At 43.4% G+C, this 72,089-nt stretch overlaps 1 protein-coding gene across 2 annotated transcripts; it reads right to left on the bottom strand.

Moving 5' to 3' along the window:
* Positions 1-17,997: 17,997 nt before the first annotated feature.
* LOC133446171 (glycosyltransferase-like domain-containing protein 1) lies at positions 17,998-67,672 on the bottom strand. Of its 2 annotated transcripts, XM_061724084.1 has the most exons (11): positions 67,638-67,672; positions 49,273-49,463; positions 43,803-43,970; positions 42,040-42,213; positions 25,399-25,482; positions 25,191-25,307; positions 23,429-23,538; positions 22,040-22,184; positions 18,492-18,562; positions 18,326-18,417; positions 17,998-18,224 (listed from the first exon to the last, which is right to left on the bottom strand). In XM_061724084.1, exons 1-11 carry the CDS (start codon positions 67,650-67,652, stop codon positions 18,150-18,152), a joined length of 1,242 nt encoding a protein of 413 aa, XP_061580068.1. In that variant the 5' UTR covers positions 67,653-67,672; the 3' UTR covers positions 17,998-18,149. The 2 variants fall into 2 exon arrangements, with proteins under 2 accessions (XP_061580068.1, XP_061580069.1); XM_061724085.1 differs by lacking the exons at positions 17,998-18,224; positions 18,326-18,417; positions 18,492-18,562 and adding an exon at positions 20,667-21,043.
* Positions 67,673-72,089: the final 4,417 nt, after the last annotated feature.

Raw genomic sequence — 72,089 nt, 5'->3', positions numbered from 1 at the left:
GGAAGAACTTTCATTTACCTCTTTGTCGTACCTGCAGTCACCAATCCTTTATCAAATTCCATGGCCCTCAACTCTGGAACTGTTTAGATAGATCTCTAAAGTTAGCGTCATCCTTAAAAACGTTTAGGACCAGCTTGGTGGGGTATCTTTTATTTAGACAAAATTAATCAGGCTATTCTTACGGAAATGAAATTGCCATTTCATGGATATTTTTGTTTGTGTACTTATTGTATTTTTCTTTGTTTATTTTACCTTTTCTTTTTTCCTTTCTATTCTTTTGCTATTGACTGATTTGTTTTTGGTGATTTTGTATTGAGGGGAGGATTTCTTATAAGCCCTTCGGGCTTCTTTTCCTCTCCTGCACAAATTATTTGTCTTTATAGATAAAAATGTATTGTGTTATCACTGTGCAAAAAATAAATAAATAAAAAAATCCATCCATCCAAGTTCAGTTGCCAGCAGCCCCCCCAACTACCGCCTCCAACTCCTCCAGCAGAATACCAAGGCATTCCCAGGCCAGCCTTGAGATCTCTGCAGTGTCCTGGAGCCAAACACCCAGTCGGACACGCCCAAAACACCTCCCCAGGAAGTGACCGGGTGGCATCGTAATCACATACCAAACCACCTCAATCGGCTCCTCCTGTGTCTCCATCGGTGTTGGACCTGGTAGGATCCACTGAGCAGCTACGCTCACACACCACTTGGTGGCAGTAATGCACCACTTTCACTGATCGCCAACAGCTGATGAAAAAACAGAAAGTGAGAAGAAGAACGTAAAAATGTATGTAATGTATACTGTAGTTTTTAGACTCAATGATAGACTCTGTCATCTCATCCCCATTTCTGTTCCCACTCATGAACACACCACAAGGGGAAAACAACTTTTAAAGGGAAAGAAAAGGAAACTAAAATGTACAAGTTTTAGTGTAACCTGCAAAGGTCCAAAAATTTGGAATGAGCTTGGTAGTACTATAAAAGAGTCTGGATCTCTCTCAATTTTAAAAAAAAGATTAAAACAAAAATTATTATTAAATTATGTTTCTTGTTAAATTTTTTATGTACTAATACCTGATGTATTATTTTTATAAGAATATAATTGTATCTAGGAGATCCTTTTTTTTTTTTTTTTTTTTTTTTTCTTATTTTAGGTTATAGGGATATAAGGTTATTATACTGTATGTATATGTATTATATGTGTAATTTATAGTCGTTCTGCTGTGTGTGACTGGGCCCCTATTCATAAGCTACAGTAGCTTCTGGGGAGTCCCATTTTACAAACCTCGATTATTATCTGTATTTGTGTTTTTTTAATTATTTGTAAATAAACTCAATTCAATTAAAAAAAATAAAAATAAAAAAAAAATAAAAAAGAAAACTAAAACAATGAGCTGCAGCTGAGACGTAAATCAGGCCATCTTTAACCCTGTAATGATCATTTTCAAATCATTAAAAACACAATTCCAACCCCAGGCAGCTAAATGGAGTCGGTCTGGTATCGGATCAGTACTTGGTACTGGCTGATCCTCAAAGGCAAGAAATGGTTTTGGAAAGGAAAATGTGGTACTGCAACAGTTCCAGTTTTTTCTCTGCTAACTCGATAAAGATGTTTAAGTTGGTCCCAACAATCCCGCCCGTGGTCCGACCCCTGATGTAACCCGTTTTTGCATCCAGACCAGCAGAAACCCGGAGCCTGCACAGCACCGGTTTTCCTGGCTCGGAACTGGTGCTGTCTTTTAAATTGTAAACATCTCACAGCTTATTTGCTAGTCGCTCTGTTCCAGTTGCACGTCGGGGTCTTCATCCACATCTTCTGTTTCATATTTTTTATTGATGCAAACGTAACAAAGGCACTTACATACACCAGGGCACATTGGTGACAGCAATGAACGTGGTTGTACGCATCAGAGAATTTAAATGTACATATTTTTTAAGAACAAATAAAGATAATACAAAACAAGACTAGATAAACAATATAATAAAATAGACATAGTCTGTATGAAATAATCAACTGGGCATATAAACATAAGGATAGACAAAAAGTAAAGATATTTAAAAAAAAAGAAAAGAAAACCTAAGTAAAAAACTTAAAAAAACAAAAAAATAACAATAAAATAAATAAATAAAAAAAAAAAATAAATAAAAAGGGTGTGGGCGGTGGTTAAGTTGTCGCAAAAAAGTCCATAAACGGTTGCCATTTATTATAGAACTTGTTCAAGTTTCCCCTCCTTGAGTATCTAATTCTTTCTACTTTTAAAAGGGACATAACCTCGTTAATCCACTGCGTACTGGAAGGGGCTGTTGTGGATTTCCAGTTAAGAAGGAGGTGGCGTTTAGCAATCACGGAGGTGTTCATCCACATCTTCATCAGCTCCAGAACAGCTGGTAACCGGAGCAGACAGGGGTGCAGGTCCGTAACTGTCATTCAGGCTCAGATTTAAATGACAATGCTGAAAGTCAAACAAATTCTCAGGAATGCTTTTTGCAGCTCCAGTCTTCATTTCCACTGGAACATTTTTTCCATCAGCCCTGTGTTAACCTGAGAGCGGAGGAAACCCAGGATCTGATCCGAGGTCAGTCTTGGTGTTTGCGTTGGTGCCTGCAGCGAGGAGGAGCCGGGCCCCCAGAGGCCCTCAGGTGTCAGTCCTGCCGTGGTCGATATCTGAGCAACAGGACGTCGACATTGTTTCAGCGAGAGGCGAGGTGGAGGAGGACGAGGAAGGACAGCAGCTGCGTAAATACTCCTGTCCCACTCTCCTTCTCATCAGCCACCTCTGCAGCTGCGGCACTGACACCTGATCAGATCTAATGTCGGTGAGCGGCGGAGCGACCGAAACGGAGACGAGTCGGAGCCGGTCCAACGGCTCCGACGTCAAAAAGTTCAAATGTGACCGTCAGAGCGACCAAGAGGGACACAAACGGTCAATATGTCCATGTCCTCAAATACACAACGGCAGCAGAAACCACGGACCTGGGCCCTCCATCACGTTCACACGCACGGGGGAAGACAGGGAGCAACATCTGATGTGGGCAGGGCCTGACAAGGCCTCACCCTCATATGTGAAGAGAACTGGACCAACACTTGTGCAGTGTTGGGGTAGTTACTCAAAAAAAGTAATCCATTACATATTACTAGTTACTTTTAAAAAAAGTAATCCCTTACACTACTTAGTTACTGGTTGCTGAAAGTAACTAGTTACATTACTAGTTACATTACTTTTGGATTACTCCGCAATATCACCTGAGCTGCACCATAACTCGATTGCCAATGAACAACATTTACAGGACTGTCTCAGAAAATTAGAATATTGTGATTTTCTGTAATGCAATTACAAAAACAAAAATGTCATACATTCTGGATTCATTACAAATCAACTGAAATATTGCAAGCCTTTTATTATTTTAATATTGCTGATCATGGTTTACAACTTAAGAAAACTCAAATATCCTATCTCAAAAAATTTGAATATTCTGGGAATCTTAATCTTAAACTGTAAGCCATAATCAGCAATATTAAAATAATAAAAGGCTTGCAATATTTCAGTTGATTTGTAATGAATCCAGAATGTAAGACATTTTTGTTTTTTTTAAATTGCATAACAGAAAATAAAGAACTTTATCACAATATTCTAATTTTCTGAGACAGTCCTGTAGTTGGAACTTTATTACTGCAGTGCCCAGATCAGCACCAGAAGTCCCGTAAAATCCCGTAAAATCCCGTAAAATCCCGTTAGAGGCTGATTTATGGTTCTGCGTTACACCAACGCAGAACTTACGGCGTAGGGTATGCTGCGACGCGCACCGTACGGTGTGTGTCGCCACGTGAAGACGCATGAAAGGCAAGTTTGATTTTCTTTTCTGTTCTCCTCTTCTACATGTAGCTGAAAAGCTTAAAGTAACTAATGTAATGTATTTTTTCTTGTCTTAGAGTAACTATAACGGGATTACCCAAATTACAACTGTAACGCGTTACATTACTGCGTTACTGGCGAATGTAATCTCGTTACAGTAACGCGTTACTTTGTAACGCGTTACACCCAACACTGGACTTGTGTGACATCACCCATCCGGCTTCTCAAGACCTGTTTGATTTCCAGGGTTCTATAAGCCATCATCATGTACACATGAGTGGACATCCGTCCATCCGTCCGTCCATCCATCACCACAATAAGGACTGAAGTTAGGGCGGCCACACCTCCACCGCCTCTCTTGTCTTCTAGCTGTTAAACGGAGTAGGTCGGGCTCAGGTTGACCTTGAAAGGCTGTCCCCAGATCCGTCCAGGTTGGCTCCTCCAGTGAGCTCTCTGGTCCTCTGTTGGGAGTGAAGGTGTCTATTCCCAGCTCCAAAAAAACAATGTTACCCCCCGACCACTTCAGGCTGAATCAGAGCTGGTTCCAGCCATCGCTTAGTACAAGTAGCATCACCACAAAGCATTTCATCCGAGGAAAGAGGCTTCAAAAGCAGGGATGTCTCAGCTCTTCTTCTACACTCTGGTTTGGGCTGGAACTGAACCATCAACTTCTTGTTGGAGTACCACCTGATCCACAGCTCCCGACAGAAAAGCTCCTTTTCTTCTTGGTCCTTGCTGCGGATGATTATGTTTGCTGTCATGGCCGAACCATCTCTTCTCCCACGGAGACCAGATAAAAGCGTAGAGCCGAGTGAGTGACGTACGCTTGTGGAGAAGCTGAACGTGAGCGGCGGCTCCACGCTAACCTCCAGCACCGCCTCCAGCAGACCTCACGCCTCGTTGATCCCCCAGAAATCGATTCGGGCTTTCAGCACCAGAGACGAGCATGTGACGCCCGGAGACGTTTGGTCTCAGTTTGATCCTGTTTTGGGTCTCCGAGGACAGAAAAGCGATTTCCCGGACAGGAACTCAGACGGCACAGCGTGGCCGAGTGGTAAGAGGAAGTGGTGTCAAATCAAAGCATGTGAAGCAAAGCTTAATCTGCTGCTCTTCTGCACTCTCACTGCTGCTTAGAGGTGGACTCCATCCATCCATCCCTCCAACCATCCATCCACATTTTTCTCTGTGCAGGACTGGGCTACAACCCCAAACCTTGCCCCACCAGGCGGGCAGTGAAGCATTCCCAAGACAACAGAGGGATGTGATCTCTCCAGTGGGTTGAGGCCTTCACAACATCTTCTCAGTGAAGCCCCGCCTCCACCTTGACCCCCCCACCAGACGACCAAGCTCAGATAGCATCATGTATCCTATCACCCAGGGCCGCCGCAAGGGGTGTGCGAACCGTGCGACCGCACGGGGCCTCGCGCCCCAAGGGGCCTCGCGCTATGGGCCGTTTTAAAAAAAAAAAAAAAAAAAAAGAAGATTTTTCAACATTTTTTTTTTTTTTTCGTTTTTGTTTTTCGTTTTTTCCCTTATAAATACGTTCCATTACAGACCTAAATGTGTACTAGTCTGTGCATATCAATAAATATATGTGCAATGATGCGTGTGTCTGTTGTTCCATACAACTGATCAGACCAAGCGCAGACACAAGCTGCTCTGATCCAGACGGTGGAGTTGGAACAAACTGCCACACAATGTCGAGAGAACGAGACAGATTCAGAAAATTTCCATCAGGGGATGAAAAAAGAAAAAAACGAAAGAAAATGGAAGAGTTTAATGCCTCTCTGAAAGGCTCGTTTGATAAATTTGTTACAAAAATCACCGATCTGACCGGGTCTCAAGCAGCCGCGGGGCCCCGCGTCGAGGCAAGAGATGATGATGAGGCAGGGGAAGGTATCCAGTATTTTGCTAATTGGAGAGTTAAAATTGCACATAAAGACACTCAATCCGACCCGAAAAACCCCAAAATTTTGCGAGGGCCCCCCCCCCCGCCATTTCGCACAGGGCCTTGCAAATCTCCCAGGCGGCTCTGCTATCACCCTATCCCATTTTGAAGTTTTGGTTCATCCTTCACCTCCACACAGATCTCTGAAGGTCCCAGCGCAGCATGTCGGTCAGGTGAAGGTCTGAGTCTTCATTTTTTTATCAATCATCCTTTCGTCTCACGTTGTGTTTGTCTAAGACGGATGCAGCAGGATCAGATGGATTCTCTTACTCTTTTACACAGAAAAGGCAGGTAAAACGATTATAAAACAAGGTTCGAACATATGTTCATGGCAGTAAAGATGAATCCTGGCATGTTGGCGGCGTCTGAGTCGTTGCTGCATGTGAAAACCAGGCAGGAAGCTTAACTCAAGCACGCAGAACCGTGCATGTCCAGTCTCTGTGAGTTCACTTCCTGAACAGAACTTCCTGCACGAGCCTGCAGGCGGCGGCTGCTGGCGATCGAGGCTTTGCTCCTGTCTGATGCATGAATGCTCAGTTCTAGACAGCGTGACACATGACGCGGGTCCAGCTCGGGCTTTCAGAGTTCAGAGGAAACTCTGGAAACATGGAAGCTGCTCCGCGTTTAATCACAGTTTGATCTGCGGCAGCTTCCTGGCAGATTAATCAGCTCTGTGAGGCGACGGCACAAATTAACAACTAGTTCTCGTGCTAATTTTAGCGGTAATCTGGGTGTTGATTGACCATGTTGTCAGACCTCAGAATAACGCTGCACTCGAGTGTCTGTGCTGTTTGGATTATTCAAGATTATGTTGTAATTCTCCATTTAATCTCCCTGCTTGAAGATTGCAGAGTTGCACTCAGCGATGAAGAGCGTCTGATGAGATGTGAAATCCTCGTCCTGACCGTCACCTCCCGCCTCTCGTGACAAACTTTCTCATCACGGCTTTCAGGCGTGAAGCTGCCGTCAGATTATCTGCTGCTCAGGAATCGGGCTGCAGGTTCAGGAGCGGCCCACGCACCACGGCACCCATGAGCCTCTGCTGCTCCGCAGAGTTCTGACTCGAGAAACTTTGCAGGTTTAGTCCTGTTCAGAACCGGGAGGGAGGAGTCATCCGGTAACCTCCAGGTCACACGGCGGGAATGAGGGACTTCACACTCATGTTTGATGTTAACGTTTACCTGAAACACGGCAGTGACTTTAGTTTCCATCCATCCATCCATCCATCCATCCATCCATCCATCCATCCATCCATCCATCCATCCATCCATCCATCCATCATCCATCCATCCATCCATCCATCCATCCATCCATCCATCCATCATCCATCCATCCATCCATCCATCCATCCATCCATCCATCCATCCATCCATCCATCCATCTATCATCCATCCATCCATCCATCCATCCATCCATCCATCCATCCATCCATCCATCCATCATCCATCCATCCATCCATCCATCCATCCATCCATCCATCATCCATCCATCCATTCATCTGTCCATTAGGGATGGGCGGTATGGACTAAAAAATGTATCACGATAATTTCTGGCATTTACCCCGATAACGATAAAAATTACGATAAAAAAATACCAATTCAACTCCATTTCTTCCTTTCTTCCTTTCTTCCTTCCTTCCTTCTTTCTTTCCTTGTTTTCTCCCTTCCTTCCTTCTTTCTTTCCTTGTTTTCTCCCTTCCTTCCTTCCTTCTTTCCTTGTTTTCTCCCTTCCTTCCTTCCTTCTTTCCTTGTTTTCTCCCTTCCTTCCTTCCTTCCTTCCTTCCTTCCTTCCTTCCTTGTTTTCTCCCTTCCTTCCTTCCTTCCTTCCTTCCTTCCTTCCTTCCTTCCTTCCTTGTTTTCTCCCTTCCTTCCTTCCTTCCTTGTTTTCTCCCTTCCTTCCTTCCTTCCTTCCTTGTTTTCTCCCTTCCTTCCTTCCTTCCTTCCTTGTTTTCTCCCTTCCTTCCTTCCTTGTTTTCTCCCTTCCTTCCTTCCTTCCTTCCTTCCTTCCTTCCTTCCTTCCTTCCTTCCTTCCTTCCTTCCTTCCTTCCTTCCTTCCTTGTTTTCTCCCTTCCTTCCTTCCTTCCTTCCTTGTTTTCTCCCTTCCTTCCTTCCTTCCTTCCTTCCTTGTTTTCTCCCTTCCTTCCTTCCTTCCTTCCTTGTTTTCTCCCTTCCTTCCTTCCTTGTTTTCTCCCTTCCTTCCTTCCTTCCTTCCTTGTTTTCTCCCTTCCTTCCTTCCTTCCTTCCTTCCTTCCTTCCTTGTTTTCTCCCTTCCTTCCTTCCTTCCTTCCTTCCTTCCTTCCTTCCTTCCTTCCTTCCTTCCTTCCTTCCTTCCTTCCTTCCTTCCTTCCTTCCTTCCTTCCTTCCTTCCTTCCTTCCTTCCTTCCTTCCTTCCTTCCCGTACGTTGTGCGTGGATTTAACGCAGAACCATAAATCAGCTTTACACAAAAACGTCATCAACGGGAATTTATCGTTTTTCGTGGGGAATGTTTTTGACGGTATATCGTGAACGGTAAAATATCGCCTATTCCTACTGTCCATCCATCAATACATCTGTCTATCCATCCATACGTCCGGATATCTGGCCATCCATCAATCTAATGTATAAATTCATCCATCCATACAAATCCTCTGTCCATCCATCCATCCATCCCTCCCTCCATCCTTCCACCCATCCCTCCATCCCTCCATCTCTGGGGGAACACAGAAGCCTTTTCAAACCAGCTGAGAGATATAATCCCTCCAACGTGTTCTGTGTCTGCCCTGTGACCTCCACCCAGTTGGACACGACCAAAACCTCTTTAGGGAGGCACCCCACCTTGAATAAGGCACCCTGTCTTATTGGGTGGAGGGTTCTTGTGACTAAATGAGGACCTGGGTTGTCAGTGGCAACTGGCCCTGGTCAGGTGGCCCCCAGGGGACAAGCCAGGCCAGGAGCGGAAAAGGAGCTCCGTGTCTCCTACCCAAGTGTGGGGTCCTAAGTCCTAAGTACCTAAGTCCGGGGGTCCCTCTCTGGACCAGGTCTGGTAGGGGGGCTCCCCCATGAGCCCCGACTCGGATCATGTGGGTCTGAGCTCCTGTGAGTCCATGAGTGAAGTTCTACGTAGAAGAATACATATGCCTCGACGTTCTGGCTCCTTAGAATCACTTTTCTTTTATCTCATAAAAAATACTTCGATCAAATCTTGACCAAGAAAAATATGAAGCAGCAGAAAGTCGCTGTAACTCCGATCTTAACTCTGCCCAGCGTCTACCGTCTAAACTAAAACGTCTGCTGCAGAAAATGTGATTCAGTTTGAAAAACGGTCAAACTAATCAACGTAAAAGGCACCGCTGACCCCGTTAGATGTTAACGGCCTGTTAACTGTGGCCTCAGCAAACTTTCAGACGATGAAGGAAGAGAAATTAAGGTTTATACGCATGTGAACGACCCTGTAAACTAAATAATTTGAGCAGAGAGGATTAGTTTTCCCTCAAGTCCTCAGACAGAAGTAGAGGAGCAAACGTTTCATCTCGCTGAAAGCGTCTGCTGGTCAGATTCACTGCCGAGAGGAATCTGACTCCTGCTCAGTTTCAGGGAAGTTCACACGTCAAGTAAAGACTTAAGAGTCGGGGAACAAATCCTGTTATTCCCTCCAAACCAGAATCGGTGCAGCTGGGCTTACACTGGGTTATTGACAGTCAAGTCAAAGAAAATGCTAACCAATGTTCCTTCTGATAGCATACGTGATGCTACCTGCGGCTGGCGTGTTGGCACAGCCAGCAACAGCAACCAGACTGCAGCTGCAGCCCTCGCATCGGCCCAAAGTGTTCTGGGAGACGGTACTCGACCGGACTAGCCAGCCCAAGCTTTGGCAGCTGCCTCGGTCCCCAGTAGCCAGCTTTGCTCCCAAAGAGGGGCTACTAGCTGGGCGCCGGTTGTTTGTAGCAGTGGCTGGCCTGCTGAGGCTGCTGCTGGCCGACCCAGCTTGCAACCAAAGGCTAGCCAACCGGCTAACCGGCTACTCTGGTCAAGCTACCGTTGCCTGCAAACTTCCAGATCCACAGTCAGTTAGTAAAAACAAACGACTAGTCGTACAATCTTTAACTTAGGAGGGATTTTGGTTCTTTTCTCTTAAAAGGAACCCTGGCTATTAAGACATGTAGGTTTTAAAAGATAAATGTTGGTATCAATTATAACAATGTGATATAAAAAACCTTTTTGATGTCTTCGTTTTTATAAAATTTGAAAATATAATTTAACTAGTAGGTCGCCATTGTTGTTTACACTGCAATGCATTCTGGGTAGTGACGTCAGACGGTGGCTCCTGCTAACCCCCGTCCACTGTTTTGACACCCAGAAACGGATGAAAACACAGCTAAACAGGTGACGGCGCACTAGAAACACAGATCAAAACACAGCTAAACATTAAGGTGACGGCGCACCTACAAAAAAGTTAAAAAAAAAAAAAAAGTGCCGCACCATAAAGCATGAACTACAAAAACACCATAAAACTCAGATAGACTAACCGACCACACGTTTCAACTAGCAGATAGCCGATGCTACAATAAAACCCCCAGCCAGATCTGGTGTCATTAAATTAAATAAAGATGTTCTTGCCTATTTGACGCGAAGTCTGCGCCTCCCGTTTCGTCAAAGTCCCGGGCCAGTCCCCTCAGCCTCTGGTCTGTCATCACCCAGCACCGAAGCCGGTTTTAGGGGGGGGCAGGGGTGGGCTATGCCCACCCAAACGTGCATATTGCCCACCGGCGTCTCCATCCCGGCGGCGGCGAGAGCGGAGAGCGGAGAGCGGATGGCGGTGCGCTGCAGGCTCTAAAGCCCCGGCTACGCCGTCTACGCAGGAGCCTAATGCACTGGTAAGATGCGCACGACATTGATCATTTTTGCAGATCTCCCGTGCATCACAGAACTTTGATCCAGTTTGCCTGAACCGAGACGTCTTATGGGCTCCCTCGTCAGCCTCCATGACCGGGAGATGCTGCTCATCTATGTTTTGGATACCTGTCCCAGTTAAACCAACGTGGCTTATCTTCCCAGAGCCACCGCTCTACGTCATCACCCCCAGAATACATTGCGCAGGTAAAACATGGCGCCTCCCGCAGGTCAAAATATGTGATAAACATTGTAGATTTTTAAAGATATTAGATTATTTTATGTGTTTCTAACAACATATTTTAGTATAAGAGAACAATTGTGGCTAATTAGGGAATACAAGTCTTAATAACCAGGGTTCCTTTTAAATGACACTTTAATGGACTGGAAAAGCTGAATTTCATCTGCATCTGCGAAGAAAGTTTATGTCATGCTGCATACTGATACCTACTTCAGGAAGCATGAATACAATGAAAAGTAGCGGACCAAGTACATAGCCTTGTGGTACACCACAAAACACATTCACAGGACACTTTAGACGCTATCAAATACATACGAATGCAACCAGGCTAACACAACGCCTTCAGTCCTGGTAACACTTTTAAGCTTCTGGTGATGAACTGTATTTAATTCAGCACTAAACTTTAGTTTCAAGTTATTTTAAGCTGCTGCTAAGACAACCAACAAAACTGCACATAGTTACACAAAGTTTCTGTGATGGCAGGAGGCTGATGGTGCGATGCTTGGCCAACACGTTCCAGTCCACATGAAGCCAATGCTGGATCAGGGTTTTTATGGTTCTGGTGTGTGCTGGAATGGATTCTTATCCGTCTTGGCTCAGGTTCCGTACACGCAGGACTCCAAAGTCTGCAGGTCCTTGTTGTGGTTCTGTGTGGAGTGGCTTTTAGCTGTAGCATGCTGCTGTGATGATGTCATGATGGAAACCAGATACTGTGAGGTCCACCTCACCATTCACTTGGGCTGCTCAGGTTTCTGTCTCAGCACCGATCTCAGAGTCGTGTGAGCCGGACCACCGATGGACAAGCGGAGGCTCAGACGGATGGACAAAGACCAAGACGTTATTGCTGCTGAAGGTGGATCTACAAACTATTAAAGCACGTTTTTCTTACAAAAACTAGATTTAAAAGTGGGTTTTAACCGAAGAGCCGACTTAAACGGGTCAGTGCATGAACTCTCCAGGTGGAGCTGGTTCTGCCGGTGATCCAGACCAACGCTGGACCTTCCATTTGCAGCTGATCAAGATCACGTCGCCAGGAAACAGCTTCGGCCTGAAGGCTCGCCCTCCTCTTCCTCCTCCACCTTCATCTGTAATTGTTCAGGACTCAATGATCCTGACCCAATTAACGAGCGCCCTGCAGTCAGGGGGGGTGGGGGGGGCATCGAAGTACAACCCCCCTCCCTGCTTGTTAATGAACAGTGGCATCTCTAGCTGCTTGTCAGGAGGGACGACAGTGATCCAGATCACATCAGTCCTCCCGCCGGGCGCTGAGCGTGCTCAGTCCTGGTCCTCCTCACGCCACCGACCCCAGGCCTCATTTACAAAACGTCTCTCACACAAACTTCAATGTCTTCACGTTGTTGTAGATTCAGAATCAGAAGAACATGGGAGCTGATACACAAACGCCCAGATACAACCCCAGACCAGATTCTGTTATTACCCCCGACCAGATCCTGTTATTACCGCAGACTGGATCCAGATCCAACCGTAGTAGGGATCCTGTAAATACTCCTGACCGGATCCGGATCCCGATCCAACCGCAGACCGGATCCGGATCCGGATCCTGATCGTACACCAGATCAGATCCTGACGTAGGGCTGGGCGATATGGACCAAAAGTCATATCTCGATATTTTCTAGCTAAATGGCGATACTCGATATATATCTCGATATTTTTTCTGTGCCATAATTGGGGTTTCCCCCAAAGCATTATAGCATAGCATCTCTGTTAGCTTAATTTTTTTCTGAGGCAAACCCTTAAAAAAAAAGTCAGTTTTAATACAAAGCCTCGTACCAAATGTCACACAGGTTCCTTTATTAACAGAGGTCTGCACAATATCAAAATGTATAAAACAAATGAAATAAAAATAAACTGCCTGCATATATAGAATAAAAATGCTTCTTGAATAAAATAAAACAAATAACCCTTTCCTGCATAACAATTAAATTAAAATACACTGTGCAATTAATACAATGTAGACAGTAACAGGCAGACTTTTCCACTGAGGTTGACAGTTGTGCAAATAACAAAACATTTGTGCAAATCTCAAATAAAACATTCAAGTCAATTTGTCACAAAATAAGCTATATCAAAATCATTAAAAAAAAAATGTAAAAAACAAAAAAAATATATATTATTTTTTTTAATCGATATAAACGATATTGTCTCGTACCATATCGTGTTTGAAAATATATCGATATATATTAAAATCTCGATATATCGCCCAGCCCTACCCAGATCCACTGTCAGATCCTGATCCCACCACAAACTAAATCCTAAACCAAAACCAGGCATAAATCCTGATTTAACTGTAGACCAGATTCTGATCTTGATCCAATCCCAAACCAGATCTTGATCCGGCCATAGACCAGATCCAGGTGTTGAGCTAACATCAGGCCGGATCCTGCTCGTTGCAGGACCCTGACCCTAACAGAGCAAACCCTGGTTCTGGTCCAGGATCAGCGAGGAAGCCTCTGCAGTGCACACGTGTTTGTCAGCGTGCTGCTTCAGACTCTGATCCTGATCGGTTCTGATGGTGTCGGAGCCAATGAGCATCAGCGTGGCGGCCCGTAATGAGCTGCAGGAATATTCATGATGCGCTCGCACCCAACGCTGATCCCATGTGGCAGGCCAGGATGTTGGCCATCGACCACGGTTAACCGTTCAGCAGCGGAGTTCTTGAAGGTGGCGGATCGGCCCTGATCCCCCCCCGACCGCATGAACAGGAACCTCCCAGAGACCAGGAACTGGAGCAGAATCAGACTGCAGTCATCACCATCATCAGGTCCATGAGTGAGGACCTCGGCCTGTGGTCGTCTCCTGGTTCAGAGTCTCAACTGCTCTCTCTCTCTAATTTTCTCTCATTTTATTTATATAGCGTCTAATACAGGGGTCGGCAACCCGCGGCTCTAGAGCCGCATGCGGCTCTTTAGCGCCGCCCTAGTGGCTCTTGGAGCTTTTAAAAAAAATGTTTGACCTTTTTTTCCCTTTTTTTTCTTCTTTTTTCCTTTTCATTTTCTTTTTTCTTATTTTTTTCTGCTTCTTTTTTTCTCTTTTTTCTTCCTTTTTCCTTTCCTTTTTAATCTCAATTTGACTTTTTTCTCGAAATCTTGACTTTTTTTTCGACATTGTCTTTTTTCTCGAAATTTTTACTTTTTTCTCGAAATTATGACTTTTTTCTCAACATTTTGACTTTTTTCTCAACATTTTGACTTTTTTCTCAAAATTATGACTTTTTTCTCAACATTTTGACTTTTTCTCGACATTTTGACTTTTTTCTCAAGATTGTATTTCAACATTAATCTTGACATTTTGACTTTTTTCTCGAAATTTTGACTTTTTTCACGACATTTCGACTTTTTTCTCAACATTTTGACTTTTTTCACAACATTTTGACCTTTTTCTCGAAGTACATAATGAAAAAAAAAATCCTCCCCCAGCATGTGTTGCCTTCATTCTAGTCTATACAAGACTTTTCATTTTTTGCGGCTCCAGACATATTAGTTTTTTGCCTTTTTGGTCCAATATGGCTCTTTCAACATTTTGGGTTGCCGACCCCTGGACTAATACAACAAAAGTTGTCTCTAGACGCTTTCCAGACACCCATACCCAGAACATAAACCCCCAAGCAGTTATTACATAAACAATGCCAGGTAAAAACTCCCCTAGTGGGAGAAAAACCTTAAGCCAAACAGTGGCAAGGAAAAACTCCCCTTTAGGAGGGAAGAAACCTTGAGCAGGACCAGGCTCGTAAGGGGGGACCCTCCTGCCGAGGGCCAGACTGGTGGGTCAGGGACGGCAACAGCACAGCAGGCAGGTGGAAGCAGCAACGGGATGACCAGGGGTGGGGACCGCAGGCCAGCACGCAGCTCCATGGAAAGAACCCAGAGACGGAACCAGAGACCAGCTCAGACCTGCAGGGACAGAGCGCGGACCTGAGCAGCTGCAGGGTTGTTGTCAGACATCAGCTCGACAGCACACCAGGCGGGTGTAATTATACGCTGCAAGGCCCCGTGAGGGCCTGTAGCACCCCATAATGTAATAATTTCCTGAAAATGTAATAACGCCTGAAAATGTAATAAAATTTGCACTTAACTCATCGAAAATGTAATAAAATCCAATAATGTAATAACTTCACCAATAATGTAATAAAATATCCTGACTGATATTGTAATCATATTTTTACCGTTATTGGGAATTTATTACATTTTCAGGTGTGTCTTTTTTTTCTTTTCCAAAACTGATAATGTAATACGTGTAATTGACAAATAATGTAATATATATGTTAATTTTCAGTCCAGAGTTCTACATTTTGTGTTTTAAGTATATAAGAATGTTATATACACTGGATTTGAAACAACTGAATGACTATTGGGTTAAATTGCAGACTTTAAGTACCATGTAATAAATTCCCAATAACGTAATAAGGTATTACATTATTGGTAAAAATGTTATTACAATATCCGTCAGGATATTTTATTACATTATTGGCGAAGTTATTACATTATTGGGTTTTATTACATTTTCGATTGAGTTAAGTGCAAGTTTTATTACATTTTCAGGCGTTATTACATTTTCAGGAAATTATTACATTATAGGGTGCTACAGGGCCCCATCCAGCTCTCCTGGAGCTGACTCCAGAGCCTGGACCCGGGTCTGTACCGGACCTTCAGAGTTCTCTGATTGCTGTGGGGAACAACCTGCATCCTGGAACATGGAAACCCAACTATACTCAGACAGGACGGGTGAAGCCTCACAGGATCTGATCGATGACCAAAGCCTTCGATCCAGTCAGGTTTTTGCTCCGACACGGCCTGGGCTCCACTCCAACACACCAGGTTCAAATCATTCCACTCGGAGCCTGACGCCGAGCCTGGCCGAGGAATCCGCCGCGTGCAGCGATGAAGTGGTCTGTAATTATGAGGAAACCGGTCCTCTGGGTTTTATTATCCCCCAAATCTGACGTCTCAGCCTGCCAGCGGCGCGGGGAGCGCTGGGACACTGACAGACCCAAACTGGCTTCTGTGGTCGAGAAAAGGGAGGAGGAGCGTTGGGGGGGGGGGGGCAGGGGGCGTTTTACGCCCTCCCAGAAAACCTCCCAGAAAACCTAGAGACTTCTGGAAGCGGGGCTGCTGATGCTTCCTTGAACAGTTTCTGTTCATCCTTGTTCCAGATGTAAAACTGCGCTGCGGTGTAATGGATGGAGGAGATGATGATGATGATGATGATGATGATGATGACGATGATGATGATGATGATGATGACGATGATGGCTTCAAAGGCAGAAGAAACTGCAGGTGATGACAGGATGTCATCCTTTTGTTTCCAGGAGATAAAGATTATTGACACACAAACATCTGCAGACCTGCAGATGATCAGCAGATCTACTGTAGCTGGAACAGACCCGACCGCCTCTTCGTGAGGCAGCGGGAGGTACTTACTGGTACCCCACATGTTCCTTTTATGTAATTACCCTTGTTGTACCCTTGAACCCATGTTGTTCATTGTATTAAGTTTCAGTTCTTAAACACACGTCCAGCGGCATTTAGTGTCACATGACGTAGGGCTGGGCGATATGGACCAAAAGTCATATCTCGATATTTTCTAGCTAAATGGCGATACTCGATATATATCTCGATATTTTTTCTGTGCCTTAATTGGGGTTTCCCCCAAAGCATTATAGCATAGCATCTCTGTTAGCTTCATTTTTTTCTGAGGCAAACCCTTAAAAAAACAGTCAGTTTTAAATCAAAGCCTCGTGCCAAATGTCACACAGGTTCCTTTATTAACAGAGGTCTGCACAATATCAAAATGTATAAAACAAATGAAATAAAAATAAACTGCCTGCATATATAGAATAAAAATGCTTCTTGAATAAAATAAAACAAATATCCCTTTCCTGCATAACAATTAAATTAAAATACACTGTGCAATTAATACAATGTAGACAGTAACAGGCAGACTTTTCCACTGAGGTTGACAGTTGTGCAAATAACAAAACATTTGTGCAAATCTCAAATAAAACATTCAAGTCAATTTGTCACAAAATAAGCTATATCAAAATCATTAAAAAAAAATAAAATAATAATAATATTTTTTTTTTAAATCGATATAAACGATATTTTTTCGTACCATATCGTGTTTGAAAATATATCGATATATATTAAAATCTCGATATATCGCCCAGCCCTAACATGACGTATTCCTCATGCTTGCCGGTTGCCATGGAGACGGAGGCCTCTCATGTGGGTCCAAAGCAGCCAGTGCTTTGACTCACGTGTGAGCCTTATCACATCTGGATTTACTCAGATCAATAAAAATAAATGACATCTGAAACTGGAGGTCCTGCAGCGAACGTTCAGCAGCAGCTCTGCAGCTCTGCAGCTCTCGATGTGATGGATGGATCGTTTCAGGAACCGTCACCCTGCCGAGCGACTGCTGGTCCCAGAGGATCCAAGAAGTATCTGGACCTTTCAGGTCCGTGTCCTGCAACAACGTCCTCGGTCACACGTTGGACCGTCGAGGTAGACTCTGAGCACTGAGTGAAAACCGCTGGAGGGTGCGTTCACTGAAGCATCTCCTGGGTTTACACGAGCGATCGGACTCGAGGCCGGAGGACAAACGGCCGAGAGGAAGTCAGTGGACGCATCACGGCGCAGATCCAGGGCCGTATCATCACTGAGCAATGCTCCAACGCTTCACTGCACTTCTGCAACCATCACCACCTCTTCCAGCCGCCCTCGAACGCCTCGCCTGGAAACCGTGGAAGAGTGAGGCGTTCAGGGACAGCACCTCACAGTGAGGCGTTCAGGGTGCTGCAGTTATTAAACTTTGAAGTTTGGTAAGCGACACGTGAACTGGTGCAGAGCTTTTGGACCTACAGTCAGCTGTTACGGTGAGGAAGACTTCATTTATGGCTGGATCACAGAGACTCCTGAGGGCATTTGTTTCTGCTGATGTTCTCTGTAACTTCATCCTGAACCTTCCCATTAACGTGCATCTTAATTAACAAATAAATGAGATGCATATTTTTGTAGGTAAATTAAGCAACATTGATTAAAACAGAGTAAATATCCAAGAAGATTTCCTTTTTAAATGTGATTTTATTAAAAACAAGAATGTTTTGCTTAAAAACAAACATCTGTACAATCAGTGACTACTGGGAACCCGGACTGGGACCAGGACCAGAACTGGGGTCCGACCCGACGGTCCAGAGGCAAACCCGGAGCCGTGGCCGTGATGCATTCAGGGACCCTGATCTGCCAGCAGAGTCAGGAAACGCTGCTCCAGGGCGGCCCAGGAGTATAAGGAGGTGTCGACCTGAGAGAGCAGAACCAGAGTTTACGGACAGAACCGACCTGTGAGCCGGGGCGCTCGGCAGCTTCAGGCTGCAGCGCTGTAATTACATCTGCGGGCGTTACCGTGACGACGTGTCTGCGGGCGATGTCGGGTCTCCTGCAGAGCTGCTGCAGCCGCTTACACAGCTGCTCGGGGGTGGCATACAGGTACCGCGCTGCAGCAGAGAAGAGGAAGGTCAGGAGTTGCAGACGGAGGACACGGCGGTGCATTTGTGGCAGGTGAGTTTACCTGGAAATATCTCCGGGTACACGAGTGACTTCGGACACAGCGGAAAACAGCCGCAGTGGACCGCCTCCAACCTGCAACACAGTCAACGCGGTAACTTCCAGACCTGAATGTCGCTTTACACTTCTGATGATCTTGTAACAGCAAAACGGTTCTGGTGGGATTCTACGCAACAGAACGGGGCTCCATCTCTGTATGGAGCCAAATCAAGGCCAAAAGTTTTGCTAATTTGAAAATAAAATTTGAACCTGAAAATTCTTTTTTACAGTTTCAATTTTATTTTTTTCAGTATCAGATCTTTTTATTTCAGTTTCAAATCTTTTTTTTTCAGTTTCAAATCTTTTTTTTTCAGTTTCACGTCTTTTTTTTTTTCAGTTTCACGTCTTTTTTTTTCAGTTTCAATTTTTTTTTTCAGGTTCAGACTTTTGGCCCCGATCTGGCGTGGGGGGCGTGGCATCAACTGAGAGGGGCGTGGCATCATGAGTGACAGCAGAACAGAGAAGGCGGGGGACGTTCCTCAGTCATGTTGCCTTCAGGAATCGTAGGTTGCAGAAGTTATCAGTAGAAGTACCTGAACCTGAAAAAAAAAAGTGAAACTGAAAAAAAAAGAAGTGAAACTGAAAAAAAAAATTTGAAACTGAAAAAAAAAGATGTGAAACTGAAAAAAAAAAGATTTAAAACTGAAAAAAAGATTTGAAACTGAAATAAAAAGATTTGAAACTGAAAAAAAGATCTGATACTGAAAAAAATAAAATTGAAACTGTAAAAAAGAATTTTCAGGTTCAAATTTTATTTTCAAATTAGCAAAACTTTTGGCCTTGATTTGGCTCCATATCTCTGCAGATGACGGTTCACGGCGGCGGGCGTTTCATTATCTGAGATATAAGTGAACGCAGTGACTTCATGGCGGCCGCGGGGCGTCAACGAGGTCCGCTGATGATCCAGATTAATCAGATGGAACCAGATTCAGAGTTAATGAGGATCAAAGTGTCGCTGACGCCCCGGGCCCACGTCATTCCACTCCACAGCACCGGCGACCGCGGCCCAGGCTTTTATTCTGAAGAGCCGGTCCGGGGCTTTTATTGTGTGGATCCGAGCTGATGAGGACGTTTTAATAAACACGATGCGGCCTGTGTGGTTTCCTGCAGGAGTCCTTCCACGTTTCACTCGCGTGTGCATCAGCGGGAGGCGTCATGTGACCGCAGATGACATCAACCAGGGAGAAGACTGTTGTGGGGTTTATTTTTAGGTAATTTCCTCATGTAAACTTCAGAAACTCTGCATGACTGCTCCAGAGCGATGCCCCGGTCCCTCTAGGTTTCGGATCAAAGACGCCCTCCTTCCTCCTCCTCTCTTCTTCTCTGCCATAATTAGCTCAAGGTTCATGATTTAAATTTAAAACATGAATTTCTAAATTAACCTGTTTATTTCTGACTTGGATAAAAAGAAAGTGGTCGCTGCTGATCTCGCTCCTGATTGGCTGCTGAGCTCCGTCGGTGAGCTTACAGCCGTTTCAAAGACTGCATTTTATTTTCTAAAGGAGACCAGTACCAGACCAGTTCTCCAGATGGATCAGAGTAACTACGGAACTACGGAGGACCAAAGAACTACTAACTCTTATTTCAACTAGTGGCAGAGTTGGCTTCAAGAGAAGACTAAGAAAGGAAGTTCAAAAGAAACTGGTTGTTTTAGATCATGTCTAATGGTTTTAGCCGTTTTTTTTGTTTTTGTATTTGCCTCATTTAGTATGCACTTATTTATCTTTAGTTGTACTTGGATTTATCTTTAATCTATCTGTTTTTTGTTGTTATTTGTTATTTGTTTTTGTTTTTTTCTTTCATTTTAGTTTTTTCATTTAGGAAAATTCATTTTCTTTTCATGGTTTTCTGCTTCTTATTATCTTTAGTTTTTATTAGTTTTTGTTTTTTGTCTTGTTTTTCTTTTTAGTTGTTCTTTGTACTTGTTATCTACTTTGTTTTATTCTGTTTAACTAACATTTTATATTGTACTGTAAAAGTTTTTTTTAGAAATGTATATTTGTACTGTTGGACCCCAGGAAGAATAGTTGCTGCTGAGGCAGCAACTACTATAAATAAATAAAATAAAAAAACTACAAGCTCATATCCCATATTTTTCTGTTTGGTTTTAAAAATTAATAGAAAATAAAAGAAATGAGAGACTTGAGACTGATGCAGAAAAACCAAAGAACGAAGGACGCGTCGATGTATTTAGTTCTACGAGCGGCAGCAGGTGGTCAGAGAGGCGAAGCGTCCTGGCGTCCTCTGAAGAAGAAAGCGTATTGATCAGCTTTGATCAGCAGCGGGTGTTCAGGTTCTGTGGGCCCCCGCTCACCTGTGATGTGGATCAGAACTGAACCCACTACAGAGCGTGTTTGTAACTGGTGTCCAGCCTGCAGACAGCAGCAGATGTTCACGTCCCACTCACACTTTAATGTCTCTGACTGCAGGTCATCTGCTCCTCGCTGCACTCGGCTTCTGTGGACGACCCGGTTCCCCGGCTTCGTCTACTCCAGTGAAGTGAACCCCAGCTCCCATCTGAGCGCAGACATGAATCAGGTGCACATCAGACGGGCTCTCTGATTGGCTGTTGCTGCTGGGCTCAAACCCACCTGACCAGAGCAGATCAGAGACGGGCTCCGAGGCCGCTCTGATGATGCCACCTGACCGGTGCCGAGGGGGGGATTAAGAGCCTCACATGGACAGGTGAGGATGATGATGTGCAACACACACACACACACACACACACACACACACACACACACACACACACACACACACACACACACACACACACACACACAAACACACACACACACACACACACGAGGGTTGCAGAGTTCAAAGACGGAAACTTTTTATGGGAATGAACCGAAAAATATGGGAAGGTTGATCTGTTGGAGGGAACTTAAATAGATGAAAGTAAATAGATCTTTGCTTTTATTTTGAAAGCACCAAAAAAGATTTCTGCTTTTATTGTGACAGAGCCAGATAAGATTGTTTCTTTACTTTGACGGGGCAACTGGAGCCTTTTTTTCGATTTATTCTGACAGAATCAGAGGACAATGCTCAATTTTGAAAGAGCCCGAGGAGACGGCTGATTCAGGGTTTATACAGCAATCCTTAAGTTAAATTTAATACCTTTTTCACTACCTTCAGATTTTTTTTAAAAACTGTCACAACATTAAGTGTTAATCACGGACCTTTTAACATTAATACAGATTTTGAACTATAGAACAGATTTATAGAGTCATTGATGTTGACCAGATGTTTCACATTTATTTCACTTTGTGAATGACAATAAAATAGCCTGCTTAAAATGTAAAAGGTAAAAAATACCAATTAAAAAAAAAATATAATACATCTGACAGTGAATTTAACACTTTTAATGGCCTTAAATTTGGCAATTTTCATTTATCACTTTTTAATACTTTTTAAAACCCAGCGGAAACCCTGTGATTTTACTTTGAAAGGGCTAGAGGCACAGCACAGGTGGGGCTGAAGCTACCGCTGAGCAAGTGGAGTTAGACTCACATGGCGACCCCGAAGAACTCGTGGTCGGCGGTGGAGACGACGACGTCGGCGTCACAGAGCACCTGCAGGTACTGGTCTTTACTGGACAGGAATCCCCAGTTCAGGATGTGAGAGTCCAGCAGACGTCTGGCGGAGGAGAAGATCTCTGCAGGAGGACACACACAGATCTACAGACCTGCTCTCACACCAGGGTCACATGGGGTGGAGTTTGTGTGTGTGTTTACGAGCGCAGCAGGAGTCAAACAGGTGAAGACGATCAATACTCCGACTCTGTTACTGAAATCACTGGGCTCTTAACGTGATTGGCTCCGAGCGCTCGTCCAGCTGATTTACCGCCAGCTGTTTGTGCTGCAGTTAAACTTTATGTCCCAATATCTCAGAGTGTGTCTGATCATTACCTTAAAACACACACGCTCATTATCACATCATCAGCTGACGATACGGACAATTAAAGATGGAGAGCTCTGAACTGATGCAGCTGAACCACGAAGGCTGCGGAGCTTCTCTCACTCACACACACACACACACATGGATGTGTGTGTGTGTGATACACAAGGATACCGCAACAGTTTGACCAAACCTTAACCTCATCAAGCTGGGTGGAAACAACCTCCCACTTTATAACACTTGTAGGTATGTAGGTATTTTTAAATCATTTGGTTACAATAACGTAATCTTTATCTTTCAGCGCCCTTACCAGCAGCCCTAGACTTACGGAAGACGCCATCAGAGCACAACGACTTTAACCACTGCTACGTCTAGCTAGCCCAGGGGTCGGCAAACCGCGGCTCTAGAGCCGCATGTGGCTCTTTAGCGCTGCCCTAGTGGCTCCTGGAGCTTTTTTAAAAAATGTTTAACCTTTTTTTCCATTTTTTCATTTTTTTTCCTTTTTTCTTTGTTTATTCTTTTTTTATTCTTTTTTCCTTTTTTTCTTCCTTTTTTCTTTTCCTTTTTAATCTCGACATTTCAACTTTTTTCTCGACATTTCAACATTTATCTCGAAATTTTGACTTTTTTCTCGAAATTTTGACTTTTTTCTCGAAATTTAGATTTTTTTCTCGACTTTTTTCTCGAGATTGTACTTCAACATTCATCTCGACATTTTGACTTTTTTCTCAAAATTTTGTCTTTTTCCTCATCATTTCAACTTTTTTCTCGACATTTTACCTTTCGCCATTTGCCTGCATTATAAGACTTATACGAGACTTTTCATTTTTTGCGGCTCCAGACATATTTGTTTTTTGTGTTTTTGGTCCAATATGGCTCTTTCAACATTTTGGGTTGCCGACCCCTGAGCTAGCCCATGTGAAATGAGGAATGATTCGACAGATTTGATCAGAATAAATGTGAAGTGATATTAATTAGCATCATGACATGAGGTGGGCGTACCTGGCACGTCGGTGAACGTCTCCCCGAGCACCGACACACGGAAGTCCAGCTGGCGCTCCTTCAGCTTGAGCAGAGTGTTGAAGAACAGCTGGGGGTTTTTGTCGTGTTCCCTTCAAACAAACGCAACACTGAGGTTTTCAGTCGCATCACGAATGTGCACGAGAAACCCCCTAAGGTCCAATCTGAGTAAAAGAAGAGCTAACAGCCTAATCGTTCTTATTCTAAAGAACACGGCTAGTTGTGCAACATGAATGTACGAACAGAACTAGTGATGCACCGATTGTTCGGTAACCGAAATTGTTCGGCCGAAAATGGCAAAAAAAACACGTTCGGTGGAATAAGTGGGAAAAAAACCGAACAATTAATAACAGCGTTGTAAAATAAGGAAATAGACTGGCCGCTCCGTAATGGTTGCGCACCACATAAAGTGTTGGCCAACCAAAAACTAACCACATAAGAATTTAACTAACATTCACCAGCAGGTGGAACCAAAACGACATAAATCAATCTATTACAGGTGCGTTTAGATGAGGAAATCAAACAGCGAAGAGCGTGGAGTGAAGTGGTGCAAACATGTCAGCAGTGTGGAAGTATTTTAGAGTGGCAAAGAATAATACAAGAATGGCTGTTTGCAATGAATGTTCTGCTCAAATATCTAGAGGGGGCACATCTGCAAAGTCTTTCAGCACTACAAGTTTGATTTATCATTTGAAATGATAAAAAACCCTGAGCGCTTTAATGCATTTTTATTGTTTTAAGGCCTATGTTACAATGTTCAGTCAGTTAAGCCTAACGTAAGCTCAAAGATGGCCAAAAAATGTATTTTGCTAATTTATTTATTTTAAGTTATTGTTCTTTGCTGGTATAACGTCTGCTGGAATATTTAAGAAATGCTGGGAAATTAAAAAATGTTCAGTTTTTTATGTTCAACAAATGTTTTCTACCTTGTAATTTTGTAAAAGATTTTTTTCTTTTAAAAGCATGCCTAAATCAAATGTATTTGATTTATGCAATGGTGAAAAAATTGGCAAAATAAATGAAAAACTGCGAAGAACCATATTCGGTATTGTTTGGTATTCGGCCAAGTGTTTATTATTATTTTCGGTTTCGGTTTCGGCCACAAATTTTCATTTCGGTGCATCACTAAACAGAACATCTGAGAAGATTTTATTGTTGTTTCACGACAGTAAATTGACCAGATTATTAAACTCTTCCCCAAATCAGCTCAAACTTTACGCTAGTTGCAGGTGCGAGGTGGGTTGAACACTGGTAAACATCAGTCCGGACGTAAAGCCGCTTGTTGTTGTTTGTTTTCTGCTCCATCAGCAAGACTTCAGTCCTCTGGAGAGAAAAGCTGATCCTGATCTACATTAATCTGCTGCTGCTCAGATCTGAACCCCCCCTCATCCCATCGCTCCGGTGCTGCGGCGTCTTCACCTGGAACAGCTGCTCGCCCCCCCAGCAGCAGTAAGATGGCTGTAATCTGAGGATCCAGGCCACCCTCAGATTAAAGCCAAAACCTGATGAGATGCAGCTTCAATCAGAGATTAACAGACGACTGTGGAAATCCTCGTTCCAGCGGCGGTAATCCATCCCTGTGTGTTCACAGCAGATTACAGCTCGCTGCTTTGTTACCGATACCACGCAAGGTGAGGCGGGCACCCGAGACCACCAACCCAGACCGTCTCAGAGTTATGTCATCCATTTTAAATATCGTTTAAACATTTATTTGCACCACCAAGCGAAGGTGGACTGAACTCACCACCTGTGAGGCCACACCAGGTGCAGCGGCTTCACCGGTTCTGCAGAGTCCTCTTCATGAACGGGTCCCTCAACCGTCCCCGGCTGATGCCGGGACTCGCCCGGTTCCTCCTCGGACCTGCCGGATCATAAACCGTCGTGTGTGAGAACCTCCACGCGGTCAGATTCAGCGCGTCGGCACTTCAGCAGAGAGCGTTGGGCGTCCTTACCGCTCATCCTGCGGCTTGATGGCGTCACCGTCGGGGTGAGACGCCTCGGCGAGCCGGCGGGCCAGTTTATGTTCGGGTAGGAGTCTGAAAAACAAGAAACCAGAGTTACAGAAATGTCTGAAGCAGAAACACGCCAGACGGATGTCTGACGGACGACGTGCTGCAGGGACCTGCTTTGATTTAGACGCCAACTCAGTAAAAAACTTTTGTTGAATATTTGGTCAGTTGTGTAGCACTTGAAATGCAACCGTTCGACAGAAAAGAAGAATATATGCTGCTGCAAATCATTTTTGAACTGTTTAAAGTCAGGAAACTCTTTTATGGCGCCGTTAACTGATTAAAACTTCCAGAACTTTAGTGTTGGCACTTTTGGGTCGATACCTGGGACTTGCGTGTTGGCGGCAGAGCTGCAGGGGTTGGCATATACAGTCCAGTCTGGGACTATGAAAATGATGCCAACTCGTCCCAACTGAGAACAGATTTGGAGGCTCTGATTCCCATCCAGGCTGAAACTAGTCCTGAGAGCTGAAGAATGTGACTCGACCAAGCCCACATCATCCCCACAAAGCAGAGGCATCATTGTGAGGCTCCCAAACTGGACCCCTCTGCCTAGGGCCGCCGCAAGGGGTGTGCGAGCCGTGCGACCGCACGGGGCCTCGCGCCCCAAGGGTCCCCGCGCTATGGCCCGTTTTTTTTTTTTTTTTTTTTCAATTTTTTTTTTTTTTCAAAATTTTTTTTTTTTGTTTTTGTTTTTTCCCTTATAAATAAACAGTCACGTTCCATTACATACCTAAATGTATACTAGTCTGTGCATATCAATAAATATATGTGCAATGATGCTTCCTGGTCTGTTGTTCAACACAACTGATCAGACCAAGCGCAGACACAAGGTGCTCTGATCCAGACGGTGGAGTTGGAACAAACTGTCACACAATGTTGAGAGAACGAGACAGATTCAGGAAATTTCCATCAGGGGATGAAAAAAGAAAAAAAACTAAAGAAAATGGAAGAGTTTAATGCCTCTCTGAAAGGCTCGTTTGATAAATTTGTTACAAAAATCACCGATCCGACCGGGTCTCAAGAAGCCGCGGGGCCCCGCGTCGAGGCAAGAGATGATGATGAGGCAGGGGAAGGTATCCAGTATTTTGCTAATTGGACAGTTAAAATTGCGCATATAGACACCCGATCCGACCCGAAAAAACCCCAAAATTTTGCGGGCCCCCCCAGCCATTTCGCACACGGCCTCGCAAATCTCCCAGGCGGCTCTGCCTCTGCCCTTTTGGCTGCATTCTCTCCATAAAAGTTATGACCCGAATGAATGACATGGGGCAGCTAAGACGGATTCCCTAACCCGTAACTTAGTCTGTACAGGGACCGAATGGTCCATAGCAATGGTGCCAGTGCCCCACACTCCCAGAGTACCACCAGTCCAGGAACCAGTTCTTAAAAAGTCCAATTCTAGAAGCACTACCCCCAATGTCCACAAGATGCTGCCGAGGTGCATGGACCAAGACAAGTGCTCAAGTGGAGGAGTTAAAGTATGGTGAGCTCTTGTTCATGACTGATGGAGGAATGGAGCAGGAGGACAACAGGGTGGTTGTGGTGTCTGCGGTGATGCAGAACAGTCTGGTGTGGCGAGGAGAGGGTGGGGTTACTGGCCGGTCTACGTTCTGACTTGTGGTCACCGAGCGAGGAGCCAGTTGAGGAGGTTTGGGCGTCTGGTCAGGATGCTTCCTCTTTAGGATGTTTCCTGGTCAGGATGTTTCCTGGTCAGGATGCTTCCTGGTCAAGATGTTTCCTGGTCAGGATGCTTCCTGGTCAAGATGTTTCCTGGTCAGGATGCTTCCCGGTTAGGATGTTTCCTCTTTAGGATGTTTCCTGGTCAGGATGTTTCCTGGTCAGGATGTTTCCTGGTCAGGATGTTTCCTGGTCAAGATGTTTCCTGGTCAAGATGTTTCCTGGTCAAGATGTTTCCTGGTCAGGATGCTTCCTCTTTAGGATGCTTCCCGGTCAGGATGCTTCCCGGTTAGGATGTTTCCTCTTTAGGATGTTTCCTGGTCAGGATGTTTCCTGGTCAGGATGTTTCCTGGTCAGGATGTTTCCTGGTCAGGATGTTTCCTGGTCAAGATGTTTCCTGGTCAAGATGTTTCCTGGTCAAGATGTTTCCTGGTCAAGATTTTTCCTGGTCAAGATGTTTCCTGGTCAGGATGTTTCCTGGTCAGGATGTTTCCTGGTCAGGATGTTTCCGGTTAAGATGCTTCGGGTTAAGATGCTTCCGGTTAGGATGCTTCCGGTTAGGATGCTTCCTCGTTAAGATGCTTCCCAGTTAAGATGCTTCCCGGTTAAGATGCTTCCGGTTAAGATGCTTCCGGTTAGGATGCTTCCGGTTAGGATGCTTCCGGTTAAGATGCTTCCGGTTAGGATGCTTCCGGTTAAGATGCTTCCGGTTAGGATGCTTCCGGTTAAGATGCTTCCGGTTAAGATGCTTCCGGTTAGGATGCTTCCTCGTTAAGATGCTTCCGGTCAGGATGAGTCCTGGTCAGGATGAGTCTTCAGTATTCCCACTGAAGAGCTGGAGGAGGTGACGAGGACCAGCATGTCTGGACCTCCTGGCCTCATGACCCAAACTTGGACAAGCAGAAGTTCATAGCTAGTTATGGACGGATGGAGCCAACATTTTGTTTCACTTAAGACAAATTAAACCCTCATTTACTGCTGTCATATATGCTGTTTTTTCTAAACATTTTAAATAAATATTTCATAGAGAAAATAACCTGCACAGGTATGACAGGAAAACCCAACTTGCCATCACTTTTATGGCAAGTTTTGAGCAGAAATGGCCAAGAACAAAAAAAATGTCAAGGTGTATCAGTGTCGAAGGGGTGAAACTGTGGAACCGCCTGGATGAGGAACTAAAAAAAAGTAGCTCAATTTATAAATTTAAAAAAAATTATAAATCTAAAATAATGGATAAATATAGAACACAAATATAAATTCTCTTCATATTAAACTGTCTAAATTATGCAACTTTCCTCCTGCAGCTGTCCTCAAATCGTGAGTGACCACATTTATTTTCTTCTCTTCTTTGTTTATTTTCTTGTTTTGTTCGTTCGTTTCGTTTTCTTCTTATTAGTATCTTTTGTTTCTAAAGTCTGCCTTTGTTGAAAAGGATAGGCAAAATAAGCCATGAGGCTTCAGCTTATACCTTTTTGGTCAAAAAAAAAAAAAAAAAGGAAATGTGTACATATATATAATATATATATTTATACCTGTGTGTATACTGTACATATACAGTGTGTATATGCAAACATCTTAAAATGTAAATGACCAAAACAAAATAAACTAAGCAAAATAAACTAAACTAAAACTAAACTTTTATGAGAACCAAGAAACTCAAGTTCAACGACAGCATTTTAAATGGTCTTTGATTAAAAAAAGAAAACAAAACTAAACAGATAGTAATTATTGTTCAATAAGGTTAACTACAATTAAGGATTTTCTTTTTGAATTTACATCCCTGGGACGGATGGACATGGATGGATTGACATGGACGGATGGACATGGAGGGATAGACGTGGACAGGAGTGGACCGTCCGTCTGAACCTGTCTCGTCTCAGGCTGTTTGTGCCTCCGAGGCTTCTGGGAAACATGATTCAATAATCCATTTTAGAAATTAGATGTTTGGCTGGAGGCAATAAAACCATGAGGGGACCAATTAAGTTATTGATGAAGCAGCAGTGATCAGTATGATGATGTCACCTCTGAGTCTGATTAAAGATGAAGGTCACCGCAGCTCGTTTACTTTATTGGCAATAATGAGAAAGTGAAGCTGGAGGCGGCCGACGGACACGAACCGAAAACAAACACCCCCACACGGGCCGGCTCATCCTGGACCGGGAGGGTGACCCCCCTTCAGAACTGGGACAGACATGGACAGGACTGTGTCACGTGACCTGCGGCTAGCTGTTACATATACATACATAGTAGTTTTCCACATCTGCTGGCTGTGAGCACGCTTCCCAAAGCCAGAACCGATAACATCCTTGAATGCTTTTATCAACTGGTTTGTGTGAAGTTTAGTGTTTGATGATGAAGAACTGACCCAAAGCAGCAGATTAAAGGACGCTTCCTCATGAGTGCATGAGCATTTGTACTTGGAAGTCCTTGGATTATTCATCAGATTTAGTTTCTGTATCATTAACTGAGACCAAACACCACTTTTAACTTGCAGCGTGAGACTTGATATGAGTGCCCATGTTGGGTTTTAAGAAAGGTGAAGACAAGTCCAGGTGGACCTCTAGTCTTCTACTGTTAGTCAGGATGAACCGGCCAACTCCTGATCGGATCATGGCCACACGAGTGCAGTCAATCACATATTACATTTAGTGAACCGGACATCGTTTCCATTTCCTTTTTAATGCTACTGTGTGCAGCAATACCACTTCTGACCACATGTGGTCAGAACCGTTACTGCTACGTGGCGCAGCTTTGACGTTAGCCTGTGCTCTAGCGTAAGGGAACTGCTTTCCAGCGTAAGGAAACTGTTTGTATCATGGACCTGCCGACTGGATCCATCTGTAAGCCCCACCCCACTTACGACTGCTAATTTGGACAAGATATCAGCATTGTGAAAACATTGATCCAGGATGTTTGGACTCATTTTGGACCCAAAAGGGATAAAAGCCTCATCTTGCTGTCGTCATGGTTACAGATGACAGCATCCAGGATAAACACCATTTATGCACCGCAGGAGCTTACAACATTACTTTTGACGAGGGAAGTCATTACCTTCAGATCTACTGCAGAGCTACACAGCAAGTACAGATCTAAGGTTGTAGTAATACATCACCTCAGTTCTTGATTTTTTTTTAGCACAAGCTAGGTAACATATTTCAGGCAAAGTCTGTGTTGCTACATAGCAACTGTGATTAAATCACTTTTGATCATTTACTTTGATTTACCTCAGGACCAATGTGAACATCCTTGTTGATCTAGATGTTAAGTTGGCAGTTTAACTTTGTATTAAAGGGGACCTATTATGAAAAACACGTTTTCTCTTGCTTTAACATATATAAAGTGGTCTTCCCCTCAGCCTGCCAACTCAGAGAAGGAGGAAAGCAACCAAATTCTGCAGTGTCTGTACAGCCGCCCGGATGAGCCGTCCAGTCTGATGTGGATCTACGAGCCGTTCAGATTCTGCTCCCGTCGTTACGTAACAAAAATGCGATTTACATAGGTTGTTCCGATGTGTGAAACCACGCCCACAACTAACTATGTCCTAACTGCATGGGAGCGTCCGACACTGCGTGACATCGGACGCTCTCTGTCCATCTCTCTCCAGCAGCTGCCACTTTATTGAGGTTTTTGTAGTGAAATGAGGAGGAATCATAGAGATAACTTCTCATTTCAACTAACTGGATCAGCCGTTCCTCATCCATGACTGTTTCATACAGCGCTTTCAACCGGCTTTCAATGCGAGCGACAGGAAGAAAATAGAAGCAGGGCGTCCGACAAATGTTCAGCTCAAAACGGCGCGCTGCGCAGCGCCCAGTTAGGACAGTCCAATAGAAAATAAAGCAATGGAATTGATTTTGTCGCTGACGCTCGCTCACATCGCATGCAGTTAGGACACGGTGTAACTCCGCCGGCCAGAGCTTCCGCCATTTTTTCGTAGCAGTGTATCGCGTCATTCAGGCAGCCAATCAGCACAGAGCCTCATTATCATAGCCCCGCCCACTCAGAATCCTTCATAGATAATGAGGTTAGATAATGGGAAGATAAAGACATGGCTCAGAGGCTGAATTTCTAATTTATTTAGCAAAAACAATCAAAAGCTTGTTTTTAAGACATTCAAGGCCTGTTTAAAATAGGTAATAGATGCCATAATAGGTCCCCTTTAAATAAACATGGTCCAGAAGACCAGGGGCCTCATGTACAAAGAGAGCGGCGCACAAAAACCGTGCAAACGCCACTCTCTACGCTCATGGTCGGATGTTCAAAGTGATTTGCGTGGAATTCAGATGTTCAAAACGTGGATGTCGAGATTACCTTCACAGTTCGTACCAATCAACCTTTCAGGGACATGTTTTAGTTTTATTTTGAAAGACAACTTTAGAGAACCAGTTCTTTGCTGCAAATTGTGTTTTAATGTTTGTCTGTTCAGACACAGTTTGGGATATTTTAAGGATCTGGCTTTTATCTTGAGTAGTCGTCCCATACGGTCGTCATGGCGACTGAGAGATGTCTGACCTGTCAGCAGCTCCCGCTAAAAGCATCATGTTGGTCTGAACCGTAGCAGCTGGTCCAGTTCAGGGCAAAGATCCAGAAGGATCCTCTTGGTACCTGAACCAGCTGATGATCCAGAAGTGCGTACACCAGCCTTAATGTGTGAGTGAAGGACCGCAACTTTCCACGTTCAAATCACTTTTTGAACATCCGACCGTGAGCGTTGAAAGTGTCGTACGCACGTTTTTTGTGGCCCGCACTCTTTGTACATGAGGCCCCTGGTCCAGAAGACCTGGTCTTAGAAGACGTGGACCTATTACTGCCACATGACACATTTTATGGCATAAAAGTTCAAGATCTTTTAATGTACAGATGTCCGAGCTGTGGTCCCTGTGGAACTGATACTCAACAGCAGTTGGCTGATCTGGGTGTGATGGGCGGGGCTTACAGCTAGGTCAACTCAACATTGTTGCTGTATTTTTTTTAACAAAGTCAATAAACTGGTAACAATTCAGAGAAGATGCAGGAAAGGAGACGCCTGGACCGCACAAGGAAAACTTAGTGGTCATTAATAATTAAGTACCGTTTATAGCAAATTAAAGTGGATTTGGATCCAGATGGAACCACAAAAATGTAAAAGGAGAAACTATCAGCAGAGTTTGAAAGCTGATTTAAAGACAAATATCTCCATGGAAACAGCCTCCTCCAGCACAAAAAGTACCAGCGGGCGGGTTTGTGCGGAGCAGAAGAAAAGCTGGAGCGGCTGCAGAATCAGACACCTGCTGGTCGCGCGGCGTCCTCATTGATCCGATGTCACTCTGACAACAGCCACAGAAGTCGGCGTTCCGCAGCGGCAGTGATGGATGTGACGTCTTTGTGTACCGCTGCAGGTCTCTGCCGGCTGGGTCAATCGCTATTCAATTACACAAGTCGCCCACTCAGAGGCCGAGTGATGGATGGAGACCACAGACGCACCGACCGCAGGGAGGCGTGGCTGCACTCGTGCACCAGACAGCTTCACCGCTATCCGACGCCACACCAACACATGACTTGCTTTCTTCCACTTCCAAGAACCCCTGGACTAACCTTCCTTGAAGAGTTTCAAACATTTTTTTTTTTTTTTTTTAATGTCAGCTCTTTTTTTGTCTGTTAATGTTTAGTCGTGAACACAATTTCAGTCTGAGCTTGTTTTTTTTATAATCCATCCGTAGATAATATTTTTTGTTTCCTCTGTGCCACTATTTATCTAATAAAACAGATCTGGGCGCCACTAGTGAACCCCCTAATTCAATAGCTGGTTGATCTGCCACGCCGTGGTGGTTTCCCTCACAAGGTAGTTCCGGATGATGTTGTCCTGTTGGCTTCATCGGACCGGGACCTCCAGCATGTGCTGGGGCGGTTTGAGGCCGAGTGCAACGCGGCAGGGAGGAGAATCAGCACCTCCAAAACCGAGGCCATGGTTCTCCATCGGAAAAGGGTGGCGTGCCTTCTCCGGGTGGGTGGAGAAGTCCTGCCTCAGGTGGAGGAGTTCAAGTATCTCGGGATCTTGTTCACGAGTGAGGGAACGATGGAGCGTGAGATTGACAGACGGATTGGTGCAGCGTCCGCAGTTATGCGGTCGATGTACCGGACCGTCGTGGTGAAGAGGGAGCTGAGTCGAAAGGCGAAGCTCTCGATTTACCGGTCAATCTACGCCCCTACCCTCACCTATGGTCATGAACTTTGGGTAGTGACCGAAAGGACAAGATCGCGGATACAAGCGGCCGAGATGAGTTTCCTCCGCAGGGTGGCTGGACGCTCCCTTAGAGATAGGGTGAGGAGTTCGGTCACCCGGGAGGAGCTCGGAGTCGAGCCGCTGCTCCTTCACATTGAGAGGAGTCAGCTGAGGTGGCTTGGGCATCTGTACCGGATCCTCCTGGATGCCTCCCTAGGGAGGTGTTCCAGGCATGTCCCACCTCCCTAGGGAGGTGTTCCAGGCATGTCCCACCGGGGAGGAGACCCCGGGGAAGACCCGGGACACGCTGGAGAGACTATGTCTCTCGGCTGGTCTGGGAACGCCTCGGACTCCCCCCGGAGGAGCTGGAGGAAGTGTCTGGGGTGAAGGAAGTCTGGGCATCTCTGCTGAGGCTGCTGCCCCCGCGACCCGGGAACGGATAAAGCGGCGGACGATGGATGGATGGACGATGGATGGTAATTCAGGACTTTGGTCCGTTCTTCTTTCCAACGTTGCTTCAGTTCATTGAGATCTTTGGACATTCATCGGTCCAACCGCCCGAAGGTCCAACCGCACCATTTCAATCAGGTAAAACTTTATTTCCCATACAGCTCTGCTGCTGTGTCTTGCATAATTTCCCGTCACATGATGCAGTTTCAACAAACCCTCACGTTGGTCTCTAGAGTACTCTGGTCTGAGCTTGATGTAACTTCTCCAGAACGTTGAACACTGAACTGATTGGAAATCCTTTTGATGACCGACATGCAGCAACAATGTATTCTCTAAGAATATTGCTGAGGTCTTTCCCTCTTTTCTGTAAAGACAGAGGAGAGGTGAGGACCAGGAGTCCCTCCTGCAGGAGTCCTCCTCCTCCTCCTCCTCATGCTGGTTTGCTCCTCAGTGTTCAGGAGGAGAAAGGCAGGCGTGTGGAGAAGGGTTGGCCGTGCGTGTAATCACTCCCTTCCACATGACGAGTTTGGTGAAGATCTGACACATTTACTTCGGAAAATGGATCCGCAGATGCTGGAGGCCTCCAGCAGGGTGACTCCTGCAGGAGGAGGAGGAAGGAGTCGCCCTGCTGCAGGAGGAGGAGGAGGAGTCACCCTGCTGCTGCAGGAGGAGGAGGAGGAGTTACCCTGCTGCAGGAGGAGGAGGAGGAGTCACCCTGCTGCTGCAGGAGGAGGAGGAGGAGTCACCCTGCTGCAGGAGGAGGAGGAGGAGTCACCCTGCTGCAGGAGGAGGAGGAGGAGTCACCCTGCTGCAGGAGGAGGAGGAGGAGTCACCCTGCTGCAGGAGGAGGAGGAGTCACCCTGCTGCAGGAGGAGGAGGAGTCACCCTGCTGCTGCAGGAGGAGGAGTCACCCTGCTGCAGGAGGAGGAGGAGTCACCCTGCTGCAGTTGGAGGAGGAGTCACCCTGCTGCTGCAGGAGGAGGAGTCACCCTGCTGCTGCAGTTGGAGGAGGAGTCACCCTGCTGCAGGAGGAGGAGGAGTCACCCTGCTGCAGGAGGAGGAGGAGTCACCCTGCTGCAGTTGGAGGAGGAGTCACCCTGCTGCTGCAGGAGGAGGAGTCACCCTGCTGCAGGAGGAGGAGGAGTCACCCTGCTGCAGGAGGAGGAGGAGTCACCCTGCTGCAGGAGGAGGAGGAGTCACCCTGCTGCTGCAGGAGGAGGAGTCACCCTGCTGCAGGAGGAGGAGGAGTCACCCTGCTGCAGTTGGAGGAGGAGTCACCCTGCTGCTGCAGGAGGAGGAGTCACCCTGCTGCTGCAGTTGGAGGAGGAGTCACCCTGCTGCAGGAGGAGGAGGAGTCACCCTGCTGCAGGAGGAGGAGGAGTCACCCTGCTGCAGTTGGAGGAGGAGTCACCCTGCTGCTGCAGGAGGAGGAGTCACCCTGCTGCAGGAGGAGGAGGAGTCACCCTGCTGCAGGAGGAGGAGGAGTCACCCTGCTGCAGGAGGAGGAGGAGTCACCCTGCTGCTGCAGGAGGAGGAGTCACCCTGCTGCAGGAGGAGGAGGAGTCGCCCTGCTGCAGGAGGAGGAGGAGTCACCCTGCTGCAGGAGGAGGAGTCACCCTGCTGCAGTTGGAGGAGGAGTCACCCTGCTGCAGGAGGAGGAGGAGTCACCCTGCTGCTGCAGGAGGAGGAGGAGTCACCCTGCTGCAGGAGGAGGAGGAGTCACCACCCTGCTGCAGGAGGAGGAGGAGTCACCACCCTGCTGCAGGAGGAGGAGTCACCCTGCTGCAGGAGGAGGAGGAGTCACCCTGCTGCAGGAGGAGGAGGAGTCACCCTGCTGCAGGAGGAGGAGTCACCCTGCTGCAGGAGGAGGAGTCACCCTGCTGCAGGAGGAGGAGGAGTCACCCTGCTGCAGGAGGAGGAGGAGTCACCCTGCTGCAGGAGGAGGAGGAGTCGCCCTGCTGCTGCAGGAGGAGGAGGAGTCACCCTGCTGCAGGAGGAGGAGGAGTCACCCTGCTGCAGGAGGAGGAGTCACCCTGCTGCAGGAGAAGGAGTCACCCTGCTGCAGGAGGAGGAGGAGGAGTCACCCTGCTGCAGGAGGAGGAGGAGTCACCCTGCTGCTGCAGGAGGAGGAGGAGTCACCCTGCTGCTGCAGGAGGAGGAGTCACCCTGCTGCAGGAGGAGGAGGAGTCGCCCTGCTGCAGGAGGAGGAGGAGTCACCCTGCTGCTGCAGGAGGAGTCACCCTGCTGCAGGAGGAGGAGTCACCCTGCTGCAGGAGGAGGAAGAGTCACCCTGCTGCAGGAGGAGGAGGAGTCACCCTGCTGCAGGAGGAGGAGGAGTCACCCTGCTGCTGCAGGAGGAGGAGGAGTCACCCTGCTGCTGCAGGAGGAGTCACCCTGCTGCAGGAGGAGGAAGAGTCACCCTGCTGCAGGAGGAGGAGGAGTCACCCTGCTGCTGCAGGAGGAGTCACCCTGCTGCAGGAGGAGGAGGAGTCGCCCTGCTGCAGGAGGAGGAGGAGTCGCCCTGCTGCAGGGGGAGGAGGAGGAGGAGTTAAGTGTAATACGTGTTTTCTAGAGGGGTGTTGGATTTTCCCCCAGAGATGGGGAGAGAAGTTCACTCATCATACATTACAGCTTTTGATCCAAAGAGTCTCCAAGTCTCCTAAACTTGACCCTTCGATCTGAAAGATACTGTTTCTGTAGCTGCTGGTGTCAAAGTGTTAAAGATCCCACACGTGACCCGAGTGGGAGGCGCGGAGGGGGAACCTCCGAAGCAGATGACCAAAGACGAGGCCCGGTGGGGGTTTGGGACATGGACCCCCCCTGATGGTGCAGTTTTACACGGCCATCATTGAGTCCATCCTCACCTCCTCCATCACCGTCTGGTACGCTGCTGCCACTGTAAAAGACAGGAGCAGCTGCAGCGTATCATCCGCTCTGCAGAGAAGGTGATTGGCTGCAATCTCCCATCTCTCCAGGACCTGCACCTCCAGGACCCTGAAGCGTGCAGGAAAGATTGCAGCAGATCCCTCCCACCCCGGACACAAACTGTTTCAGACTCTTCCCTCTGGCAGGAGGCTGCGGTTACATTAACGTAAATATTCCAATCCCGTAACTTTTGTACAGACTCATATCCGGCACTTTAAAAACCCCATATTGTACATTTTTGTTTATACATTTTATCCGTCCCAAGTAGAGGTGGGTATTGGGAAGGACCCCACAATACGATACACATTGCGATATCCCGATTATGCGATATCCCGATTATTATATTCTACATAGTTCACCGAAAAATTTAAAAATGCATTACACATCTTAAAATCCAAGTTGTATATATGTACATCAGATGATAGTGATGGATCTTAAAATCTGAGTTGCACGTTCATCAGATCATAGTGACAATTCATGGGACAAACTGAGTCAAAACAATGTTTTATTATAACTATACAAGCTAAAGTTACAACATATTTGTATATGTTTTTCATATTATTTACATCATATGAAATTAACATTAAATTTAGTATGAGGTTGCTTTAATTATGTGGCAAATGATAATAAACACAGACCCTCTCCCTGACATCGCAGGGTCCAGGCCAGGATGCAGAGCTGTAGTTTAACACACTTCTCTGCTGCTTCTCGAGGACCAACGCCTGCCAACAAAACTATAAGATTACATGATGTAACTGGTAACTCTAACCAGGTGCCTAGCAAAATAGAAGTAGTTGCAGTTCCCCGCCCTCCACTAGTTCACCAGGTGCGGCGTTATAGAGGCGTTAACCAAAATAATCTTGTAAAAATTAAAACCAATGCACATTTGGTACCAATAAGAGACCGAAAAATTAGATGCGGACTACTAAATATACGATCATTAAGCTCCAAGTCTCTGTTAGTAAACGATATAGTCACAGAGAGCAGGAGTGATGTTTTCTGCTTAACAGAAACATGGTTACAGGATGAAGAGTATGTTAGTTTGAATGAATCAACTCCGCCCGGCTACTTTAATCATCACATTCCTAGAAACACGGGCCGGGGCGGAGGAGTCGCAGCAATTTATAACTCCAGTCTCCAAACAAAAATGGAACCTAAGTGCAACTATAATACATTTGAAAGCCTCACGCTTAGTCTGAAATTTCCGAGCTGGAAATCAGAGAAGCCAGTTGTGTTAGTGGTAGTGTATCGGCCCCCTGCTGGCGCTTATCTAGAGTTTTTGTCTGAATTTTCAGATTTCCTTTCTGGATTATTGATCAGTACAGATAAATTCATCATAGTGGGTGATTTTAATATTCATATGGATGTTGAAAGCGATAATCTTAAATTAGCTTTCAATTCTCTTCTAGAATCAATGGGTATCTCACAAAAAGTGGACGGGCCGACGCATTGTTTTGGTCATACTCTCGATCTCGTTCTCACCTACGGTGTTGAAACTGATGGTCTGTTGGTGTCACCTGTTAACTCCCTTTTATCCGACCATTATTTAATAACGTTGGAATTGAATGTTGTTGATGTTGAAGTGCAGGGCAGGAGGTATTATTTTAGCAGATGTTTGTCTGATGAAGCTATTGCTAAATTTAAGGAGACCGTTGCTCGTCTTGCGACAGTGGAAAATAGTGAAGCCTCTACTGAAGCAATAGAGGCCAGTGACCTGGGTTCTACCTCTGATGTTGATTTTCTTGTTAGTAACACTGCTGATCTGTTGCACTCAGCTTTAGATGAAGTTGCTCCTTTGAAAAGGAGGGTTTCTAGCCACAGGAGCTTAACTCCCTGGTACAATTCAGATATTCGCATGTTGAAACAAAGCGTGCGTAAAATGGAAAGGAAGTGGTACTCTTGTAGGTCTGTAGACTCTTATCGTGAATGGAAAGATATTCTAATAGTATATAAAAAAGCCATTCGCAAAGCAAGAACAGCTTATTATTCAACGTTGATAGAGGATAACAAAAGTAACCCACGTTTTCTGTTCAGCACTGTAGCCAGGCTGACAAAGAGTCACAGCTCTGTGGAGCCGTGCATTCCTGCAGCTCTCAGTAGTGAGGACTTTATGAGCTTCTTTAACAGTAAAATCACGAGAATTAGAGAAGAAATCAACCAGCCGGTTGTGGGCGTTTCTTCAGCTTTAGCGACTTCCCTAGGCTCTGACTTGTCTCTAGACTGTTTTGATCCTATAGACCTCCCTGAGCTGACCTCACTCGTTAACAGAGCTAAGTCTACCACATGTATGTTAGACCCCATCCCGACTCGACTATTCAAAAATGTTTTTTCTCTTATTGGTGTGACAATACTGGACCAAATCAACCTATCCCTAAGCTTAGGATATGTACCACAGGTTTTCAAAGTGGCAGTAATTAAACCTTTACTTAAAAAACCTTCCCTTGACCCAGACACCTTAGCTAATTATAGGCCAATTTCTAACCTTCCATTTGTATCTAAAATTCTGGAAAAGGCAGTTTCAAGCCAGTTATGTGACTATTTGTATAGAAATGATCTGTTTGAAGTCTTTCAGTCAGGGTTCAGAATGCATCATAGCACAGAGACAGCACTGGTTCGAGTTACGAATGACCTTCTTATGGCCTCAGATAAGGGATTAGTGTCCATATTGGTTTTACTGGACCTCAGTGCTGCTTTTGACACTGTTGATCATGGCATTTTACTGCACAGGTTAGAGCATGTTGTTGGGATTAAAGGGACAGCTCTACGTTGGTTTAAATCATATCTATCTGACAGGTTCCAGTTTGTTCATGTACATGAGGTTTCTTCAGAACAGTCGAGGGTCTGTTATGGTGTTCCGCAGGGTTCAGTGCTAGGGCCAGTCTTGTTCAGTTTATACATGCAGCCGTTGGGAAGTATAATCCAGAATCACGGCATACACTTTCATTGTTATGCTGATGATACGCAGCTCTACTTGTCTATGAAGCCGGATGAAACGGAACCGTTAGTTAAACTTCAGGCATGTCTTAGGGACATCAAGGACTGGATGTCCAGAAATTTCTTGCTTCTAAATTCAGATAAAACAGAGGTTATCATTCTTGGTCCAGAGCATCTTAGGAAGGGATTAGATGGTGTTGCGATGGCTTCCAGTGCAACTGTGAGAAACCTTGGTGTTGTTTTCGATCAGGATTTGTCGTTTAAACCATATGTTAATCAGGTTTGTAAAATAGCGTTTTTCCATCTCCGTAATATTGCAAAAATTAGGAAAATCCTCTCGCAGAGGGATGCAGAGAAACTAGTTCATGCGTTTGTATCTTCTAGACTGGATTACTGTAATGTGTTGTTAGCAGGATGTCCAAGTAATTTGCTGAATAGGCTCCAGCTGATCCAAAATGCAGCAGCACGAGTACTGACAGGAATTAGCAGGAGAGACCACGTCTCTCCAGTGTTAGCGTCGCTCCATTGGCTACCTGTAAAATTCAGAATTCAATTTAAAATTTTATTACTTGCATATAAAGCCCAAAACGGCTTAGCTCCGCAGTATTTACAAGATTTGATAGTGCCTTATGTTCCTGGCCGAGCTCTCCGCTCCCAGGGTGCAGGTTTACTCGTAGTTCCTAGAGTATCTAAATGTAGATTTGGAGGGCGGGCGTTCTGCTATCAGGCACCATTACTTTGGAACCAACTTCCAATCTGGGTTAAGGAGGCTGACACCACCTCCATCTTTAAAACTAAACTTAAAACCTTTCTGTTTAGTAAAGCTTATAGTTAGTGTTAAGTAAACCTCTAGCTGGTGTTGGTAAATCTCTAGGTAGTGTAAACTTTAGTGTGTTAGAGTCAGTAGTCATTGTCGCAGCTATAGAACAAAACTATAATAGTTAGTCTCAAATATAGCTTCGCGGTAGATATGCTGCTATAGGCTTATGCTGCAGGGGGGCACCGACATGATCCGCTGGGCGGTGCCTCTCACCCTTCTTCTCCTCTCCTTTTCCCTGCCTCTCTTCTCCATTACCATTTTTATTTATTATAAATATCTCATAGCTATCATTTTTGTCCATTGTTCCTGTAGTTTCTTGTGCCGGCCCCCCTTTTTTCTCTTTTGTGTATGTTTGCAGGCCGGAGCCTCAGGAGCTGCGTTCTGGCCTGTGTTCCCGGCCCTCCCCCCCCTCTGGTCATCCCATTGCTTCTTCCACCTGCCTACGTGGATGTCTGCTGTTGCTGCTTCCGCCTGCCTGCACCCCCCCCCCCTCTGGTCATCCCGCTGCTGCTTCCACATGACTGTTGTGTGCTGCTGACGCCCCCCCCCCTCTGGTCATCCCGCTGCTGCTTCCACATGACTGTTGTGTGCTGCTGACGCCCCCCCCCCCCACCTCTGGTCATCCCGCTGCTGCTTCCACCTGCCTGCTGTGTGCTGTCGACGTCCCTGACTCCCCCAGTCTGGCCTTGGGCAGGAGGGTCCCCCCTTATGAGCCTGGTCCTGCTCAAGGTTTCTTCCCTCCTAAAGGGGAGTTTTTCCTTGCCACTGTTTGGCTTAAGGCTTTTCTCCCACTAAGGGAGTTTTTACCTGCCATTGTTTATATAATAATTGCTCGGGGGTTTATGTTTATGTTTATGTTTATGTTTAGGTTTATGTTCATGTTCATGTTCTGGATCTCTGGAAAGCGTCTAGAGACAACATCTGTTGTATTAGACGCTATATAAATAAAATTGAATTGAATTGAATTGAACAAGAAAGATGGTACTAAAACCAAGAACAGGCACAGTGATCAGTCAGTATAGATATAAATCCATAAATAAATAAACCCCTGTCCATTATTTTTCATTTTTTAAGGACAGGCAATTGTGTTATATAAAAAATAAATTATAAAATGAAATAAAACGTGAAATAAAACCGGAGCTCAGTGCAGGGCCCGCCCAGGGTTGGTAGAGAGTGGCAATGCCCAGGACTGTCACTTAGGTAGGAGCACTGGGTGATATAATGGGAAAAAGATCGGGGATAAAAAATATATAAAAAAAAAAAAAAAATAAATAAATTGAATCGGCTGGAAAAGTATCGCGATATATTGCCATATCGATATTTTTGCCCACCCCTAGTCCCAAGTCATGCTACGTCACTTTTTGTTTTTGTTTATACATTTTATTTTATCTCTTATATATTTGTTTGTTTTTATATTTATATTTCTATTGTATTGCACCAATCACCACAACAAATTCCTTGTGTGTGTTAACAAACTTGGAAATTAACCCTTTTCTGATTCTGATTCTTCTCACAAGTCAGTCAAACGAGATAACTCGTGTCTCCAAGTCCAATTGATCACCGTCTCACTGACCTGCTGACGTCAGGGAACTGGACCGGGTAGTTCAGGACCACGCACTTGGGACGGATTAGCTGCTCCAGGTCTCTGGGTCTGTGGTCCGGGATTTTCTTCATGAAGGAGGAGATGGAGGACAGGAAGGAGTCCATGTTGAAGCGCGAGTTGAACGCCACCACGTCGGACACCAGACTGAGGACACACGGAGACCAACGTTAGGGGACCCGGTAGGGCTGGGCGATTTTGGACAAAAATAAAATCCTGATTTTTTTCTCTGAAAACCCGATTTTCGATTTCGATTTTTTTGGTAAAATTACAAAAGACAATGGAATAAATAGTTTCAAATATTTTATCTTTATTTTTAAAGAAAAATAGCAAACACATTTCCCTATTGGGAATGAAGTGCAATTGAAAGATACTGTAAATCCTCCTTGAGTTTCGTAAAGTGACAACATTTACAATTTTCTTAACCAAACAAAGATGACTAGACGAGCTCTGTCTGTAATGCAGCCAGTTGCAAAAAAGGAAAATCGATTTTCCGATTTTCCTTTTTTAACATCGATTTTGATTAATAAATCCGATTTAGATTTAAAATCGATTAATCGCACAGCCCTAGGCCCCGGGTTGGGGGCCCGGAGACTCTGGAGGTTCTGCCGCTCAGAGCCCGATCTGGAGCTCTGTCTGCTCGGACACTTTGGACAGAGCCGCTGGCCCCGGCGCCCCGAGACGCCTCGTAACGATCTGGGTTGTTTTATGATGCTGCTGCAGTGACGTTAAAGGAGATGGAGTAGCTGCTGCTTATTGACGAGCTGCCCTCTGATCAACAACAATTAGTTTTCTGTAGCGAGCTGCTCGTAACCGTCAGACGGCTGATTAATGACGACTCGACCCATCTCAATTACACTCAGCCCAACGTCGGCCCCCGTAGTTCACCAATCAGGTCGGCCCGGTGCTGATAACCAGCGTAATCAAGCCAAGCAGCTTTTAAATATCTCACAACTCACTATAATCTAGGGCTGGGCGATATGGACCAAAAGTCATATCTCGATATTTTCTAGCTAAATGGCGATACTCGATATATATCTCGATATTTTTTCTGTACCTTAATTGGGGTTTCCCCCAAAGCATTATAGCGTAGCATCTCTGTTAGCTTCATTTTTTTCTGAGGCAAACCCTTAAAAAAACAGTCAGTTTTAATACAAAGCCTCGTGCCAAATGTCACACAGGTTCCTTTGTTAACAGAGGTCTGCACAATATCAAAATGTATAAAACAAATGAAATAAAAATAAACTGCCTGCATATATAGAATAAAAATGCTTCTTGAATAAAATAAAACAAATATCCCTTTCCTGCATAAAAATTAAATTACACTGTGCAATTAATACAATGTAGACAGTAACAGGCAAACTTTTCCACTGAGGTTGACAGTTGTGCAAATAAAACATTTGTGCAAATCTCAAATAAAACATTCAAGTCAATTTGTCACAAAATAAGCTATATCAAAATCATTAAAAAAAAAAATGTAAAAAAAAAACAAAAAAAATGTAAACATTTTTTTTTTAAATCGATATAAACGATATTGTTTCGTACCATATCGTGTTTGAAAATATATCAATATATATTAAAATCTCGATATATCGCCCAGCCCTACTATAATCAATAATCAATCAGTCTTGATCAGCGTACACCAAATATCCTGAGTGTATCAGGCCACGACCGAGACCAAGACGGCCCCGTCCCACTCTCACTACTGATGTCAACTGATCAAAGTGGGCCTTTACCATGACAGCACCTGGTTGTATCCGTACTGGAAGTCTCTCTCCTGGTCTTTGCGGACGGGATACACCAGCTGGTTCTCGTGGAAGTACAGGACCTTCTTCAGTCGGCCCAGATCTGGTCTGAGGGCCACCAGCTCGCACAGGTTCAGGACCGAGCTGCTGAAAAGGACTCTGCAGAGGAAAAACAGAAGAAAACACAACTTAAAAAGGAAGAATTTGCTACATAAAAACCTGCTGAAGACCCGACACGAACAGAAACCACATGCAGGTTCAGGGTGGACCACATACTGATCTCACAGGGACCACATGGAGGCTGGCGTTTGTGGTTTGCTTCCCCTCCACAAACGTTTCTGAGCTAATGTTTCATCTTCAACACACGCTTCGTGCTGAGGAGGTTGTTGGGGGTTGAGTATGGGGGTATTATTGTTCCAATATTATTTGTGTGTGCGTAAAAAAGATGTGTCCATGTTATAACGATTCGTATTCGTAATGATAAACATTTGTATGTAAATAAAAAAGTTGTACCCAAAATTCTGCTGTCACACACATGAGTGATAAATTATTAGGGTTAGGATTGTTTTTATGTGAGTATGAATCTAAAAGCTGTGAGTGCAAAGTCTAATTTTTACGACTACAAGTTTTCACTGTGAACACGAATTCAAGTTTGTGGGTACGAGTCGAAAAACTGTTGTAATGACGTCACAGGCAGGTCACAGCATAGACATATATACGTAGACGCCCCATCGAGTGCTGAGCCAACTGCCACATCCAATATGGCGTCAAAGTCGCCGCCATATTGGATGTGGCAAGACTGAGCTGTAGACTAATACAAGTAAATGGACTTATTTTAATAAAGCGCCTTTCTACAAAGAAATGTACGTTTTACGTCTCATTTATTCATTCACACACGCACTAATATACTTGGGAAACAGTTAGGCACCGAATATAATATATTCAATTTTCTCAGATGGCAAAAATAAGAACTTTATTGATCCCACATAGGAGTAATTCATGTTGTATCAGCTATAGAGAACAAGGTAGCGCCGAAAAACAATATATATCCCCCCTCACAAAAACAAAAAAAATAGAGATACATATTTTCTCATCAACTAAACATATTTTTAAAATTTCAAGTAACAAAATAACATATTTTAACAATTTTTCAGATTTTTTCAATTATTTTATTGTCTGAAAAATGCAATTCAATTATGTTATTTTGTTATTTGAACATTTTTTAATTTGTTTTGTTGATCTATTTTTCTATATTTTTCTTATTTTTGTGAGGGGGGATATATATTGTTTTTCGGCACTACCTTGTTCTCTATAGCAGATATAACATTAATTACTTCAATGTTCAAATGTTTATCATTACGAATACGAATCGTTATAACATGGACACATCTTTTTTACGCACACACAAATAATATTGGAACAATAATACCCCCATAGTTGAGCCTATTCCAGCCATGGTCAGGTGACTCCGAGGACGACCTCCACTTCCTGCTGCTCTTATGACATCGACCAGTGGCTAGACTGATCTGATCAAGACTCTGGTCTAGTTGTGGCATCAGGCCCAACTCTGATCCCCATCCGGGTCTCGTTGGCCTCGGCTCAGATCTTCGTCCTAGCCTCGGCTCAGATGTCACTTCAGGTTGTGACTCTAGTTCTGAACCTGATCCAGGTCTCGTCGGTTTCAGCTTTGGACTTGGTTCTGGTTTTAGCTCACGCACCAGTGCTGGTTGTTGCTTAAGTCTGGGTTCTGGTACTGACCCAGGGATCTTTGCTCTAGGGTCACTACTTGACCCTGACCATGACTCGGGTCTTGTTGATCTTGGATCTGGTCTCAGTTCTGGTCTTGGCACTGATCTTGATGCAGATATTGTGTCTGGTCTCCATTCTGGTTTTTGCTGCAGTCTTTTCTCAGTCTGATCCTGACCCGGGTGTTGTTGGTCCCGGTGCTGTTTGAAGGTCAGCTGTGGTTCAAATCACGGCCCCGGGTTTTCCCCTGGAGGTTGTTCTTCCTGTGTCTAGAGCAGGGGTCGGCAACCCAAAATGTTGAAAGAGCCATATTGGACCAAAAACACAAAAAATGAATATGTCTGGAGCCGCAAAAAATGAAAGGTCTTGTATAAACCTTAGAATGAAGGCAAATGGTGAAAGGAGAAATGTCGAAAAAAAGTCAAAATGTGGAGAAAAAAGTCAATATTTAGAGAAAAAAAGTCAAAATGTTGAGATTAATGTTGAAGTACAATCTCGAGAAAAAAGTTCAAATGTTGAGAAAAAAGTCGAAATGTCGAGAAAAAAGTCGAAATGTTGAGAAAAAAGCCGAAATGTCGAGATTAAAAAGGAAAGGAAAAAGGAAGAAAAAAAAGAGGAAAAAAAGGAAAGAAAGAAGAAAAAAGAAAAAAAAAACAAGAAAAGAAAAAAAGGAAAAAAAGAGAAAATAAAGACAAAGAAAGAGAAAAAAAGGAAGAAAAAAAGAAAAAAGGGAAAAAAGAAGAAAAAAGCAAAAAAAAAAAAAAAAAAGAAAGAAAAAAAGGAAAAAAAAGAGAAAAGAAAGAGAAAAAAAAAGAGAAAAAAGGAAGAAAAAAAAGAAGAAAAAGGGGAAAAAAAGGTGAAACATTTTTGAAAAAGCTCCAGGAGCCACTAGGGCGGCGCTAAAGAACCGCCCCCGGGTTGCCGACCCCTGGTCTAGAGTGAAGTGTGGAGAACGAGGAGCAGCAGGAGGAAGATTCGACTGCAGCTGACTCACAAGAAGCTGCCGACCCGTCTCTAACCCGACAGCCACCGGAGGTCAGCGCAAAGCTCGAATTCATGTGCGTTTGATTGTTCACACGAGAGCTGCTGACTCATTCTCCGATCGTGTTCTTAAAAAGAAAGTTGCTGAACAATGATTCAGTTCCCTGTGAAACACGGATGCAAGCAGACGGCCAAGTTATATTCCCAGGACATAAAAGATGCATCAAGAATAAAGTTCTGTTTTGAGTCCACCTCCGTGAGACCCGAGAGGATCATGAGACATTTTCAGTCTCAACCTTCAAGAAGAAAGCAGAGCAGGAAGTGCAACCCCACAGAAACCTCACCAACATCCAGTCAGTGGTGTCTGTCGACGAATTTAAGTTTAAACCAGATCCACATGAGTCCGGATGGACCCACTGAGTCACGCTCTTGGTTCTATTCTGGGCTGTGACCAGAGAACAAGAAGATGTCTAAGAGGAGTTGTTTATGTTACTAGATTTTGTACAAAATGTACAAAACTTTGTTAAAAAGAAAAAAAAAACTAAAGTCTTCTCTTCTTATGTTCCTGCCGCTGGACTCAGACCAGGGGCCTCATGTACAAAGAGTGCGTGGAATTCTTGCGTATGCAAAAAAAAATTAGGATGTTCAAAACTGTGCGTACGCCCAAATCCACACTTGTTTCTTTGAACATCACAATCAACGTGGAACCGCCCTGTCTGCTCACTCAAGTAGATCCATTTGAATATGATAATGAGGATAAATATCCATTAAAAACCGCTCATCCTTAACAAGGAACTTGAAAAAACAAGTAAAACAAATAAAATAAAACATGGGCTACTAATAATAATAACTAATAATACTGATAATAATACTAAGAATACAAATATTGATCATAATAATACTAATAATACCAATATTGATCATAATAATACTAATAATGTTAATAGTAATAACACAGAGGCTGTATTGTGTCGGGGTTGTGTGGAGGAACTCAGGGTCGTATATTTACAGCGACGTGAAAGACCACCACAGATGAAATAACGGTGATGCAGTTGTACGGTGAGTGTAGGATGCAGACTCATGAAAACAAGGACAAACAGACTCAAACACAGCTTCTATCCTCTTAACAAAAACAGGAGCTAATGAACAATAACAAAAAATGATTGTATGTTGATGAAAGTTCTTGTAATGTCCGTATGTACGTTGTTGTATGTCTGGAGGAGTGAATGTGTCTAGATATAGATATATATATATATATATATATATATATATATATATATATATATATATATATATATATATATATTTTCATTTTATTGATTTATTTTTCGGATATTTTATTTTTTATATGATGCACTGACTGGAGAGCACTTTTAATTTCATTGTACACAGTGACAATAAAGATCGATCTATCTATCTATCTATCTATCTATCTATCATACCATACACTTCTCCCACTCACTTCAGGTGCTGAGATAAATTAGTCAAGTTGTTGCCTAGAGCCGACAAAGACTGCAGACAAACCTTTCAAGCTGACTGTGGTTAGCACGACGCACACTTCCCCCACTTAGCTGCATGACTGTTTGACATGCTGAAATAAACTAGACAAACTTAAAAGCAGAGACTTGCATGACAACCAAAGAGGTGCCTTTGTGACCTTTCCAGATCGAGCTGCTGCAACACTTGCTTATGTCTTTCCCCCTTGGCATTGTGTTAATACACACCAGCAAACGTCTGCACACCTGCTGATGCGTAAATCCTTAAGGGCTCATCATTTTTGTGTTTAAATAAAAAAATGATACAGTTAAAAAACAAAAGAAGTCATATTACAATGATTTTTAATATGTTTTTCCACAAAAAAAAACAAAGAAAACCGAAGGAATATAATTGTTGGTACTCATCTTTGCACTTAAGAAGCCACAATTGTTAAAAGTTTGTTCAAGTTTTTTCAAACATTGACTCATGACGTGGTGTCATTTTCAGTCTGCAGCAGGAGGAGTGGTTGAAAAGGTACAGTTTTAGATAAATAACGATGAAACAAACCGTTCAGAGAGGAGCTTCTCTGTACATGTCGGTGATGGCTCAAGGCTCAGTTTCAGGCCTCATGCAGTTGTCATTGTATATGTTCTCTTTGAAGTCTTATTAAAAAATATTTTATTCTGTTTTAGCTGCTGATATCAATGTTTTTTTCGGTTATTTAAAAACCTGGATATAGCTCATCTTTCTTAACACCAGCCTGAATGAAAAAGAGGTTATTAATATTTGATTGTTTATCAATTAATTTTGAAGAATTGTACCTCAGTCTTTTCGCAGGAAAAACTGGAAAAACAGGAAATAAAATGTCACAATGGATGCAGTGTTCTGCACAGCGGCCTGCATAATTTTTCTGTTTACATTCAGTGAATATATAAAAGATATTGAGAGGAAGCGTGAGTCACTTTGAATCTGAACCAACGTCTTTCAGACCCGACACTAAAACTGACACGTCCTCTTTCCTGCTGCATCCTACATAAATGTGCAAACATTACTCTGAATCCAACACGACTGATGCCACGTTTCAGCAAACACGCTGTATACACTTCTATTATTCGTGTACTTTTATTTTGTTCTTAGGTTTATTTCAATGGTGTTTTTACTGTTTAATTTGTTAACTCCAGTGCTTTCCCTTATGGGGATCTTCCACCCATCTTTAACCAAAGCGAACTCCTGAAGGAGTCACCTGTGTGAGCCTCACCTGTATGATGGACAGGTCGGAATGGTCTGGCTGAAGTACAGCGCCGCCGTTCTCGCCCTCCAGTGCCATTTCTTGGCGGGCAGCGTGAAGACGGAGCAGTCGCGGACATTTTCCTTCAGCAGATCGATCAGCTGTTTGTGAGAGCCACCGTAAAACGCCTCCACCAGGAGAACGCTGGGAGACCCGCCGACCTGACGGAGAGAAGACGGCCGTCAGCGACTGACATATCCGTGATGGAGGGAAGGAGCGTCACATGAGCGCACATCTGTCACATTCCCATTACAATTTAAAATAACAGGAACTGCAAATGCAAAACATCCCCAATGAAAACCTGCTCATGTATCAATAAACGTTTGTGCTCAAATCAGGTTTTTCTCCGGGAAGTTAAAAAGTAATATTTCATAAAACTGCAGCGGAAACCAAGAAAACCAAGAAAATTAAAACCAGTGGACGTCAACTTCAGGACACTTGTTCCAATCAATATCTGATGGGGGGGGGGGGGTTGTACCACATTAGGTAAATTATACTAGGCAATAGGGCTGTTCGATTAATCGATTTTAAATCGTAATCGCGATTATGTAATTAGAACGATGTTAAAACGTGAAACTCGTAAAATCGATTTTTCACTTTTTTTTTTTTTTTTTTTTTTACCTTGTCTGCACACATATTAATGATTGATACCATATTAATGATTGATGGAAATACCTCTCAATACCTGCGACAAGTGCCCCATGGGAGAGGCTCTTTAGTGTAGGAGGGGGCGTTGTAACATGCCACCGGGTATACCAGCTCGTGTTCCTTGCAAAAAACTTGCAAATGTGAATAGTAAATGTAATGAGTGACATTACACACCTCTACCTCCTTCATGGGTTGCATTATTATTTAGCATGCAAAGAACCAGTTTAGTTTAATTAGAAAATGTCTTGTTTTATTTAATTGGAAATATAACTTACTGTATGTTTGCAAGTGCTGATTTGCTGATTTTTTTTTCAGAGATAAAACTTTATATTTTATTATATTTTTTAAAACTTTTTTCAACTTATTTTACAGAGTTTTGCACTTTATTCATTCATTTTTGGTTTAATAAGAGCAAAGTTTGCACATAAAGCCCAATGGGGCAAATGTTCAATAAAAAAACAGCATATTTGAAATAATTTATTTGCTTTTTGTCAATTCACAAAATAATCGTAATCGAAAATCGGATTTTGAGAGAAAAAAATCGAGATTTTATTTTTGGGCAAAATCGAACAGCCCTACTAGGCAATAATTGTACAATAAGGGGTTTGGACCTTTCGATGGCGGCCAGCATGTCAAATGGAGCAGCATCGTCTGAGCCGTTTAACGCAATGCACTGTATTAATGTTAACGCTAGTAAAACTTTGTGATCATCGCTGGTCTGGAAGGGTCCGAGGATGAAGCTCGGCCAGATGCCCCCGCGGATCGGCTGACGATCCAAGATCCACAGTGGATCATTTCAGGGCCTCCACAGCACCAGGCCCATTGACCGTGGATCCTTGAAACAGAAGACTTGAAACAGATTTGATCAGAATTAGGGCTGGGCGATATATCGAGATTTTAATATATATATATTGATATATTTTCAAACACGATATGGTACGAGACAATATCGTTTATATCGATGTAAAAAAAAAAAAAAAAAAAATTTATTTTTTTTTTAAATGATTTTGATATAGCTTATTTTGTGACAAATTGACTTGAATGTTTTATTTGAGATTTGCACAAATGTTTTGTTATTTGCACAACTGTCAACCTCAGTGGAAAAGTCTGCCTGTTACTGTCTACATTGTATTAATTGCACAGTGTATTTTAATTTAATTGTTATGCAGGAAAGGGATATTTGTTTTATTTTATTCAAGAAGCATTTTTATTCTATATATGCAGGCAGTTTATTTTTATTTCATTTGTTTTATACATTTTGATATTGTGCAGACCTCTGTTAACAAAGGTACCTGTGTGACATTTGGCACGAAGCTTTGTATTAAAACTGACTGTTTTTTTTAAGGGTTTGCCTCAGAAAAAAATGAAGCTAACAGAGATGCTATGCTGTAATGCTTTGGGGGAAACCCCAATTATGGCACAGAAAAAATATCGAGATATATATCGAGTATCGCCATTCAGCTAGAAAATATCGAGATATGACTTTTGGTCCATATCGCCCAGCCCTAATCAGAATGAATGCGAATAAACAATATTAATTAGCATTACGGGGCTAACTGTGATTAGCACCATGTCTAAGCTGATGGCCGCAACGTTACCGGAACATTCATGCGTTGGTCTCTGGTGTAAATACACACTTCCACAAAACCTAACTTTTAGGGCAAAGTCCTAACTTTATATCTGCCGGTCGAATCCAGAAGGCAAGGCAGGCTCATCTTCCTCGTTTCAGCGAGTAAATGAGCAACTTTTCCTCAGCAAGCAGTTAACTCTGCAGCAACAAACCACAGGAACCCACTAATATCCATCTATTTGTGCATCCTTATAAGAGTCCATTATGATGCGCAGTGGTTTACGTTGCCAGCGGCAGGAAGTGGCCAGCTTACAGTCCCCAAGCCCTCCATCCTTCCACCGAACTCCCTCCCAGCGATTTCCAGTCTTCCCTCCATTTAGCTGCCCACAATGGGAGCTAATGATGCTGCAGCAGCACTCAGCGCTCGCCCACAGACGGCCCAATCAGTCGATATCTGCTGCCTGCAGCTCGCCAGCACCACTCATATCTGGAGAAGGAAATGAGCCGTTTGTGCTGCTGCAGGACAGATACCGCCGAGGCGCCTCCGAGCAAACGTCTCAGAAGTAAAAATCTGATTGAAAACCAGAGCACAATGTCTCCCTTTGTGCTAAAAATTGTCCAATCTGTTTCCTGAATACGTCAAAATAATGTAACATATGAAAATGTGTCGGTGGGCTGATTAAGTCACGCTGACGGACCTTTTGGCCTTTAAATGAAAAACCGATGAGTCGTTTCTGTTCAGGCCTCGGCGTTCACAGATTTACACGATACGGACCCCCGCAGCGCCAAAAGCATCCAATAAGTTATTATTAAAGAAAAATAATCAGAAAAGGACTCCCTGGCTTTGTCTCTGACCAGCTCAGGAGCCACCGTTTGTGAGGGTCTGAGACCGAGACGAAGCAGGCTGACGAAATACTGAAAAAACAAACCAGTTATTATGACAAGTGAAATGTTTCTGATCTTGTTAAAATGTTCAGATAAATCACGAAGCCAAACAAACGTCCAAACATACAATCATGATTAAATCCACAGCAGGCGGTAAAAAGCTGGAACAACAGAAGCTGACAAATCACCAGATAAAAACCCAACTAACAAGGAAAATAAACGCAAAAAAATACATAAAAGCTGGAAGATGAAGGAAGTTTGATTATTAAAACTGGCAGAGGAAACATCAGTTAAAATTATACAGTGGATGTATAAAAAGACTTTAATTTTAATTATAAAACTTGAATATCAATAAGAAGCAAATAGGACAAAAATTCACAAGAAAAACAAAGACAACAATTATACTTTTAATAAATCTTAATAACCTACAGAAACAGAACAGAAAAATACAAATAAATTATATATATATATATATATATATATATATATATATATATATATATATATATATATATATATACACACATATACATATACATACATACATACACACACACACACACTAGGGGTGCAACGGTTCAGGTAGCCCACGTTTCGGTTTCTAGACCACGGCTTTGGTTTGTGTTATGTGCATAAAGAGACCTTTTTCCAAAATTATCTGTTTATTTTGCTTGTCACTTTTCAAAATGTAAATTACTATAAGTCTTTTAAGTCAACAGCCTCTTAATCTTGACAACTCAGTACAGTTAGTACAGTACAATAGTATAACATATCTTTAAAAAACTTTTAAATGTAAAACAGTTACTGAACACAACACTTTTAAATGGTAAACTGCCTTTTATTCCTTGACTACCTGTATACACTATACAGTAGTATAAAATATGTATAAATATGATAACGTTATTGAAATGTGTGCAGGAGTTTTTTTCATTAGGTGACGAAAGCCCACATCTCCGACCACCGAAAAGGGCTGCAAATCTTTAGCAATGAACGCTCCCACTGCACGGGTTATTTTCTAGTGTTAATCTGAAGTGGCACTATAGGTACAGTTGTTGTTTTTTCGCTGGTGTTACCTTATCGAGTCGCTCGACTGTCCTGTGTGCAAAAAGCGTTACATCAGGGTGTTGACGCTGGAGATGACGCTCATATTGCTCATGTTTCCTTTTAGGTATGGGACATGTTTCAAGCAATGTTTACAGACAGTACAAGTTCTGTTAACCGTTTTCACTCCATCGTCACACCAGAGATTTCGATTGAAGCCGGTGCTTCTGCAAACTTTTGTCTCTCAATTCCCCCGCTTGTGATCGCCTGGGGGAGTGGGCGGAGCTAGAACAGTGACTACGACTCGCGAGGAGCGCTTTTCTTCAGCAGGCTGACAGGCACACACAAACACGCGGGTTGTAAAGCATTAATGCAAAATTAATGGCAAAACCGAAAATCCGCGGCACACAAGGGCGTATTGAACCGTGGAGGGCGAACCGAACGGTTCGGTTTTAAACAGAGAACCGTTGCATCCCTAATACATGCATACATATACACACACCCATACAAATATATAAATGTGTTTAAAGGAGCTGTATGTAAGAGCAATAATAAAACGAATCATAAAATGACCCCGATATGTCAACAGACATTTAAAAATCATGTTCATTTCAAATACTTATGTCACTGACAACAGCACTCAAGCGAGGATATTCCAGTTTAAAAAGGAGTTGCAGCCCTCAACTGATGTTTATGTTGTCATTTTTTGTTTTGGCCTGAAGCTCCACCCTCCACCTATCTCCCAATCACCAAGTCAGTATTGTTTCTGAAGCTCCACCCTCCACCTATCTCCCAATCACCAAGTCAGTATTGTTTCTGAAGCTCCACCCTCCACCTATCTCCCAATCACCAAGTCAGTATTGTTTCGGCATCCGGGTTGCCAGCTCGGCTCTAAAGGTGCGGGTATACTTCTGCGTCACACACACGCAGAGCACACGGCGCACCCGTGACGTCGTCACGAATCCTTCGGACTTCTCCGTCTCTCCATTTGGTCGCGGTGCAGTACCCCCCGCGGCCACTAGTTAGCGATCTTTTTCTGAATGGTTTATCCGACTTTTTCCGGTCACAGTAAATCAAAGAGATAAGGACAACTATTGTGCAAAAAACAAAAACAAAAAAAATCACATATAAACGAAGAAAAGAGCCCTGGAAGTTCACTACTGATTCAAACCGGAAACCGGAAATGCTTCGCTTTCAAACGAACCAATCACAGCCCTCTCGGTCTGCGTGTGGTCGGCGTCTCCTCGACGCGTAGTTACAATTTTCAGGAGGTGCACGTCACTGACGGCGCATGTGACGGCGTGTCCTCTGCGTGTACAAAAACCACACGCCGTAGACACGGCGTCGTTTTGACACAGAACCATAATTCAGCCTTAATTATGGCAGCCATGGCAGCCTACGTTCCTGCTGCTTTCTGCAGCCTACCTGGCAACCTCTGGTCGGGGAGGAGGGGGAGGGTACACGCCGCTCAACAATATTTTGAAAGTGACTGTAGTACCAGATTTGGCCATTTCTTACAGACGGCTCCTTTAAATGTTGTCACAAAAATTATGCACCAGCAATTAAATTCTAAATTAACTGGAATCCAGCTTAAATGGGACCTATTATGGCATCTAATACATATTTTAAGGCCTTGAATGTCTTAAAAACAAGCTTTTGCTAAATAAATGAGAAATTCAGCCTCTGAGCCATGTCTTTAGCATCCCAGTCTCTAACCTCATTATCTATGCGGGATTCTGAGTGGGCGGGGCTATTATAATGAGGCTCTGTGCTGATTGGCGGCCTGAATGACGAGATACACCGCTACGAAAAAATGGCGGAATAACGTTGTTATGTAACATGGCTCATCCAGGCGGCTGTACAGACACTGCAGAATTTGGTTGCTTTCCTCCTCCGAGTTGGCAGGCTGAGGGGAGACTTTATATATGTTAAAGCAAGAGAAAACGTGTTTTTCATAATAGGTCCCCTTTAAATAAAAACTGAACATACACACGCTTAACTTTCTGATATTTGATCCCAAAATCAATCGGTGCTTCTGTAGCAAAACCAACCGATCAAATACAGCTCAGGTCTACACATGCTGGCGTTTACTGCACCCTGCAGAGACAAGGCTTCAGTTGTCTGCAAGTACTTTAGATCTGATCAAGGAGATGTGCTGCAGAAGAGGGGCCACTCAAATCCTGCTCTTACTCAGCTGTCACCAGAATACGCAGAACCATGAATCACGACAGACATCTAGAGAAGCACCTCTACACAAAATGTCAAGTCATGAGGAAACTGGTGATGATACTTATCAGAGCTCTTGTCAAGAGAAATGTCATTCCCTCTTGCCCTTATTGTTGTTAAGATGTCCTGCTAGACAAGAGCTTAAATGTCGTAATTCACCCACAAAATCAAATGAGTCATAGCCGAAGCCGAAGGTGTTGGTTCATCAAAGGGATCGATCCCAGCTTTCAGAGCAAGAAGAGAATGTGGACATGAACGTTCCAGACCAGCCAGATGTGTCCTAAGTGATGGGATCTGAATCCATACTTTGGCCACTTGTGATTGAATCTCCCAGGATGCATTTTTAATCCCATCTCTGAGCGGGTCAGAGAGCCGGTTCCAAGTCCAGATAGCCGAAGAAGCCTGTGGACGGCACGGACGTCCAACATATTTAACAACTAACCTAAATCAATATGGTGAACATGGTGATCAGCTGTGGGGACCTCTACAGAGGGAAGAGCCAAAAGAAGAAGCTTGATAGAGTAAAACGGTTCTCAAAAGTGTCCCTCTGCTGTTTGGTATCATGGCGTCCACCACTGAACCTGGAACAGGGACAGCAAAGGAGACTGTCTGCGGACATCAGAAACAACATTCTGGACCAGCATGTTAAAGGTGAAGACTAGAAGACCGTCTCCAAGCAGCTGGATGTTCCTGAGACCACAGCTGGAAATGTAATTCAGAGGTTTAGGCTCCAGAGGACTGAAGACAACCTCCCTGGACGTGCACACCATAGGACAACTGAGGACAAACTGAAGAGACAGATCAGAAACCAAAGAATCCAGAATAACTTCAAGGTCCAGGTCCATCAGCGTCAGATCACACCGTCCATCACTGTTCTGACCGAGGAGGACTCCACTGTTGGACCGGAATTTGTCTAAATGCATATTGACAAACTACAAAAGTCTGGGAGGACGTTTTTTGGACAGATGAGACAAGACCAGAGCTTTTGGACCAGTCCTATCATCTCTATGTTCACAGATACAGAAATGAAATACCATTAACACCTTCTGGAGACAAATGTGTTGTCCAAAGTCAAAAAGCTTGGTATCAGCTGCACGTCATGGGTCCTGCAACAGGACAATGACCCAAAACACAACTAGAACCAGCCCAGAACCACTCAGAACCAGACAGTTCAGAGTGGATAACAAAAGCGTGCAGGACAGATGGGTGAGCGTGAAGACAGTGGAAAGTAAAACCCATCTGAGCGTTGTATTGATCACGCTGACAGGAAGCGCGTTAGTGAAATCGATCATTCCACCTCCAAATCAAAGAGTCCCTTTGAACCCCGGCGGGGGATTCCAGATCAGACTCATCTCGCCAAGGCACCTTTCCTCCCACCGTCGCGACCGTGGAAGGCTGTCAACATGCACGCAACAAAGGGTTAATGTGGGCGTTTCCCTGCCAGGGAATCCCCGAGCAGCTGAAGCGAGCCTCACCTGAAAGCCGACAGTGGAATCTCGCTTCAAAGGCGTGGGCGCCGCTCATCCCGATGATGTCACATGCAGCAACGCTGCAGCGGCTTCGGCCTGCCGTTCCACCATTCAAACAGCACATCTGCCTCCTCACCACATAAACATCTGCTTCACACACTTCCTGTGTGCCAGCAGAGTGGAATGACTTCGGTGACGACACGTCGTGGAATGAATCAGCAGCGAGTCCCTCCGTTACCAAGCTGTTTTCACTCTGACTCTCAAGCATCCTGCACTCTTCTTTCTGACGCTTCACGACTCACTTGGAGGTGGAAACCTCAGCAGAAGCTTTTTCTTTGCACACAACACATCACACGGCTGGTTTCAGTGTCTGATCAGCGTGAAATGCCAACGGCTAATACCTCACGTTGACTTTCAGGCAGAAGCGGCTCAAATTAAGGTTCGAGGTTTGAGGTTTCAGGTCTGCAGCTCTTTGAAGACGTTAAAATTAAAACCCGTTATTCCTGAACAGAGTTGAAGGTTTTATTTCTAGGCACAAAAAAACGTCAGCTTCCTCATCGTTTTCTAATGTTTGAGCTTGTTTCAGTCCCTTTGCATAAAGTTGCTTTCATCAACGAAAATTATGACTAAATATCATCGTGAACAAACCTTTATCACCTGAGGAGAACGAGACGAGACGCAACGAAAATAATGGTCATGTGACAATAACAATAATTAAATACATAATGCAATATTGTAGACGAATAAAATGGAGACTAAAATGTAGATTACAAAATAAAAACTATACTTAAATGTCTCTTCATTTTCATTGACCAAAACGAGACGAGACGAAATGTTGTAACAAAGATCCTTAATATACATTTGTTAAGTTGTTTCCTCTCGTTTAGTCGCTGCTGCTGGGTGACGTCACATGCAGCTGCAGTGGTTAGAGGCTGATGCCATTAACGCAGAGCTCTAGGTTAACGTCAATAGAGAAAGGGACCGATGGCCGGCCACGCCGGGATCTTCTCTGGGGCTGGGTGAAGAAGAAGAGATGACCTTTGGATACACTTTCCCTACATAGACGTGGAAAAGAAAACCAAATGTGTCGTTGAAAAAGAAAAAGATGGGGAGAAAGGCAGCCACAAAATCACAGGAAAAATTAAATACGTTTTAAACTCAAATTAGAGCATTTTATGTATCTGGAATAGGGCTGCAACTAACGACTATTTTAATAGTCGACTAGTCACCGACTATTGAAACGATTATTCGACTAATTGGATAATTAGTATTTTTTTTTAAATTTAGTATGAGGTTGCTTTAATTATGTGGCAAATGATAATAAACACAAGAAAGATGGGCACTAGAGCCCCGCTATAGCGGGACTGTTTTCTTCATCCTGCTCCCGCCCTCATCCGCAAAACTCTGAGAATTAATGCCCGCACGGCGCACAATAATAGAGATGCATTGATTTAGTGTCTTCTCCCGTCCCACAAGAGAAATGTCCAGACAAATCTATCTGATTTAATGTTAATATGATCATTGTGGAGTTTGATGCATAATTCACAGTTCATAGGCACCTGACTGAAAGTTAGATGCAAATCCATCAATTGTCATCATCACACAAGCTTTTTCGACTTTCGCGTAGGCTGGAATTGGGAGTGGCTCAAATAATACTAAAAAATAACATGAAATAAACAAAGTTAACGAATAAAACTAATTAATTTAACAAATGAAAATAGGCTTAATATCTTACCAAGGCGAGTCCATTTCGTTCAACACTCCGACGTGCTTTCTCTTCAATTGCATTACCGACGTGCTCCCGGGAAAAGCAAGGTCGGATCTGCAAACCTTGCAAGTCATCTTTTTATTCGCCGTATCAAGGCTAAAATGCTCCCAAACTTTAGTAGTTTTATTACCCGCAGCTGCACTATCGTGCATGCGCGACTCTCGGCATAGATTGTATTGAAGTGAGATGCCTCACTCCGTTGGAAAAATGGCGACAATTGTCGACAATGGAATTCATTGTCGACAATTTTGATTATCAATTTTTGTCGACAACCTCGGCGAATCGTTGCAGCCCTAATCTGGAATGAATGTATTCTTGAGTCTATAAGGTAACAATAATATAATAATAAGATAACCTTGTTTGAATTGTAAAATGGGTTTGGCTAAATACAATCTTTGACTCAAACTAGACTAAAATGTCATCAGTTTTCATTGACTAAAACTAGACTAAAATGGTCATGGACAATTCTGACTAAAATAAGACTAAAATGCTCAAACTTTTAGTCGACTGAAACTTGACACGACTAAAAGGAGTATGAACGTGACTAAAAAGACTATACTAAAATTGAAACAGGCTGCCAGAAACAACACTACCTTTGCACTGTTGAACCTTTTTTATCGAGTTTTTATTTATTGAATTGGTTTTATCCTTTTGTATGGTGTCTTGGTTTGGAAATCAGTTTCTTAAAAATAAGAATAGTCTAAACCAGATAGTGAAGTGGTCCAGTAAGATAACGAGAGAGCAGCAGATGAATTTGGGCATGCTGTTTTGCAGACAGATACAAAGGCTGTCTGGATCTATTTTAAAAGACACCTCTCATCCACTACACAAGCAGTTCCAGCTACTTCAGTCAGGACGCAGATATAGAGTACCAAAATGCAAAACCAAACGTTTTAAACATAGTTTTATACCTACTGCCATAACCCTCCTAAATAAATAGATACGGTTTTAGACTTTTATATTGTGTGTACTGTTGCTGGACTCGCTAGACCACCTTATTGCAAAGCAAATTTACCTTCGGGTACAATAAAGTTCAAGTTGAACTGAACTTTGCTTCCAGAGATGAGATGAAATGAAAGGTCGTAGGTGCCAATCCCATTTATCAGCACCAAATGATCAGCTGATAGTTCATCAGGTCAGTAAATGTATCATAAGCACAGCCAAGCAGAGAGTTCAAAGAAACCCAGTTCCTCCGAGTCAGTGAACACACCGCGACGACGCAGCAACCAAATGGGTCTAGGGCCGTTTGTGAGAAAGTGTTCTTGTTTGGACCCGTGAAACGCTCGGTCGGTCACAGCCCAAGTTCTGCTCTGTCTTAAAAGACAACGCAGGTGACAGCTGTCGCCATTTATTTTATTTTTTTCCATAAAACACAAACATTTGTCTCAAACATTGCCGCTTAACGCTCACTTCCGGACGCCAGCGTCGCTGCCTTCTGCTTCTCATTCTGAACAGATGAATGTTAGTATACCCCCTCCCTTTTGCTTTCTGACAAACGTGGTCTCATTAGGTTTTATATAATCCAGCCTGTAATTGGTGGACATCTGTCCAAAACTAAAACGCGTTTGCCAGCAGCGTAGGTTGTGTGGAGGCGGGTGTTACGACCCATGGCCTCTTCATGCGTAGGAACCGACCAAACATCTTCAACCACGGAGGTTTAAAGACAATTTCGTGCTGCTAAAAACGTCTCTCACACCTTTTTTCATCCTCTTAAACAATAACTTATCAACAATATCTTTTTGCCACAACAAAATGATCTTATTGCTCCATTTCCAGTTGCAGGTTTTACAAACGGACCAAGTTTTAGACCGTTAGCACAGATTAACTGTAACTGGTCTTGATAGATGGCTTACCGTTAAACGTGCCAAAATAAAACAGACCAGAACAATTAATAAATGGGAATAAAACCGTAAAATTGGAAAGGATCAAATCAGACAGGTTAAATGTACCGGCCCTTTTCCAGTGTCTTAAAAACAGTCCGGTCCTCTGCCAAAAACACCCATGAAACTGGATGGAGGTTCTCCTCGTAAGCATAGACTGTATACACTTTATAGCGACTGTAGACTGTATAACGCTTATAAAGACTGTATAAAGTGAGTAGCGAAGAAGAGAAGTGAAAATGGAGGAGCATGTGAACGTTGTTGGTCCAGTGAATTTACACTTCTAAATTACCCCAACGGCACCATTGATAAAGGTAGAGGAATATGTGTTCTTTGTGGAAAGGAATTAGCTTACCAGCTAAAGTTTAACCTACCACATAAACGCAATGCACCCAGGCGCGAGCACAGCTACAGCTAACGTTAACAGCAAAGATGTTGATGCAATTCATCAAGCCACAGCAACGCTCTTCTCCAAACTAAACTCGAAGAGAGCACCCGCACATGCGCATGTCTGCGACCGAGAGGCTGGCGAATGTTCTTGCCAAGTGGATGTAAATGGCTAGGACTGCATCTTTTCAAGTCTGTTAAAAGAAAAAAACTTAATAAAGCCACTTTTTTGTTGTTATATATCAATCTTTTGATTGGCCACAATAATGTAATGACTTTTAAGGAAAACACCTAAATTGAGGGCTTTTTTCAGCACTTTTTAGGTGAGATTAAAAAAGATTAGTTTAACGCTCCCAGCGACGCTCTTCAGAAACCTAAAACTGCAGATTATTTGTCCAATTGTGTTTAAGTCAATGATTCATTCACAGTATATTTATATCTATGGCGGTGACCGAATGTGCGGTTGTGCAAATGACACTGGCACAAAATGGACTGGTTAGCGGTCAGAACGGGCACGGCCCTTGGCCGGCAGTCGATGCATCTCTAATCTGACGCGTTCACGGCCCCGCGTGCTGCATTCAAAACACAGGGATTCAGACCGCTCCGGACGAAGCAGGACGAAAATGCAGTACGTCGCCACGCTTAATACTGAAAGCCGTGTCTCCGGTGGCCCCTCATCGTTACCCACCATGCCCTACCGAGGAGCTTCAACATTAAACATTTTTTATTTAAAACAGTGCCCAACAGTGCAACCCCTAAAGATGCCTGGACGGCTCGCTGGCCCGCAACCTTGTCAGAGTGGTAGAGCGTCGCACTTGCAATTTCAGACGTCAAACACACCAAGTTCATGCTTATTTGGGAATACCATTTTCCATGCAAGGAAAGATCTACTATTTTTTTTTGGTCTAAAAGCCAAGACAACATTAAACTTGACCGACTCACATATGCAGGAAAACCCTTTCACATGAGGACGCCGATGTTCAATGTGAAGAAAGCTTGAAATACGTCCCCTGAAGAATGTGGGTCATACTAGCAGAGTATAAACTCCCAAGTACACACCGCAAACCTGGTCTACTTGGACCCAGGAAACGGCAAAGTCTTGGATCTTTTTTCACCGTCACTACATAATTCCCAGATATAGCAACTTGTGAAACTTTCTTTAAGGTAAAAAACACTTCTCGAGGAACAACCAAAAAGTAAATCCAGCACTTCAAAGCATCATCCTGCTGAATATAAATGCAATATTAAGATGCAAACAAAGTAGTAGAGCAGGCAGTCTGCAGCCTCTGCTATGCGTCAGTGGTTGGCCGTGGTACGAGGTCGATATGGGTTCTTAGAAATAAAATCATGACAGCTCAGAAAATTCCAGTTGGTAAATCTCTAAAAATGACTGGTAGTTTCCACAGACTGACAACAGTTCAGCCTTGTGTGTCACGCAAACGATATCAAATGTTTTATGAAACATTACAAGCAGCTCGCTCAGTCGAACTGTGCGGAAAGAGTTTGGCGATTGTTGTTCAGTTTCAGTTGGCTCATACATTGAAGACCGAAATTTCCACATAGATTTTCAGATCAACATCTGACATCGTCAACCAAATGGCATTCACAACCTGAGCAGAACTGACAGATACCAAACAAGAGGCAGTGAAATGAAAACTCAACTCTAGAATCTTAGAAATGCGAGTGGAGTACTTTCAGGTTAATGCATGAGTCACCCTCGGTGATCTTCCATGCGAGCTGCGATGCTCAGCTGTTGTCGACAGGCAGTCTGACGATGTTGTTGACGTTGCTTCCTCTCCATCAGTTTCACCTCAAACACCAACCCTAACCCCTCTTGTCTCTGAAACCGTTTAGTGCAGTTACAGCCGTGGTCAGGGCTTCACTCTCATACATATTTAATAGGCCACTGTTTTACTGCTCCACACCACTTTATCCAGCTCATTTCAGTGTCATAATAAAGCTGCATCTCTCCGTGTCAAGCTTGTTATTTTCTCTGGTGTTCAACTTTGTTACTGTCTGCCCTCAGATTTCGTTTCATTTATCCCAGTCGGTCAGTAAAATACCATTTAGAAATCACAGCCCTTTGACGAACAGCAACCCCGTTCTCAGGGTCCCACCAGTGTGTGGACAAACTGCTGACATTGTAAATATAACCATGATTTTTACTTGGATGAGAATCCCCTTGCAGTCAAGTGGCTGCCTGAAGTCTGTAGTCACCATATTTCCCTTCTGGAGATGTTTTTCCCCGGTGAACGCAGCGGAAAATCAACAGGCAGAACGGAGCGGTGTCCGCGGTGATGCAGACTCTGAATTGGTCTGTTGGGGTAAAGATTTACCAGCCAGTCTACGTTCCTACCCTCACCTACTATGTTTTTCTATGGACTATGTGTCTCAGCTGAACCTGGGAATGCCTTGCGATCCCCCCAGATGAGCCGGACGAAGGGGCCGGGGAGGGAAGTCTGGGGTACCGTGCTTAGGCTACTGCCCCCGTGACCCAACCTCGGTTGCAGAGGAGCTGAATCTATGACGTCAACGCAACACCATATGCACTACGAATCAAAGCCCAAAATCTGAAAATCCAAATCTGCAACTAAGAAATCAAAATCTCTAACCCATCTTTTTTAGTTGTGCTTTTTCTTTTTGCATTTGCAAACCTTAAACGAGGGTCCCATCAGCGCAGAATCAATCTACAACCAGGAGGTGGCTCTTAGTCGAGAACTAGTAGCTCATTGGCTACTTCAGGTCTCAGCACCTTACGTAGAAGTCAGAGCGCCAAAAACCCACGGACCTGGAGAGCCAGCAAGCAGCTCACAAGTCGACTTTGTAAAGCAACTACACCGGTAACAACTAGTCAGTGTCTGCTGTCTACATCTGCTCATATAGTCATCCCTGCAGTGCAGCCATCGGGTCTGTATCTCTCCTTTCTCTGTTTTCTCTTCATTCTCTCCGTCTGTTTTCTCTTTTCCTGCTCTGGCCAGCTGGCCTCTGGCAGGAGGGTCCCCCCTTATGAGCCTTATGAGTCCTGCTCAAGGTTTCTTCCCTCCTAAAGGGGATCCCCCTCTAGGATGGAAGAAACCCCCCCAATTTCCCTTGTTATGCACAAATCTGATGCTCAACATAATTTTAAATAAAAAAAGATAAAATAAAACAACCCCATACAATTGTGGTTTTGGTATGGAGACCAAAACTGCTGTAAAGTTGGACATTTTAACATGAATGGAGACAGTGAGTAGGACTAGACTGTTCCACACCCTAGTGGTCAGTAGAGGAACCGCAGGTCTGGATCCAGACCCAGATCCAGAGGAAAATGCAATTTTTCCTACTTCTGGATTGGCAACGGCCCATTTTTGGATCATGACATGTTCCTTTGTTTCTCCATTTACTCATCCCATCGTTCTGATACTAGCTTATCTTGGTGTCATCTATGAAAAAATCTGGATCCAAAACAAGGAAAGCTGTTTTCCTAAAAAGTCGGATATGTATTTCCAGTTCTTGCAGGGCTCTTGGTTTCACATGTGGACAATAATCCTCCTGCCCTCTCTAGAGCGCTCCTGCTCTAGATCACCCGGTCCAGATCTTCCAGCATGTTGATTTCAATCTCTTTCTTTTGGCCACAACATTTTTTTGCTGCATTTCATTCAAATTTATATTGTTTTTCAGTCTAAAGACGAGCTCTTTTATCTGGACGGAGCTGATCAAACAAACACAATCTCAATACATGACATCAACTCCTCCTGATCAATCTTTGATCTGCCTAATTTGAATTAACAATGAACTGGATCACACCTCACTAATTCATACTCTTAAAATATTTATAATATAAGCCAGTTTTTTTTCTGTTAAATTAGAGCAAAGAGTCCATCTGCACTTTGATCAAATATTGATTGTTTTATTGCAAAGTGCTTGTGGTGATGTATAAAGGGAAAAACATGATAAAATTGCTGCTCATCCAGATATTTCTGGTCTTCACGAGACTTCATGCTGTTTCATGTTCACCAATTTACAACTTTCACAATGAACATACAGACACGTGGTGACGACATTACTTCAGACTGCTTTGTGAATAAAAACAAGAACTTCTCTTTTTAGTAAATTACGTAAATCAAAAACTTTCAGGACAGAGAATCTCACAGTTTCAGAGCAAGAGCGAGCGTTGGAGAGAGCGTTTCTGTGACATCAGAAGATCAGAGACCAGTAATTAAAAACTCCCCGAGCGTTTTGGGAGCCAACATCTGGAAATACTTGGGATTTTATGAACTTACCAACAGAAAACCCAAACTAGATGAAACACAGAGCCCAAAATCTGCTGAACAAACATGAAATATCTCAGTGACATAATTTATGAGGAGCCGCGGCAACTGTTCTCACTTTGAGACACAAAAGGATAAAATAAATAAATAAAACTGTGGCGGCATTCAGAGCCGAGGGTCTTGAGACCAAGTCAGAGATGACACTCCTGCACAATGCTATTAGACACACACACACACACACGCACGCACACGCACACGCACAAAACGAACAATTAATAACGGCGTGTTTAGATGACGCAAGCGAACAGCGTGGAGTGAGGGGTGTGCGGTGTTAAATGCAGCAAACATGTCAGCATGTCAGATCATTACTTGGATGTGGGGAAAAAGCAGAGGGCACGAGAAATGATCCAGGCTGAGTTGGATTTGGGAAAGCCCAAGGGTGATGGAGACGGTCACGGGACGCACAGCAGAGAAAAGGGCCGTACTACAGATGCGGTGCGCGTGCCCTCACTCTCAGATATGTTTGACGAGATCTTCCAAGAAAATAACCCAGATGCCAGGCAGGCGACAAGCGCAATCGCTCAACAGTTAGATGGTTATCTGTCAGAAGTGCCCATCCCAAGGAGCCATAACCCTCTCGCATATTGGAGGACCAATCAAGATCACTTTCCTGAATTGGCACAGATGGCACGCAGGTAATAATAATAAGCTGTACAGTAATCCCTCGTTTTTCACGGGGATTACGTTCCAAAAAGAATCCGTGATAAGTGAAACCCGCGAAGTAGCAACCTTTTTTTTTTTTTTTTTTTAACAATTATACAAGGCTTCAAATTGCGGAGATCAGCCCCGCCCCACCGCGACCCAATTAATTGGATTTGAACGGGAGAAAATGAAAAAGGATTATGAAAAAAAATACAATAAGTACAATAAGACAAATTGTGACTGGCGGGTATTTCACTGCACATTTATTTGATTTATGCAATGGGGAAAAAATGTGCCAAATAAATGAAAAACTGCGAAGAACCATTGTTCAGTATGTTATTCGGTATTCGGCCAAGTGTTTATTATTATTAATATATAATTTAATAATATATAATATTTACACACACACACACACACATATATATATATATATATATATATATATATATATATATATATATATATATATATATATATATATACACACACACACACATATATATACATATATATATATATATATATATATATATATATATATATATATACACACACACACACATATATATATATATATACATATACATATATATACACACACACACATATATATATATATATATATGTATACATATACACACACACACACACACATACATATATATATATATATATATATATATATACATATACACACACACATATACATATGTGTGTATGTGTGTATATATATATATATATATATATATATATATATATATATATATATATATATATATATATACACACACACACACGCGCACACACACACACACACACACACAGATATGTGGTGGTTTACATCTGTACATACAGAATCCTTATCTAAATGCATCTGTACCTTAGTGTGATTATTGGGATCTACAGGTTGATTGTACTTTAGTAAAAATTCAAAGTAATGTTAGTCCCTGAGCTGAGTGTTATTAATGAATGACATGTGCATTTTAAACCTGAACTCTATTGGGAGTAGTTGGAATAACCGAACTTTCCTCCAAATTGGTGGAACTGCATCTAATTAACCTGAATTGTACCTACATTGACTGTTTTGAACGTGTTTTCAGTGTAAAGTCACTTGATGCTCCACAAATAATCAAACTTAGGCTGTAACTTTGGTTCTGAAGAGTTTCATTGGTTAAAGAGGACAGCGGTTCACGTTTTCCCTCTCATCTTTGGTTGGGTGTTGCTGCTCTGATCGGGACTTCATGTATCTCCCGGAGAGCAGCTGGTGTGGGGCTGGACGCGGCTCTGCGGGCGCGGACCGTCCGGTTTCTGCGGTTCTGCAGCCCGACCCTGCTAGCTGCCGGCTAGCTCTCCCCGGTAAAGTCGTGGTTTCGCCTGCCTGTCCCCCCGCCGGAGCCTCGCCCCGCGGACCTGGAGCTGCTTACAGCCAGAAAACGATGCCCTGAACCCCCCGGAGGAGGACACACGGCGGACGGAGCCACACGTGTCTCCATCTCCGGCGACACTCACCTCCGACTGCTGCATCTGCGGCTCCGGCTCGCAGCGACGCACGGCCGTGACGTCATCACGTCGCCCCTGGAGCCCGACAGCGGTAAACACGTGGACGCAAACTATATCAAAACTACACTCAAACTACTGGACTGTCTCAGAAAATTAGAATATTGTGATAAAGTTCTTTATTTTCTGTAATGCAATTTAAAAAAACAAAAATGTCATACATTCTGGATTCATTACAAATCAACTGAAATATTGCAAGCCTTTTATTATTTTAATATTGCTGATTATGGTTTACAGTTTAAGATTAAGATTCCCAGAATATTTAAATTTTTTGAGACAGGATATTTGAGTTTTCTTAAGCTGTAAGCCATGATCAGCAATATTAAAATAATAAAACGCCTGCAATATTTCAGTTGATTTGTAATGAATCCAGAATGTATGACATTTTTGTTTTTGTGATTGCATTACAGAAAATCACAATATTCAAATTTTCTGAGACAGTCCTGTATATCAAATGGCCCATTCCCCCAAAAGTTAAGGATACTCATGTTAAATTGATCAATAAAATGTATCCAACCGCTGAATTTTTGAGATAAAGAATTAAATTTGAAGTTGACCCCTGTGCTTTTTGTAATGAATCTGAAGAATCACTTGATCACATGCTTCTATTGTGTACTGTCTCACAAACGTTTTGGCGTGAAATTAGAAATTGGCTATCTTAAAAAATGAATGACATTCCAAAATTAGAAATTGCTAATATTATTTTTTACATAGACACAATTGACAAATCAGTGTCCTTCTTAGTTAATGTCATTCTCTTACTGGCTAAATATCATATACACTGTTCTAAGTGGAGAAAAATGAAGCCCTCTTTCCAATATTTTTTTAATTATTTCAAAAGTTTTCTTGTCTCTATAAAAAATATTAACTCAAATAACTGCAAAAAAAATTATTAACCGATATATCAAAGTATCTTTTGTTTCTGAAATGTCAATGCTATTTGCTTTAAAATGCCTTACTGTTTTTTTTGTTATTAACTTTAATTGTCTACTTTATTTTTTGTGTATATGTCTCTTGTTCATGATACCTCCCAAAATGTTCTATTTTCTTATATTGTATTTCCTCTACTAGCAGCTTGTATAAAATGTGTTTTTCTTGTTTATAAATTGTGTTCAATAAAAAAAAGAAAAACACGTGGACGCATAATAGTGACAGTTATCTCTTTAAAGGAGCTTGAGGCCGGATTGTGGCAAGATTTATGAAAAAAATCAGTATACATTTTACGTTTTCTAGTAATAATGTCAGATGAAGCATTCCAAACCCAAAAGAATGAGCCCTCTAGCGTATCTCTCCGTTGCCTTGAACAGGCTGTGTGCTGCAAAATGTGCTGCAATTCGGTCCCGAATTTCCCGCGCTGGGCTGTGGATGTGACGTCACATGACGCTGCATGTGCGTTCTCCCCGTTCTCCCGTGCCGGTGTGGGTACCAGATTGTATCGGGCTGCAATATTTTCCCCGGAAGTGTGCATTTTTTCCCCGCGATGGTATTTTAGTCAGAAGCAGCAGATCATAGTGTAGGTAAAAGGGAGAAGAAACATATACAAGGAATTATCAGAATTATCAGTGATCTTACTGACATAGGCTAAAAAAAATATTAGAGTTAAAATATTTATTAGGGACTATTTTCATTAGACAATTGGAGATTCATCAGTCTGCTGAGAACAATAATAGCCTACTATATACAGTATAGGGTAAACAATCTTTTGCTTGCTGCATAGCAGTAAGCAGTTAAATATTTTGATCTTAATAGACATTTCAAATTATCGATTTGCTTTATTACATTTATTAATCATCAGTTTTCACAAGACGGAACTTCATCACGTATGGTCAAAAGCCAATCACAAGACGAAACGTCATCACGTACGGGGAGCCGGTAAAAAAAAGCAGGTGGGGAAAAAAAGCACAGACACCGGCTTCACTCTTGGCTGCAGTACCCCCAACGGCCGTCGTGGTGAAGGGTGGCGCTAGAGAGCCTCATTTCTTAAAAGGAGCCAGTGCCTCTTAAGCAAATTTTAAAATATATTATCACATAGAATTTTTTGTACATGGCTCCCAGTTTTACTGTGAAGTTCCTTTTTTAAATCTTGTATTTGCCAAAACGAAAGTTTGTGTGTTTCGCAATCAGCCAGATGAAATATGCTGTTCAGAAAAAGTAAAGGAACTTTGAAAACACATCATATCTCAGTTGGAAAAAAAGAAATTCAGATATCTATACAGATGTGGACTGGCTAGTGTGTAAGAACAAAAGGTGCCACATGCCATGAGAAGGATGGCGTCCTGGGGCATCTCCCACCCAGACCTGGACCAGGGAACCACTGGAGGTATGCCATGGACCAAACCATAATGTCCCAGACGTGTTCTGTTGGAGTGGTGGGAGCCAGTCAGTGATATGAATGCCTTCCCATCTTCCAGGAACTGCCTCCATACTCTGCCTGAGTCTCCTCCACGCTCTTGAGACTGTGCTGGGAGACACAGCACACCTGGTATTGATGATGCTGGAGGAGTTGGACTGACTGGTGGCCTCTGTCGGGTCCAGGTATTTCCTCATACCACCGATAGTGACATCAACTCTACACAAATACTTTTCTCCATTTCGGGTTATTTATATCATTAGCTGTGATGTTCAATTTGCCACATGGAAACAACTTTCCGTCGGCATGGCAATTCATCACAAGAAATGTTAAAAAGTGTGAGATTTAACATCAATAATGCATAAAACGGCCTCAAAAACCAGCGTAGAGGAAATCACCCAAATAGACCAAACAGAGAAAAGCTCAGCAGAAAAGCTGAAGGAGTGAAAAAAGGGAGTGATTTGAAAAAGAAAATGCATGAAGCCCCTTGAGGGATGCTACTCTAGATCAGTATCAATGGTAGTTCTTGAGCAGCATCATCTGAACCAGCGATGTGTATGGTGTATCATAGTGAGGGTTTAGAGCGGGGGTCGGCAACCCGCGGCTCTAGAGCTTGCGGCTCTTTAGCACCGCCCTAGTGGCTCCCTGGAGCTTTTTCAAAAATGTTTGAAAATGGAAATAGATGGAGGGAAATATATTTTTTGTTTTAATATGGTTTCTGTAGGAGGAAAACATGACAAACATTCTTAATGTTTTCCAATGCTGTAAAAATGTATAGAATAAATATTACATTTCAACATTTCTGTTTACGAAGATTTACATCGTAGCCTGCGACACACACCAGCAGGGCGGGGTGCCAGGCAGGTGGCTGTTGTAAACAAACCGGCCAAAGGGATTGTTACCGAAGGGAAAAAGAGAAAAATAACCGAGGAGAAAAGAGGATTCAACGTTTCTTGGACCGAATCATTTGCATTCATTGCCTGAATGTTAATGACATTACTAATATAAATACATACAGCATGTGTTCCCTTCATTATAAGGCTTATACAAGACTTTCAATTTTTTGTGCCTCCAGACATATTTGTTTTTTGTTTTTTTGGTCCAATATGGCTCTTTCAACATTTTGGGTTGCCGATAGGGTTGCCACCCGTCCCGTAAAATACGGAATTGTCCTTTATTTGAGAAAAAAATGTTGCGTCCCGTATTGAACTAATACGGGACACGATTTTTGTACCGTATTTTCATTAACTTTTACACCATATTCTAGTGGAATTATTGAAATAAGTTAACTTTTACACCATATTCTAGTTGAATTATTGAAATAAGTTAACTTTTGCACCATATTCTAGTTGAATTATTGAAATAAATTAACTTTTACACCATATTCTAGTTGAATTATTGAAATAAGTTAACTTTTACACCATATTCTAGTTGAATTATTGAAATAAGTTAACTTTACACCATATTCTAGTTGAATTATTGAAATAAATTAACTTTTACACCATATTCTAGTTGAATTATTGAAATAAATTAACTTTTACACCATATTCTTCACCTGTAACTATATTATACATCTTGGCTGATGTTGACATAGGCTACATAGCATAGGAGGCTATTTCAGTTGGTAGTATGGTTGTCTGTCTCTACAGTCATGCAAGTTCAATGCTATTAAAGCACTTTAAATCAAAGCATTTTGTTTTTTCATATAAAATAAACACATTTTTATTCAGTTTAGAAGTTTTGGGGCTTTTTTTTGGCTCCTGCGCGGCTGAAATCAGGGCATCCCTTATTTCAATTTCTGAAAGGTGGCAACCCTAGTTGCCGACCCCTGGTTTAGAGTTATAGCGTCCTTTCTTTTGCAGTCATTGTGGATATTGTGTTAGTGCACGCTACAAAACCTGCAGGATTCCAGGACAGGTGCGCGTCTTTTACCTCGGAAGGGGGAATGACGTCAGACGTGAGATGACGGACTAGCCGGTGCTGCTGCTAGCCATCATTAGCTGCACTAATTCCCAACAGCAGCACAATGTGCGAGGCTGCCTTGAAGCAGTAAA

This window comes from Cololabis saira, chromosome 6 (assembly GCF_033807715.1).
Source record: "Cololabis saira isolate AMF1-May2022 chromosome 6, fColSai1.1, whole genome shotgun sequence".
NCBI classification, from domain to species: domain Eukaryota; kingdom Metazoa; phylum Chordata; class Actinopteri; order Beloniformes; family Belonidae; genus Cololabis; species Cololabis saira.
This window is presented reverse-complemented; position numbering and strand designations above follow the sequence as displayed.

Bases quoted from the DNA above. Each gene is read 5' to 3' on its own strand.
- LOC133446171 (XM_061724084.1), bottom strand. The intron at 43,971-49,272 runs GTGAGGCTCACA...TTTCCTCTGCAG, and splicing joins CCGACCTGTCCATCATACAG to AGTCCTTTTCAGCAGCTCGG. The intron at 23,539-25,190 runs GTGAGTTCAGTC...GTTTGTTTGAAG, and splicing joins CTGGTGTGGCCTCACAGGTG to GGAACACGACAAAAACCCCC.